The sequence below is a fragment of the Dendrobates tinctorius genome, unplaced genomic scaffold (genome assembly GCF_039654945.1).
Source record: "Dendrobates tinctorius isolate UK_male_01 unplaced genomic scaffold, ASM3965494v1 ptg000107l, whole genome shotgun sequence".
Classification (NCBI taxonomy): Eukaryota; Metazoa; Chordata; class Amphibia; order Anura; family Dendrobatidae; genus Dendrobates; species Dendrobates tinctorius.
In genome coordinates, this window is record NW_027361775.1 from 34863561 (window position 1) to 34935649 (window position 72089).

Sequence of the window (72089 nt, forward strand, 5' to 3'; positions counted from 1 at the left end):
GGCAGTGCAGCATTGACACCTGGAACATTGGCCCACATGTGCGATTATGCCTTGCGGATACTAAAAAGGGACCCCCGCATTGCCAAAATGATGAGGGATGACGACTACTGGCTGGCCAGCATGCTCAATCCATGCTACAAAGGCAAATTCCACAACAACATGCCACAGGAGAACCTAGAGATAATATTGGCTAACAAACAAGCAACTCTGGTAAACCGTTTGTTTGAGGCTTTCCCAGCACACAGCAGCGGTTGCTGGTTCTCCCACAAGCCGTAGTGGGCACAATGGAAGAGGTGTTCGCGGTGCACACAGCCGAAGTGGCATTGGAGACAGGGGTTTAATGACCATGTTGTGGAATGATTTCTCAAGTACCGCTCACACGACTGCTAATACTGCATTGATTAAAAGTGACAGGAGACAGCAGTTGTCAAATATGGTAACAAACTACTTCTCCTCCCATATCGATGTTCTCCCTCACAGGTCATTCCCCTTTGACTATTGGGCATGTAAACTGGACACCTGGCCTGAATTGGCACAATATGCCTTACAGGAATTCGCTTGCCCTGCTGCTAGTGTGTTATGTGAAAGAGTCTTCAGTGCTGCTGGATCAATCCTGACAGAAAAAAGGACACGTCTGTCGACCCAAAATGTTGATGATCTAACCTTCATTAAAATGATCCATGCATGGGTTTCAAAGGATTTTTTCCCACCTTTCCCTGATGACACATACAGTTAGGTCCATATATATTTGGACAGAGACAACATTTTTCTAATTTTGGTTCTAGACATTACCACAATGAATTTTAAACAAAACAATTCAGATGCAGTTGAAGTTCAGACTTTCAGTTTTCATTTGAGGGGATCCACATTAAAATTGGATGAAGGGTTTAGGAGTTTCAGCTCCTTAACATGTGCCTCCCTGTTTTTAAAGTGACCAATTGGACAATTGCCTCCAAGGCTATTTCATGGACAGGTGTGGGCAATCCCTCCGTTATGTCATTCTAAATTAAGCAGATAAAAGGCCTGGAGTTGATTTGAGGTGTGGTGCTTGCATTTGGAAGGTTTTGCTGTGAAGGAAACAGGCAGTCAAAGGAGCTCTCCATGCAAGTGAAACAAGCCATCCTTAAGCTGCAAAAACAGAAAAAACCCATGCAAGAAATTGCTACAACATTAGGAGTGACAAAATCTACAGTTTGGTACATCCTGAGAAAGAAAGAAAGCAATGGTGAACTCATCAATGCAAAATAACCTGGGCGCCCACGGAAGACAACAGTGGTGGATGATCCCAGAATAGTCTCCATGGTGTAGAGAAACCCCTTCACAACAGCCAACCAAGTGAACAACACTCTCCAGGAGGTAGGCATATCAATATCCAAATCTACCATAAAGAGAAGACTGCATGAAAGTAAATACAGAGGGTTCACTGCACGGTGCAAGCCACTCATAAGCATCAAGAATAAAAAAGGCTAGACTGAACTTTGCTAAAAAAAAATCTAAAAATGCCAGCACAGTTCTGGAAGATCATTCTTTGGACAGATGAAACCAAGATCAACCTCTACCAGAATGATGGAAAGAGAAAAGTATGGTGAAGGCATGGTACAGCTCATGATCCAAAGCATACCACATCATCTGTAAAACACGGCGGAGGCAGTGTGATGGCTTGGGCGTGCATGGCTGCCAGTGGCACTGGGCCACTAGTGTTTATTGATGATGTGACACAGGACAGAAGCAGCCGAATGAATTCTGAGGTATTCAGAGCCATACTGTGTGCTCAGATCCAGCCAAATGCAGCCAAACTGATTGGTCGTCATTTCATACTACAGATGGACAATGACCCAAAACATAAAGCCAAAGCAACCCAGGAGTTTATTAAAGCAAAGAAGTGGAATATTCTTGAATGGCCAAGTCATCTGATCTCAACCCAATTGAGCATGCATTTCACTTGTTAAAGACTAAACTTCAGACTGAAAGGCCCACAAACAAGCAGCAACTGAAAACCACCGCAGTGAAAGCACTGGCAGAGCATCAAAAAGGAGGAAACACAGCGTCTGGTGATGTCCATGAGTTCAAGACTTCAGGCAGTCATTGCCAACAAATTTGTAATGGACGTCAACGTACAAGCGGATGCAGTGGTGCTTTATGATCACCTTTCAGAGTTGTGATAGTCACAGACGTGTGACATTCCTGCCACCATTTTTCAATGTCTCCTCTCATGCCAATCCAATAGAATCACCTATGGCCTGTGGCTTCTGTCTTTTGCACTCCAAAATGACCACACACATCATGATAGGCAGTGAGGACCATGTCTACATCTCTCCCTGTGATCACAATTTAATGGAGACGAGTAGCGGTGATGTGATCCACGCTACTGCGATAAAGCAATACTTTCTTCACAAGGAACCGTTGTCGCTGTTTCCACAGACACAGTAATTGAGGGTCTGCATCACCTCTGCAACATCTACCAGGAGGTTTTCCTTGTACTTGTATCCATATAGTTTCCAGTAGCGGAGAGTCTGGACTGACTTACTGAGATTGAGATATATACAAAGATTTAAAAGTACCACAACACTGTAGATTGTTGAACGCTTCGACTACCTTTCCCTTTTTCTACTTTTTAAATTCTGGTGTAATACATAGTGAGCCTGTGAGTGTCTGTGTCTGACTACTGAAGTATATACAGAAATTTACAATTACCCCTACACTGGATACACCTGGTATGTGCTGATACAGTACCTTTGTTCAAAATTTTGTATTACGGTATCATCCATAGTGAATGAGGAGCATGTGTGGTTTACGCCTTCTATATATACGGTGAATCGGAGATACCAATTTTTAACCTATACTCGATACAGCTTGTATCTTGTTATACAGTACCTTTGTTGGACATTTAGTATTACGGTCAAATCCATACTGAGTAAGCATCTGAGAGTGACTACGGGACTATGTATACAGAAATTTCAATTGTACCCTATAATATATATACTTGCTATCTTGTTATCCAGTACCTTTTTTACAACATTTTTTATTATGGTCAAATCCAGATTGAGTGAGCGTCTGAGGGTGACTCCGGAAAAATATACCGATATGTAAAATTTGGCCAACACTGTATATAGCTGTTGGCCAAATTTTAAATATCGGTATATATTCTCTTATGATACAGTAACCTTTTTAGCTATTTAGATTCTGGTGTAATCCATAATGAGCCTGTAAACGTCTGTCTGTTACTCCGGCAAAATATATTAAGAGCTTTAAGATTACCCCAACACTGTATACAGCTGTACGCTTGTGTTACATTACCCATTTACAGCTTTTCATATTCTTGTGTAATCCATACTGGGCCTGAGAGCGTTTGTGTCTGCCTCCTCAAATGTATACAAAGATTCAGAATGTTTACACTATACTATATATACCTTGTATCTGGTGATACTGTACCCTTTTTCAACTTTTTATTTTATTGGGTAATCCATACTGAGCCTGTGAGCGTCTGAGTATGACTCATGAAATATATATGGAGATTTACTGTGATCCCTAGACTGTATAGAGCTGTACCCTTCTGATACAGTACCATATATCTGCTGGCATTTTGGTTCCATTTTCCAAAACATGAGGAAGTATGGTGGAAGAGGACGCGGACGTGGGCGTGGGGGGCCACCTGGTACTGATGCTGGTGGTGGTGCATCTGCTGGTAGTGCCAAAAACACAAAAGCAGCTAAGGCAGGAGGTGTTGAGCCTGCGTCATGGTGTAGCTCTGGAAGGCCTGTAAGGCTCCGTTTTCTTGGAGTAGGTAGACTGCTTTTAAAGCCAGAGCATCAGGAACTGTTTTTGGGTTACATTGCTGAAACAGCCTCCAGCTCTATCGCCTCCTCTTCTGAAGTTAAAAAAATGCAAGCACTGAGTCGTAAGTGCAGGCTTCTGGTCAGGAGCAACCCCTTTCCTTGTGTCCTTCACCCACACCAAAAGTGAAGGATGCAGGAGCACACACTTCAGATTACTCCATGGAGCTCTTTTCACATAGCATGCCTGGGTTAATTAAAAATGGGGCCCATCATATACTGGAGCATTCCGAATGGGGGACATCAGATACTGGAGCAGCAATTACGGGGCCCATTATACACTGGAGCATTAGAAATAGGGCCCATTATATATGGAGCATTATTAGGGCCCATAATCCATGAGGCCCATCATATACTGGAGCATTATAAATGGGGCAGATCAGACACTGGAGCAGCATCTATGGGGCACATGATACACTGGAGCATTAGAAATGGGGCCCATTATATAAGGAGCATTATTAGGGCCCATCATAAACTGGAGCATCATCCATGAGGCCCATCATATACTGGAGCATTCCAGATTGGGGACATCAGACACTGGAGCAGCATTTACGGGGCCCATTATACATTGGAGCATTAGAAACAGGGCCCATTACATATGGAGTATTATTAGGGCCCATCATACACTGGAGCATCATCCATGAGGCCCATCATATACTGGAGCATTCCAAATGGAGCAGATCAGACACTGGAGCAGCATCTATGGGGCACATTATACACTGAACATTAGGAATGGGGCCCATTATATATGGAGCATTATTTGGGCCCATAACACACTGGAGCATCGTCCATGGGGACCATCATATACTGTATGGAACATTATATGTGACCAATTATTCTGTATGGAGAAATATATGGGGTCATTATTCTGTATGGCACACAATGTGGTGGCCATAATACAGTATGGAGTAATATACTGTCCTTTTTTTGAGCTATTGTACAATTTAAAATACATCAGTCATGTCATGTCATGTAAGCAGTGAAGTATTTGTCATTGTACTATACCTATATTTCTGTGTCATATTGGAGCATCATGAGTTGTAGTATGTGTTAAAGGGGCGCACTGACACTCTTTGGCCCAGGGCACACGAAAACCTGGAGCCAGCCCTACCCCCCCACAACTTTAGCCAAATAAGCCCCAGTTTTCCATGCGTAACTATTATCATGAAGTAAATTAAGGTTGACAAGCTTCAGTAATAAGAATTGATGTTTTTGGCATTGAAATGGGCACTGTAGGTGTGTTTACTGTCCTCCACTCCCTGCCGACTTTGCTTCCCCATTGACTTGCATTGGGTTTTGTGTTTCAGTCGGCCTCTGACTTTTCCCTATAGTCGGCTGATTTCGTTCGACCCGACTTTTGCGAAAGTCGGGTTTCATGAAACCCGACTCGACCCTAAAAAAGGCAAAGTCACTCATCTCTACTTGTTACAATAAGCTTTATTGCAACAAGTATTGTCAGGCTATGGTCACACGACTGTAATATTGTCCAAGTGCTGTCTATGAAAAAAAATAAACCAGACCTCAGACAGAGCACTAGGAGCAATGTTATGGAATTGAGCTATTTAGATTATAATTTGAAAATGTCTGTGTGAGAAATGTCACAGCACCCTCCGGTCTCTTCTGTATTTCGGATCAGACTCGCCTGTTGTAGTTTATGGTTGTGCAAAAATAAAAAAATTGGATCACATATGACTCATCCATATAGCATCCGATTTTTACGAATACATTTCCATTACTAACACAAGACACTGTATTTCTTCTTTAAAATTTTATTAATTTCTGATGTATAAAAATGGATACCATACGGATGACAATTCTGATGAAAAATCATCTTTTTCTGGATGAAAATAACTATTTTTTTTATACGCTCATGTAGACTTCATATAAGCCACTGCTTTTTATAAAGTGACAAAATTAATATTATGCAGAATTAAGGGTGATCTGAAACCAAAGATGACTTTCATACTAAATTTAATTCATAATCTAATCACTTTTCTAATATATTTCAGTTAAAAAATTTCTACCATTCTTGCTCTACTCTAACTTCCTGTCTGCATGTGTTTTTTTTTTTTTTACTCCCAATTACATTTTGTTTGAGAATCCCAGTGCGTTCACATGGGACATCATTAGGGGGCAGAGGATGCGGTCACTGCCACAGTTGCTTTCCCCATCATGAAAAGAAGCGTCATCTGTTTCAGACACTTCTGTACTGGTTCCTGCTGGCTCATCCCTTCTCCTTAGAGCCAGCAATGGAGCGCACTGTCACTGTGCATTCAAAGGAATATAGCACAGAAGACTCATACTGAGTATACATCACAATTTACAACCAATGCATTATCAGGTGAGCAGGACTAGCCGAGCCTCCAAAACAGACATCACTGATGGCGCCTAATTTCAGAGAGGGTGCAAAGGTTGTGGCAGTGTCCGCAGCGTCTGCCCCTGATGACAGCTCATTCGAGTATCCCAGCATGCAATGGTGAACCTCAAACAAAATGTCATGGGACGTTAAAAAAAAGACAGGAAGTCAGAATGTAGAGGGCACGTTAGGGAATTTTTCATTGAAGTATATTAGAAAACAAGATTAGATTATTAAACTGAATAGATATACATTTAATATGAAATTCATCTTTGGTTTCGGACCGGCCCATTAAGTTCAGCCAATTGGTTCAGCCCTCCACAGCAGTGCCAGTTTCTAATGTGGCACCTTGGGAAAATTAATTGCCCACCCCTGCCTTATTGTCATTTACTCATGTGTATATGTGAGTAAATATATAGAGTAAACATATATATATATATATATATATATAAATGAGTGTATGTATGTGTGTGTGTATCAGCCATGCCCACTCCACCTAACAACCAATCACAAAGCATCTTTCATTTCACGGGTACTGTTTAAAAGAAGCTGAGCTGTGATTGGTTGCTATTAGCAACAGCTCTCCTTGCAGACAGTTGTGGTAAATGAGGCCTATTATTCTTATCTAATATATAAAGCTCAAGTGTGTGTATGTATGTATGTATGTATGTGTGTGTGTATGTATGTGTGTGTGTATGTCTGGGATTGGCATCCGCGCCGTTGCAGCTACAGCCACAAAATTTGGCACAATCACACGTCTGGACCCCGAGAGCGTCCTAGGCTATGTTGTGAGGCGAAATTTTAACCCCGCACGTTCCAATTCACCAAACAATTTTGCCCCTATCTACATACTGGGGAAATAGTGTGTGTGCGTCAAGCCCCGCCCCTCATTATGATGTCATAATGCCCCTATCTACGTACTGGGGAAAAAGTGTGCGCGCGTCAAGACCCGCCCCTCATTATGATGTCACAATGGTTGCCATGGCGACGCTGATGTCATCATAGGTTGCAAGCCCCGCCGCTCATTATGATGTCATAATGGTTGACTATGGAATGGAGGATGTATGATGGGTATATGGGCACGGGACTATGGGATGGAGGATATGTATGACGGGTATATGGGCATGGGACTATGGGATGGCGGATATGTATGATGGGTATATGGGCACGGGACTATGGGATGGACGATATGTATGATGGGTATATGGGCATGGGACTATGAGATGAAGGATGTGTGATGGGTATATGGGCACTCAACTATGGGATGGCGAATATGTATGATGGGTATATGGGCATGGGACTGTGGGATGGAGGATGTGTGATGGGTATATGGGCATGGAACTATGGAATTGAGGATGTGTGATGGGTATATGGGCACGGGACTATGGCATGGAGGATATGTATGATGGGTATATGGGCACAGGACTATGGGATCGTGGATATGTATGATGGGTATATGGGCACGGGACTATGGGATGGAGGATAATTATAATTTGTTATAACTAAACACAGTTAGTTACTATGCCCGGGCAGCGCCGGGCTCTTCAGCTAGTTATTTCTATAGTGTTATCATCCTTCTGCATAGCTGGAAATAACACAATTTATTACTGTGCTGACATAGACCACCCTCTGACACAGACAGCAGGGGAAGCCCAGGGGGAGCCCAGTATCACACAGGATAGGATTAGATACACGGCTCAGCAAACAATATCACACAGCATAGGATTTGATACACAGCCCAGTATCACATAGGATAGGATTAGATACACGGCTCAGCAGAGAGTAACACACAAGATAGTATTAGATACACAGCTCAGCAGACAGTATCACACAGGAGACGATTAGATACATGGCTCAGCAGTCAGTATCACACAGGATAGAATTAGATACACAGCTCAGCAGACAGTAACACACAGGATAGGATTAGATACACAGCTCAGCAGTCAGTATCACACAGGATAGGATTAGATACACAGCTCAGCAGTCACTATCACACAGCATAGGATTAGATACACAGCTCAGCAGACAGTAACACACAGGATAGGATTAGATACACAGCTCAGCAGTCAGTATCACACAAGATAGGATTAGATACACAGCTCAGCAGTCACTATCACACAGGATAGGATTAGATACACACCTCAGCAGACAGTAACACACAGGATAGGATTAGATACATGGCTCAGCAGACAGTTTCACACAGGATAGGATTAGATACACAGCTCAGCAGACTGTATCACACAGGATAGGATTAGATACACGGCTCAGCAGACAGTAACACGCAGGATAGGATTAGATATACGGCTCAGCAGACAGTATCACACAGGATAGGGTTAGATACACGGCCCAGTAGACAGTAACACACAGGATAGGATTAGAGACATGGCTCAGCAGACAGTGTAAGGAGATGGCATTGCTATGGACAGTATAGACAAACTACCATTTTAAGAGATAGAACCCCCTTGGATAAAGAAATGGGACATTCGGCTCTCCCTGCAATAAGACTTGTTTTGATTTGCTCTTCCAGCTATGGAGAGGGGAGGGGCTGTTTTTCCATTCAGTGTTCTGAACTGAGAGTCTGCAGGAAGCTGGTGTGATGTGAGGAGAAAAACATGCAGCTTGTAACTGACTGAACTTGTGGATTGTGTATACTCTTCTGGGGATAACGAAGGTGTCTTTCCCGTGTTGCTGCGAGGAGCCACGAAGATATACAAAGAAGAAATTCAGAGGAGAGAATTCACTGTTTCTAGGAACATGCTTGGAATCTTCACACAAGGACAAGACCACGTTGCACAGAGCTTCCAGGGAGCACATCATCTTGCAGAGAACTGCAGGGGGCCCCCCAGAAAGGAACTGAGACACCAACTTTACCATGAGTGTTAACCCCGTGTGCGCACATGTTTAGGGCTTAGGATAGGCTGCAATAGACAGAGCATGGTAGCCGTGCTGCCGGAGTAGCAGCGGCCAGATAGGCTATAGTTAGAGTAGCAGCATACTGTACTTTATTGTATTGTTTTGCCTTTTGAAAAATACACTGATCTGTAATAGTTGGTGCACCGTGCCATTTGTAAGGCCCAGCTAGAGAATATCACTTTTGTAAATTGTTTTATGTCATTGCATACCCCTGTTTACACTTTCCTAACACTGCATTCCTTGCCTGTAAATAAATTAACCCTTTGTTGTTTGCACCTCATCTTGTGTACCGTAGTCTCCCTGCATTCACTTGAAGCGATGGCCGGGGGACCACCACAATGCAGGGAGACTACGGTACACAAGATGAGGTGCAAACAACAAAGGGTTAATTTATTTACAGGCAAGGAATGCAGTGTTAGGAAAGTGTAAACAGGGGTATGCAATGACATATAACAATTTACAAAAGTGATATTCTCTAACTGGGCCGTACAAATGGCATGGTGCACCAACTATTACAGATCAGTGTATTTTTCAAAAGGCAAAACAATACAATAAAGTACAGTATGCTGCTACTCTAACTATAGCCTATCTGGCCGCTGCTACTCCAGCTGCATGGCTACCATGCTCTGTCTATTGCAGCCTATCCTACGTCCTAAACATGTGCGCACAAGGGGTTAACACTCATGGTAAAGTTGGGGTTTCAGTTCCTTCCTAGGGGCCCCCTGCATTTCTCTGCAAGATGATGTGCTCCCTGGAAGCTCTGTGCAACGTGGTCTTGTCCTTGTGTGAAGATTCCAAGACTGTTCCTAGAAACGGTGAATTCTCTCCTCTGAATTTCTTCTTTGTATATCTTCGTGGCTCCTTGCAGCAACACAGGAAAGACACTTTCGTTATCCCCAGAAGAGTATACACAATCCACAAGTTCAGTCAGTTACAAGCTGCACGTTTTTCTCCTCACAGTTCACAGCACACCAGCTTCCTGCAGACTCCCAGTTCAGAACACTCACTGGAAAAACAGCCCCTCCCCTCTCCATAGCTAGAATAGCAAACCAAAACCAGTCTTATTGAAGGGAGAGCCGAATGTCCCATTGCTCTAGCCAAGGGGGTTCTGTCTCTTAAAATGTCAGTTTGTCTCTGCTGTCCATAGCAATGCCACCCCCTTACCACAGTATCACACAGGATAGGAATAGATACAAGGCTCAGTAGACAGTAACACACAGGATGGGATTAGAGACACGGCTCAGCAGACGGTAACACAGGATAAAATTAGATACACAGCTCAGGAGAAAGTATCACACAGGATAGGATTAGGTACATAGGTCAGGAGACAGTATCCCACAGGATAGGGTTAGATACACAGCTCAGCAAACAGTATCACACAGGACAGGATTAGACACACAGCTCAGCAGACAGTATCACACAGGACAGAATTAGATACACAGGTCAGTAGTCGGTATCATACAGTATAGGATTAGATACACAGCTCAGCAACAGGATGTGCCAAAGGAGAGGACATTTTCATTCCAAGAATTCCACTCATTCCATCTGATTTGCCTTTTGATTTTAAATGCCTCCAGTTTCCACTTCGACTAGCATTTGCAATGTCCATTAACAAGTCTCAGGGAAAGTCCTTGAAAGTAGTAGGGATCGATTTGCCATCTCCATACTTTTCTCATGGTCAAATTTACATGGCCTTTTCAAGATTTGGAACTGCCAAAAATCTGTTCATCTTTGCACCGAAAGGAAAATCCAAAAATATTGTTTATCAAAAGGCTTTTGAATGAATTGAAAATAAAATACTATCAATACTTAGGTAATCGTTCAGTTAATTTGTGTTGCAAATCTGTAGTGTTGAATATATGATGTGAAATGTTTTTATGTGCAATATAATTGTTATACCGTATATACTCACGTATAAGCAGAGATATTCAGCCCATTTTTTTTGGTGAAAGTCCCCCTCTCGGCTTATACGCGAGTCATATACCGGGGTCGGCCGGGCGGGGGTGTGGGAGATCATACTCACTTCTCCTAGCATGTCTCTTGCAGCCCCCCCGTGCTTATTCCATCTTCTAGGCGCTGTTCTTAATGCTTTCAGCGGTCACGTGGTGCCGCTCATTACATATGCGCGTATGTAATGAGCCGCTCATTACATATGTACATATGTAATGAGCGGCACCACATGACCACTGAAAACAGGAAGAACAGCGCTGAGAAGATGGAATAAGCATGGGGGCTGCAAGAGACATGCTAGGAGAGGTGAGTAAAGCGGAGGGAGCCATATTCACCTGTCCCCCGTTCCACCGCTGCACGTCGCTCTGCTGTCTTGCTTCCTCTGGCAGTGACATTCAGGTCAGAGGGCACCATGACATAGTTAGCAGGTGCCCTCTGCCTGAACAGTCACTGTGCAGAGCCAGCAACGCTGAGGAGCAGCAGCTGCAGCAGCAGGGACGAGGTGAGTATATAGGTTTTGTTTTTTTTTAAATTGAGGCAGAGGCAGCGGCACCAGCAGCATTATAAGGGGCCACTAATAACTGTGCATCATTGTAAGGGGCTGCTCACTGTGTCGCATTATAAGGGGCCACTAATAACTGTGCATCATTGTAAGGGGCTGCTCACTGTGCAGCATTATAAAGGGCCACTAATAACTGTGCATCATTGTAAGGGGCCTCTAACTGTGCAGCATTATAAGGGGCCACTAATAACTGTGCATCATTGTAAGGGGCTGCTCACTGTGCCGCATTATAAGGGGCCACTGATAACTGTGCATCATTATAAGGGGCTGCTCACTGTGCAGCATTATAAGGGGCCACTAATAACTGTGCATCATTGTAAGGGGCCGCTCACTGTGCAGCATTATAAGGGCAGTAGCTTCGGCATTTTCCACCCTAGGCTTATACGCGAGTCAATAAGTTTTCCCAGTTTTTTGTGACAAAATTAGGGGGGTCCGCTTATACATGGGTCGGCATATACACGAGTATATACGGTAATTTGTTTTAATTAACCACAGTTAGCTACTATGCTGGGGCAACGCAGGCCTCTTCAGCTAGTAATATAATATACTGAATTTATAGACAGATGACTAGTCATGGGTGACTGTTATGAACAGGTCACCGAGGAGTATGGCAGGAATAGGTTAGGTCACCAGGAAACCAGAAAGGTTGGTCACTTAGCGAATTGCAGACCCCTAATCATAACAACACAACTAACCGTAGCCTTGGAGCGTACCTATGATGCCCTAGACGCCTCGACACTGCCGGAGAACTAACTAGGCCTAAAGCAAGAAAGGTGAAATCTAAACTGCCCCGGAGTAGAACCTGTTATGAATGGGTCACCGAGGAGAAAAAAACAAAACAAGCTAAGTCACAGAAAACCAGAGAGGTTGGTAACTATGCAGATCCCTGATCCTAACCATGCAACTAGCAGCAGCCGTGGAGCGTACCTACGATGGTCCTAGACGCTTCGTCACAGCCGGAGGACTAAATAAACCTGAAGCAAGAAAAGGGGAAAACTAACTGCCCCAGAGCAGACCCCAAAGGAAAGACAGGCCCCCACACATTTATTGACGGTGAAACAAGATGAAAGCACAAACACAGGCAGTAAAATAAAAATGAGCAAACGATGGGGCCCAAACTAACTAGAAAGGATAGGAAAGGAAAGACACTGTCTGCAATCTGCAAAAAAACCCTACAAAAATAAAGTCCAACACTTCTGATAGCAAAATTAACCCTGAAGTCAATAGACTTCTCCCACTATATCAGCACTCTGAAATATTCTGAGACAGAGCAAAAAGAGGCCAATCTAATAAGGGACAAAAAGCAAATTGGCAAATACAGATAAATAAGAGTGGATATTTAACGCAGCCCCAAACGGGGCTGGCTGACCACACAAAAAACTGAATAGACCAACAAAATCAAGAGAGAACATTAGCAGAAAAACTTAGCTTTAGATGACTGGAACAGAGCTGAAAACCAAGACCTGACAAGCCAGAAGGAATCACCAGCACCAGACTAGGGCGTCGGCTGTCTTAAATCCAGTCTGAGATTCCTGAGGTCCAATCGTCATCCTCATTATCAGGTGGCAGATCACTACTGATTAATAGAGTTGAGCGACTTTTGTTTTTTTAGGGTCGAGTTTCGTTTCGTGAAACCCGACTTTTCCAAAAGTCGGGTCGAGCAAGATCGGCCGATTATAGGGAAAAGTCGGGGTCGTCCCGAAACACGAAACCCAATGTAAGTCAATGGGGAATAAAAGTCGGCAGTGAGAGGAGGACAGGAAACACACCTACAGTGCCCATTTGAATGCCAAAAGCATCAATTCTTCTTACTTAAGCTTGTCAACCTTAATTAACTTCATAATACAAGTTACGCACTGAAAAATGGGGGTTATTTGGCTAAAGTTGTGGGGGGTAGGGCTGGCTCCAGGTTTTCATGTGCCCTGGGCGAAAGAGCGCCCCTTTAACACATACCACAACTCATCATGCTCCGATACGGCAGAGAAATAGCGGTATAGTACAATGAAAAATACTTCACTTTTTACATCTCATGACGAGGCCCATCTATTTCTCCATACAGAATCATTGGTCCCATATAATGTTTGAAACAGTATATGATGAGCTCCACATAATGCTACAGTATATGTTGGTCCCCATGGATGAAGCTCCACTGTCTTATGGGCCCAAGTAATGCTCCAAACATAATGGGCCCCATTTCTAATGCTCTAGTGTATGATGGGCCCTATAAATGCTGCTTCAGTGTCTGATGTCCACCTTTGGAATGTTCCAGTGTATGGTGGGCCCCATCTATCATTCTCCAGAGTATAGTGCTCCCCAAAAATTGCTGTCCCAACATTGAAAACAATCAAATAAGTCTCCTCGCTAGGGAATCCCTGTACTAGTCTGGACTCCTCGTCGTCCCCATCTTACATCTCACTGCACAGTATTTCAACCTTGCAAGTGCTGTGATCCTGAGCAAGCAAGGGGGGCCCACTCGTTGGCGACGGCACTGGCACAGGGCCCCTGATAGTACGGTGGTGTGTCTGATGGCCGGTGGGCCGAACCTGCACTTTCATCTGCAGCTTCCTCTTTGTCACCGTGTAAGATGGAACTGTATATGGGAAGGGTAACCTGAGTTTCATCAGGGTCAGATTCAGGCTGTGTAGCGTGCGAGGGGAATGTAGTGGTCTGGGTCAATGTACCAGCAGATTCATCGAGCAGTGGCTGGGCATCAGTGCACTTGTGTCGCCCCCAGGAGTACGGTCGCCACAGTGGCATTACCTTCCTCCTAGGGAGTGTGATGTCATGCTTGGGAGCAACGAAGGATCTCTCTAGCAGGTTAACTGATTGGGCGGCGTTATTCCCACGAGTCATGACCCTCCAAACAGCGTTCATGAAGGCAAAGTGTTTGTTTTACGTGGGCAGTATGGTTGCAAAGCTGAACCTTAAAGGAATGTCCAGAAGGGCACCACCAGGAGTGGAGCCTACGGTTAAATTCGACTCCACCTGGGAAACCTCAACCATGCCAGCTACAGAACAGATGCACACATTGCAAGCTTAATTCCGTTAACGAACGAGACTCCATCATGCCCCGCGGTCCGAGTCCGGCTTACTAGAGGGACACGTGAGGCTCTGGCACATGAGATTGGCCAATAACTGGTGTGTCATGCCCTTACATGTCCGTGGCTGCATGTGCGCTACACTGAAAAGGCCAGCGTTTGTCGCTTACAGGTGCAGATAACCCGCTGAACAATGTTAGTGATGGGGATCACTGATTACAATTATTACCCGCGAACGATGATTTCCCAGTAAGTGCAGGTCAACCGCAGTTCCGGAATTAGGCCTAACCGTCATTCCAGAAAAAATGAAAAACTTACGTGTGCAAACCACAGGTGCTGTAGCTTGCTTAACAGCTCGCCAGCCGTTCTCACGCCCAGTATGGATTACACGTGATTGCACAAAGGTGAGAAAGGGTACCGTATCCCAGGATAACATGTATGGATAGCGTACACTTTCAAAATATATGTCTATACATCAGGAGGCAGGCTCAGATGGTGTTAGGCCCAGTATGGCTTGCACGTGATTGCACAAAGGTGAGAAAGGGTACCGTATCCCCGGATAACATGTATGGATAGCGTACACATTCAAAATATATGTCTATACATCAGGAGGCAGGCTCAGACGGTGTTAGGCCCAGTATGGCTTGCACGTGATTGCACAAAGGTGAGAAAGGGTACCGTATCCCCGGATAACATGTATGGATAGCGTACACATTCAAAATATATGTCTATACATCAGGAGGCAGGCTCAGACGGTGTTAGGCCCAGTATGGCTTGCACGTGATTGCACAAAGGTGAGAAAGGGTACCGTATCCCCGGATAACATGTATCGATAGCGTACACATTCAAAATATATGTCTATACATCAGGAGGCAGGCTCAGACGGTGTCAGGCACAGTATGGATTTGACGGCCCAGACTACACAGCGGAGGAGCAGGGAGAGGTAAAGATTGCAAATGCTGGGGCCCTGCCCAAGCAAGGGGGGCCCACTCGTGGGCGTCGGTACTGGCACTGGGACCCTCATAGTACGGCGGTGTGTCTGACGGTGGGTGTGCACCACCACTGTCAGAGACACTTCATTGCACTATGAGGGTCCCTGTGCCAGTGCCCGCGCCCAAGAGTCGGCCTACCCACCTGTCCAGGGCAACGGCACTCGCACGGTGTCGTGCGCTAGGTGGTGACCCCGGCCATGGGGGGGGGAGGCAGCACAGTTAGGGAGTTTTAGAAAGTGGCATATGTTGATGTTGGACATTCAGCTGATGCAAAAGGCGAAATAGGTCAAGTCCCAGGAAGAGGTGGACCAAAGCAAGCCATTTTTCTGTCACCCTATGTGTCATCAGGGGAAGGTGGGACAAAATCCTTGGAAACCCATGCATGGTTCATTTTAATGAAGGTTAGATCATCCACATTTTGGGTTGACAGACGGGTCCTTTTTTCTGTCAGGATTGATCCAGCTGCACTGAAGACTCTTTCCGATAGCACACTTGCAGCTGGGCAAGTGAGCTCCTGTAAGGCATATTGTGCCAATTCAGGCCAGGTGTCCAGTTTAGCGGCCCAATAGTCAAAGGGGAATGACCTGTGTGGGAGAACATCGATATGGGAGGAAAAGTAGTTTGTAAACTATAGTTGACAACTGCTGTCTCCTGTCACTTTCCATCGATGCAGTATTACCAGTTGTGTGAGCGGTCCGTGAAAAATCAGTCCACACCATTGTCACGAAACCCCTGTCTCCAACGCCACTTCTGCTGTGTGCACCATGAACACCTCTGCCAAGCTGCCCCCGGCCCGTACGGCTCGTGTGAGAACCATCACCGCTGCTGTGTGCTGGGAATGCCTCAAGCAACCGATTTACCAGAGTTGCTTGTTTATTAGCCAATATTAGGTCAAGGTTCTCCTGTGGCATGATGTTTTGTAATTTGCCTTTATAGCGTGGATCCAGGATGCTGGCCAACCAGTAGTCGTCATCGTTCATCATTTTGGCAATGCGGGGGGTCCCTTTTTAGGATCTGCAAGGCATAATCTGACATGTGGGCCAATGTTCCCGATGTCAATGATGCACTGCGAGTGCTGGTTGGAGGAGCACTTTCTGGCAAATCCACATCCCTCCAGTCACGCACAAACCCTGTACCAGACCTTGCCACGCCAACATTTTCACTTGCCCCACGAGATGCATCCTCCTCCCCTAAATAATCATCCCCTTCATCATCCTCCTCCTCCTCTTCTTCCTCCACCTCGTCCAGGAGAGGGCCCTGAGCAGACAATGGCTGAATGTCATCAAGGATTCCCTCCTCCTCTTCCTCCTCATCAACATTGGCTGCAGACGCCTGCTCCTTAAGGTGCGTCAAAGTTTGCATGAGCAGACGCATAAGTGGGATGCTCATGCATAGGATAGCGTCGTCTGCGCTTACCAGCCGTGTGCATTCCTCAAAACACTGAAGGACTTTACAGAGGTCTTTCAGCTTCGACCACTGCACACCTGTCAACTCCATGTCTGCTCTCAAAGTGCCTGGCCGTGTATCCTCCCACAAATGCATTATGGCCTGCCTCTGCTCGCACAGCCACTCCACCATGTGCAGGGTGGAGTTCCACCTTGTTGCAATGTCGATAATGAGGCGGTGGTTGGGAAGGTGGAGCAATCGCTGCAGCTTCTGCATACGAACGGAGTGTACAGGCGACCGGCGGATGTGCGCGCACAGTCTTCGCACCTTCTGGAGCAGGGCTGTTAACTCCGGATAATTTTTGAGGAAGCACTGCACCACCAGGTTCAAGGTGTGAGCCAAGCAAGGGTATGTGGCTGAGTTTTGAAAGGGCTATGGCTGCCACAAAATTACGGCCGTTATCACTAACTACCTTGCCTGCCTCAAGATGTACACTGCACCAGCCATGACTCAGTTTGTCGCTTCAAGTACTCGGCCAGCACCTCGGCGGTGTGTCTGTCGCCCAAACACATCATCTGCAACACAGCCTGCTGACGCTTTCCACTAGCTGCTCGATAGGGGGACACCTCGTGTGCAACAGTGGCAGCTGCAGATGGAGTGCTCGTACGACTGCGCTTTGTGGACGAGCTTTCGCTTCTGGAGGAGGAGGGTCGAACGCCTACAGCCAACTGTTTCCTATACCGTGGGCTAGGCAGCACTGTCCCACCACCGCTGTCCCCTCTGGACCCTGCATCCACCACATTAACCCAGGGCGCAGTGATGGACACGTAACGGCCCTGGCCATGCCGACTGGACCATGCATCAGTTGTGAGGTGCACCTTTCCACTCACTGACTGCTTGAGTGCATGGACAATGCGGTCTTTTACATGATGGTGGAGGGCTGGGATGGCTTTGCGAGAGAAGAAGTGGCGACTGGGTAGGTCATAGCGTGGTACTGCATAGGCCATGAGTTCGCGGAAAGCTGCGCTTTCCACCAACCGATAGGGCATCATCTCAAACGAGATTAGTTTGGCAATGTGGGCGTTCTAACCCAGTGTACGCGGATGAGAGACTGAGTACTTTCTTGACCTACTCATAGTGTCTGGGAGGGTGAGCTGGACTTGAGAGCTGCATATGGTGGAAGTAGCGGTGGACAGGGCGGACTGAGAGAGGGTTGATGATGGTGATGGAGTTGGTGTTCTTTCTGATGGCCTAGATTCAGTATTTCGTTGATATAACAGTGGGATTCCCTGACTGCTGTGGCCTTGCAACCACACCTCAACATTTGCTGCTGTGCTAACCGGTGGGCTTACAGTGGGGGAAACAATGTAGCGTTGCTGACTACCTTCTTTGTGATCAGTTGCACATGTGGCACTTGAGGTTTGGTGTTGTGTCCACGCTTGCAAGTGCATGGTGGTTAAATGTCTAAGCATGCAACTGGTATTCAAATTTTTCAGATTTTTCCCTCGGCTAAAGGTCTTTGCGCACTTCTTACAGATAACCTTGGCCTGATCATGAGGATTTTGTTCAAAAAAGTGCCACACTGCACTCTTCCTACTTTGGCAGACATTTTGCGGCCTAGCACGCTGTGATCTTTTGACCCTCTGGACAAGCTGTCCAGCAACTCTTTTGATTTTTGGAACCTGTCTTTGGAGTGCTCCGGGCCTGCCAGATAACAGCTGTTGCGATGTCGATGTCTGCTGTGGATGCTCCTCATCTGAGCTATTGGAAGCAGCACCCTCTTCCCCCAATGGATGCCAATCTGGGTCAACAACTGGGTCATCCATCACCTCCTCTTCAATGCCATGTGCACCTTCCTCTGTGTCACCGTGTATGGTGGTATAGTGTGCGGGAAGGGGCACCTGAGTCTCATTAGGGTCAGAATCTGGCTCTGTACACTGCGAGGACAATGTACTGCTCTGAGTGAATGTACCAGCAGAATCATCTATCAGCGGCTGTGCATCAGTGCACTCCATGTCAGATTCATATTGGCCTGGGTAATTCACCATTTCACTTGATAATCCAGGCATGGTATGTGAAAACAGCTCCATGGAGTAATCAGTAGTATGGCCTGCGTCATCCTTCAATCTTGGTTGGGGTGAAGGACACAAGGAAAGGTGTGGTTCATGAACATGAGCCTCCAATGACGACTCTGTGCTTTTACTTTTTACAACTTCAGAAGAGGAGGCGATAGAGCTGGAGGCTGAGTCAGCAATGTAAGACAAAACTTTTTCCTGATGCTCTGGCTTTAAAAGCTGTTTGCCAACTCCTAGAAAACTAAGCCTTCGAAGCCTTATGGAGCCAGACGATGACGCAGGCTCAACACCTCCTGCATTCGGTCCTATTTTGCTCTTGCCACTACCATCAGATCCACCACCAACACCATCATTACCAGCTGCCAACCCCCGCCCAATTCCACGGCCTCTTCCACCAGCCTTCCTCATTTTTTGTAGAAATGTAGACAAAATCCAACAAACTATATAGTAATGTAAAACAAGGTACAAGGTGTCTATAGGACAGGGGAGATTTTGAATTTCTGCACACACTTGTGGACACTGGACACTTATGGATTGTGTGAGGCCCACTGAATATCACAGCGCTATGTCACAGGCTCGATGGCACAGGTGTGAAAATAGTGACTACAGGATAAGGGAGATTTTGAATTTCTGCACACACTAGTGGACACTGGACACTTTTGGATTGTGTGAGGCCCACTGAATATCAGAGCGCTATGTCACAGGCTCGATGGCACAGGTGTGAAAAAAGTGACTACAGGATAAGGGAGATTTTGAATTTCTGCACACACTAGTGGACACTGGACACTTTTGGATTGTGTGAGGCCCACTGAATATCAGAGCGCTATGTCACAGGCTCGATGGCACAGGTGTGAAAACAGTGACTACAGGATAAGGGAGATTTTGAATTTCTGCACACACTAGTGGACACTGGACACTTTTGGATTGTGTGAGGCCCACTGAATATCAGAGCGCTATGTCACAGGCTCGATGGCACAGGTGTGAAAAAAGTGACTACAGGATAAGGGAGATTTTGAATTTCTGCACACACTAGTGGACACTGGACACTTTTGGATTGTGTGAGGCTCACTGAATATCAGAGCGCTATGTCACAGGCTCGATGGCACAGGTGTGAAAAAAGTGACTACAGGATAAGGGAGATTTTGAATTTCTGCACACACTAGTGGACACTGGACACTTTTGGATTGTGTGAGGCCCACTGAATATCAGAGCGCTATGTCACAGGCTCGATGGCACAGGTGTGAAAAAAATGACTACAGGATATGGGAGATTTTGAATTTCTGCACACACTAGTGGACACTGGACACTTTTGGATTGTGTGAGGCCCACTGAATATCAGAGCGCTATGTCACAGGCTCGATGGCACAGGTGTGAAAAAAGTGACTACAGGATAAGGGAGATTTTGAATTTCTGCACACACTAGTGGACACTGGACACTTTTGGATTGTGTGAGGCCCACTGAATATCAGAGCGCTATGTCACAGGCTCGATGGCACAGGTGTGAAAAAAGTGACTACAGGATAAGGGAGATTATGAATTTCTGCACACACTAGTGGACACTGGACACTTTTGGATTGTGTGAGGCCCACTGAATATCAGAGCGCTATGTCACAGGCTCGATGACACAGGTGTGAAAAAAGTGACTACAGGATAAGGGAGATTTTGAATTTCTGCACACACTAGGGGACACTGGACTCTTTTGGATTGTGTGAGGCCCACTGAATATCAGAGCGCCATATCACAGGCTCGATGGCACAGGTGTAAAAAAAGTGACTACAGGATCACAGAGATTTTGAATTTCTGCACACACTAGTGGACACTGGACACTTATGGATTGTGGGAGGCCCACTGAATATCACAGCGCTATGTCACAGGCTCGATGGCACAGGTGTGAAAAAAGTGACTACAGGATAAGGGAGATTTTGAATTTCTGCACACACTAGTGGATACTGGACACTTTTGGATTGTGTGAGGCCCACTGAATATCAGAGCACTATGTCACAGGCTCGATGGCACAGGTGTGAAAAAAGTGACTACAAGATAAGGGAGATTTTGAATTTCTGCACACACTTGTGGACACTGGACACTTTTGGATTGTGTGAGGCCCACTGAATATCAGAGCGCTATGTCACAGGCTCGATGGCACAGGTGTGAAAAAAGTGACTACAGGATAAGGGAGATTTTGAATTTCTGCACACACTAGTGGACACTGGACACTTTTGGATTGTGTGAGGCCCACTGAATATCAGAGCGCTATGTCACAGGCTCGATGGCACAGGTGTGAAAAAAGTGACTACAGGATAAGGGAGATTTTGAATTTCTGCACACACTAGTGGACACTGGACACTTTTGGATTGTGTGAGGCCCACTGAATATCAGAGCGCTATGTCACAGGCTCGATGGCACAGGTGTGAAAAAAGTGACTACAGGATCACAGAGATTTTGAATTTCTGCACACACTTGTGGACACTGGACACTTATGGATTGTGTGAGGCCCACTGAATAACACAGCGCTATGTCACAGGCTCGATGACACAGGTGTGAAAAAAGTGACTACAGGATAAGGGAGATTTTGAATTTCTGCACACACTAGGGGACACTGGACACTTTTGGATTGTGTGAGGCCCACTGAATATCAGAGCGCTATGTCACAGGCAGAAATTTTCTAGTGTATCACAAACTACAAGGTGTATGTAGAATTGGGCAGAATAGGAATCTCCCTAGAGTGTAGGTCTGTAAGAACGGAACAAGTCCTACACTTATCCTTCCACAGTGACACACAGATAGCTTCACTGTGGCCGTGATAACAGCCGTTACATGGTACTGAGAGGAGCGTGCACGTACACGGCTGTCCGGTGTACGTAAAATTGTCAAGCTCCGTGTTTTTTAAGTATACGGACTGACACACGCTGTCTCTCTATAGTTTTGAATGTGATCAAACAGCAAATATATTTAACTGCTTGAAAGCTAGACAAAACTAGTAGGTGCAGGTCTGTAAGAACGGAACATGTCCTCGACTTATTCTCACAGAGTGACACACAGATAGCTTCACTGTGGCTGTGATAACAGCCGTTACACGGTACTGTGTGAGGAGCGTACACCGCTGTATGGTGTGAAAAAATGCACGCTCAGTACCTCAGCAGGACAAAAAAAAAATTGGGATTGCTTTTAAAAAAGCAGTTTGCAGAGCAGTGGGTAAACAGCAATGCAGCTGTCAGGAAGCCTTAGAAGGCAGCCTAACAACCAACACCGCTGATCCACCACAATATAGCCTCCCCTTGCACTGCACACACAGTGACTGGTGTGTTGTACAGGCAAAATCGCTAGCAGCAGAAGCAGTTTTTTTTTCTTCTTCCCTGCCTAACGCTCTCCCTACAGAATCAGCAGCAGCAACCTCTCCCTATGCTAAGATTGGCAGAAGTAAGATGGCGGTCGGCGTGCACGCCCTTTTACAACCCCTGTGACGCCCACCAAAGCAAGCCAATCACTTGCATGCCCTTCTGAAAGATGGTGGTGACCCCTGCCTATGTCATCACATTGCCCACAGTGTCTGTGGATCCTGATTGGCTGAAAAAGAGCGCAAAACAAACTTTTGAAACACGACTTTGGCGCGTAAGTCGCCGACCTCGTGGCCGACCTCATCCTAGGGTCGGGTTTCGTTTCATGAAACCCGACTTTGCCAAAAGTCGGCGACTTTTGAAATTTTTCGACCCATTTCGCTCAACTCTACTGATTAAATCAGCCTCACTACCTCCAGTTACCACCAGAGGGAGCCGGGAAGGAGAATTCACAACTGGTGGACCGGAAAATGAACTCCCAACAAGAACCCCAAAGAAATAGCCCCCAAACATATATTGTCAGTGAGACCAGATGAGGGACAAACACAGGCAGAAAATAGACTGAGCAAATGATGGGCCCAAACTGTCTAGATAGGATAGGAAAGGAAAGACACTGTCTGCAATCACGCAAAAACCCTAAAAAATCCAACACGACTGATGTACAATAAACACTGAGGTCTTACGACCTCTCCCCCCACTATATCAGCATTCTGGTGTAAACTGGCAGCAAAGCAGAAAGAGACTAATATAACAGGGGACTGAACAAACTGATACAAGCTGTAACATATGGAGCGGGGTCCAGCACAGCCCCAGCAGGGAGCATGCTGAACCCACACAGCAAAGCAGAAAGAGGCAAAACCAGATCAGAAGCAAAGGATTAGCAAATGAACAACTTAGCTGAAAAATGCAGGATCAGGCAGGAGACAGCAGACCTCAAGTTGCACAGGAAGAACTAATCACCAGCAACAATTGAGGGAAGCCTGCTCACTTAAATAATCCCAATCAGTAACCCAGATTTCCAATCATCATCGTCAGGTGGCAGACCTCTGTCAATCCGGCCAGCTCCACTACCCACAGTAACCACCAGAGGGAGCCCCGACTCAGAAGTAAGAGAATTCACTACAGGTGACTTTCCATAACAAACAGGCATTCCACACATGTATTCAAGCTGTCTAGCAGTCACAAATGCAGCTGAGGCGACGAAAACTAAATCTCCGAGCACGCCAAAATATTCAGAGAGCACCCGAGCATGCTCGGGGAGACCCGAGCAACGAGTATGCTCGCTCATCACTACATATGACACTACAGAAAGCCAGATATTTGATTTGATATCCCATATAAATATCTTAAAGAAAGCTTGAATAAATATCAGGTAACATATCCCAAAGGGATATTCACAAAAATGAAAGTTGTCCTGTAACTGCAGGATAGGGGATGATTTACTAATTGCTGAGTATTAGCTGGCCACAACATTACCAAAAGTGGGACTCTGGGTTCCTCAGAATAGCCCCGTCTGAATGAAAAATGTGTGTTCATGTTTGATCTACGCTTTTTTCATTGTCTATGGGACTGCAAAAATTGCTTTGTGATTTAGTCTACTTTTTACGAAACAGCCATAGAAATTAGATGGAGTGGTGATTGAGCATGAACTTCAGTACTTCATACAGACTTGGTTTTGTAGAATCTAGTTATCAAGGCTTCAGAGCCTTGTTCTTAGGCTCGCCAAGAGTCTCCTTGGTTGCAGTCTCTGACTGAAACGTACTTGTTATATGGCTGAGATATGGTTATGGGATGAGTTTCAATCTCGAGAATACTGTTTTAATTTCCAGACAACAAATAACTTAAATATTTCAGAAATACATAAAGTGGGGGAAATAAGTGTTTAATCTCTTGCTGATTTTTTAAGTTTGCCCACTGACAAAGACATGAACAGTCTATAAGTTTAAGGGTAGGTTAATTTTAAGATTGAGAGATAGAATATCAAAAATAAAATCCAGAAAATCACATTGTATAAATTCTATAAATTTATTTGCATTTTGCAGTGAGAAATAAGTATTTGATCCCTACCAAACATTAAGAGTTCTGGCTCCTACAGACCAGTTAGACTCTCCTAATCAACTTGTTACCTGTATTAAAGACAGCTGTCTTACATAGTCACCTTTATAAAAGACTCCTGTCCACAGACTGAATTAATCAGTCAGACTCTAACCTCTACAACATGGACAATACCAAAGAGCTTTATAAGGATGTCAAGGACAAGATTATAGACCTGCACAAAGCTGTAATGGGCTACAAAACCATAAGTAAGACACTGGGTGAGAAGGAAACAACTGTTGGTGCTGTAGTGAGAAAATGGAAGAAATACAAAATGACTGACAATTGACATTGATCTGGGGTACCATGCAAAATCTCACCTCGTGGGGTATCCTTGATCATAAGGAAGGTGAGAGATCAGCCTAAAACTGCACGGGGGGAGCTTGTTAATGATCTCAAAGCAGCTGGGACCACAGTCACCAAGAAAACCATTGGTAGCACATTACGTCGTAAAGGTTTAAAATCCTGCAGTGCCCGCAAAGCCCCCTGCTCATGAATGCACATGTGCAGGCCCGTCTTAAGTTTGCCAATGAACACCTGGATGATTCTGTGAGTGATTGGGAGAAGGTTTGGTGGTCAGATGAGACAAAATTTGAAGTCTTTGGCATTAACTCAACTCGCTGTGTTTAGAGGAAAAGAAATGCTGCCTATGACCAAAACAACATCTTCCCTACTGTCAAGCATGGAGGTGGAAACATTATGTTTTGGGGGTCTTTCTCTGCTAAGGACACAAGAATACTTCACCGCATCAATGCGAGTATGGATGGAGCCATCTACCGTAAAATACTGAGTGACAACCTCCTTCCCTCCGCCAGGACATTAATAATGGTTTGTGTCCAGCAAGACAATGACTCAAAACATACATACAGCCAAGGCAACAAAGGAGTGGTTCAAGAAGAAGCACATTAAGGTCATGGAGTGGCCTAGCCAGTCTCCAGACCTTAATCCCATAGAAAACTTATGGAGGGAGTTGAAGCTCCAAGTTGCCAAGTGACAGCCTCAAAATCTTAATGATTTAGAGATGATCCGCAAAGAGGAGTGGACCAAAATTCCTCCTAACATGTGCGCAAACCTCATCATCAGCTACAAAAACTGTCTTACTGCTGTGCTTGCCAACAAGGCTTTTGCCACCTGTATTAAAGGGAATCTGTCACCTATTTTTTCAAGTATTAGCTGCCGACACCACCATCAGGGGCTTATCTACAGCCCAATATAACCTGAAAGATAAGAAAAATTAGTTATATTATACTCACCAGGGGGTGCGGTCCAGTCCGATGGGTGTCGCGGTCCGGTCCCTCCCATCTTCTAACGGTGACGTCCTCTTCTATGCTGCCTGTGGTGGCTCCTGCGCAGGTGCACTACTCTGCCCTGTTGAGGGCAGAGCAGAGTCCTGCAGTGCACAGGTGCCGAGAGAGGTCCGGCGCCAGCGCACTGCAGTTTTCTGCTCTGCCCTCAACAGGGCAGAGCAGTGCGCCTGCGCAGGAGCCACGACAGGCAGCAAAGAAGAGGACGTCACAGTTAGAAGATGGGAGGCGCCGGATCGGACTGCGACACCCATCGGACCAAAGTCAGACCCAACCGCCCCTGGGTGAGTATAATATAACTAATTTTTCTTATCTTTCAGGTTACAACAGGGGCTTATCTACAGCATTACAGAATGCTGTATATAAGCCCCTAATGGCGGTGCCGGTAGCTGATACTTGAAAAATGGGGTGAGAGATTCCCTTTAAGTCTTGTTTGCCAGAGGGATCAAATACTTATTTCTCACTGCAAAATGCAAATAAATTTATATAATTTATACAATGTGATTTTAAAATGAACCTACGCTTAAAATTATAAACTGTTCACATCTTTGTCAGTGGGTAAACTTACAAAATCAGCAAAGGATCAAATACTTATTTCCCCCACTGTAGTTCTAAGTTGAGACTTTAACCTTTGTATATGTTTACCTTATATGCAATATGTAAACTTTGAACTCTTGGGTCAGAGAAAATTAAGATACATTCTGATTAGATGATTAAACAAATTTCTTTATTCGAGAATGTGATACACTTTATTCTTAACTTTTCTTTTTAATAGACCCTGATATAGTGAAGAACTTAATGACTGGGATCATCACTACCACTTCTATATCTCTAAGCTGGAATAAAGCAAATGGGAATGCAAGTTCTTATGAAATCCAGATTCTGGAATATCCAACTTTTATTAAAACTGTGCCTTCAACTTCTGTTACAATTGAAGGCCTGACACCTGGGAATTTTTACTCATTACTGATCACTGCTGTTGTTGGGGAGAATAATGTGACTGGAAACAGTTCAGAAATATCTGTGTATACAAGTGAGTATTTCAATGAGACTATAAAATAATGGGCCATAAAAAGCTGCAATACAGTGTGGCCAGGTTAAGTACTTTAGAAAAACCTACAGTATATCAATATTTATATATTTTCTGTTTCATTATAGAACCGGAAATAGTGAAGAACCTCATGACTGGGATCATCACCACCACTTCTATATCTCTGAGCTGGGAGAAACCAGATGGAAATGCAAGATCTTATGAAATCCAGATTCTAGGAGAACCAACTTTTGAAAAATCTGTGACTTCAACATCTGATACAATTGAAGGCCTGACACCTGGGAATTATTACACATTTCTGATCACTGCTGTTGTTGGGGAGAATGTGACTGGAAACAGTACAGAAATAACTGGGTATACCCGTGAGTATTTCTATCAGAATTATTATTATTTATTATTATGGTGTCATTTATTCCATAGTGCTTTACATGTGAAAAGTCACGACTGGTGCAGGAGGAGAGAGGATCCTGCCCGCGAAGGCTCACAATCTAGAATGGATGGGTTGTGTAGCGGTTTGGTGGTTACTGCAGGTTGTAGACTTGTCAGAACAGGTAGGTCTTCAGGTTCCTTTTTAAGGTTTCCACAGTAGGCGAGAGTCTGATATGTTGGGGTAGAGAGTTCCACAGTAGGGGAGATGATTGGGAGAAATCTTGTATGCGATTGTGGGAAGAGGAGATAAGAGGGAAGTAGAGAAGGAGATCTTGTGAGGATCAGAAGTGACATGCAGGTAAGTATTGGGAGACGAGGTCACAGATCTATGGAGGAAACAGGTTGTGGATGGCTTTGTATGTAATGGTTAGGGTCTTGAACTGGAGTTCTGGCTAATGGGGAGCCAGTGAAGGGATTGACAGAGGGGAGGAGCCGGGGAATAGCGGGGGTATAGGTGGATGTGTCTGGCAGCAGAGTGTTAGACGTAAGGCCACAAAGTAGGAGGTTGCAGTTGTCAAGGCGGGAGATGACGAGTGCATGGACTAGGGTTTTTGCAAATTCTTGGTTGAGGAAAGTTCGAATGTGGGAAATATTTTTAAGTTGAAGTCAGCAGGAAGTGAAATGGGCTTGGATATGTGGTTTGAAGGAGAGATCAGAATTATAATTACCCCAAGGCAGTGACTTCTTGAGACTGGGGAGAGTGAGCAGCCATTTACTTTAATGGATAGGTTTGTTGGGGGAGTTGAGTGAGATGGGGGAAAGATAATGAATTCTGTTTTGTCCATGTTAAGTTTTAAAAATCTAGTGGAGGAGAAGGATGAAATAGCAGACAGACATTGTGGGATTTTGGTTAGTAGGGAGGTGATTTCTCCTCCAGAGAGGTAGATCTGTGTGTCATCAGCATAGAGGTGACACTGCAATCTGTGAGATTTTATGAGCTGTTCAAAGCCAAAGGTGTAAATGGAGAAGAACAGGGTCCCTAGGGCTGAACCTTGCAGAACTCCGACAGATAAGGGGCGAGGTGAGGAGGTGGTGTGTGCGTGGGAGTGGCTGAATGTCCGGTCTGTTAGGTATGATGAAATCCAAGATAGGGCCAAGTCTATGATGCCAAGAAATGAGAGGGTCTGTAGTAATAGGGAGTGGTCCACTGTGTCAAAGGCAGACGACAGGTCCAGGATGAAGTGGGCAGAGTAGTGTCGCTTAGCTTTGATGGTTAGTAGATCCTTGGTGACTTTAGTTAGGCCAGTTTCAATGTAATGATGTGGTCAGTAGCCAGATTATAAGTGGTTCAAGAGGGAGCAGGAAGAGAGGTGGGAGGAAAGTTTGAAATGGACATGTTGTCCCAGTAGTTTTAAGGAACAGAGAAGTGATATGGGGCGATACCTAGATACAGAGGATGAGTCAAGAGAGGGCTTTTTTAAGATGGGTGTGATTGAGTTATGTTTTAAGCATGACGAGAAAACACTAGTTGTTAGTGATAGGTTGAAGAGATGGGTTAGGCCTGGGATGAAGACTGTGGTAAGTTTTGGGATGAAGTGGGAAAGGATCAGGTTAAGTGCACAGGTAGTGAGATGTGATCGCAGAAAGTTGATGTAATGGTGGAGAAGTTGGTTTTGGAGGAGGAGGGCTAAGTAGTTAGGAAGAGGGGTTGTGGAGGTTGTGGGCCAAAGCCTTCTCTTATGTTATCATTCTTCTGCTTGAAGAATGAGGCAAAGTATTCAGCTGAGATGAGTGGAGAGGGACGAGGTGCTGGGGGACGGAGAAGAGAATTGAAAGTGTTAAATAGCTGTTTAGGGTTGTGAGACAGGGAGGATATGAGAGATGAGAAGTAGATCTATTTTGCTATGACGAGTGTGGCCTTGAAAGTAGTGAGGGACTGTTTGAATGCGATGAAGTGCTCATTGGAGTGGGATCTTTTCCACCTTTGCTCAGCAATAGTGGTGGCCCATCTTAGTTATTTGATCAGACTGGTGTGCCAGGGTTGTCTGTTGATTTTGCGAGCTTTGGTATGTGTGAGAGGGGTGACAGAATTGAGAGCTGCAGCTATTGTGGTGTTATATAAAGCGGCATTGTTGGACCAAGTGAAGCTGCAACACAATCTTATTTCCTTTAGAAAACCTAGAGTTTGATATTATTTTTATATCTTCTGTTTCATAATAGAACCTGAAGCAGTGAAAAACCTCCTGACTGATATCATTACCACCACTTCTACTTTTCTGATTTGGGAGAAACCATATGGAAATGCAAGCACTTATGAAATCGAGATTCTGGGAGATCCAACTTTCAATAAAATTGTAGCTACAACTTCTGATACAATTGAAGGCCTGATACCTGGGAACTATTACATACTGCTGGTCACTGCTGCTGTTGGAGAAAATAATGTGAAAGGAACCAGTTCAGAAATATATGTGCATACAAGTGGGTATTTCTATGAGACTTTGAAATTTTGAATCATGAGAAGCTGCAGTACAGCCTTACGAGTTAATTTCTTTATTTGACAATAGTGGTATATTTTCATATTTTCTGTTTCATACTAGAACCTGAAGTAGTGAAGAACCTGATGACTGGGATCATCACCACCACTTCTATATCTATGAGCTGGGAGAAACCAGATGGGAATGCAAGTTCTTATGAAATCCAGATTCTGGGAGAACCAACTTTTGAAAAATCTGTGAATTCAACATCTGATACAATTGAAGGCCTGACACCTGGGAATTATTACACATTTCTGATCACTGCTGTTGTTGGGGAGAATGTGACTGGAAACAGTACAGAAATAACTGGGTATACCCGTGAGTATTTCTATCAGAATTATTATTATTTATTATTATGGTGTCATTTATTCCATGGTGCTTTACATGTGAAAAGTCACGACTGGTGCAGGAGGAGAGAGGATCCTGCCCGCGAAGGCTCACAATCTAGAATGGATGGGTTGTGTAGCGGTTTGGTGGTTACTGCAGGTTGTAGACTTGTCAGAACAGGTAGGTCTTCAGGTTCCTTTTTAAGGTTTCCACAGTAGGCGAGAGTCTGATATGTTGGGGTAGAGAGTTCCACAGTAGGGGAGATGATTGGGAGAAATCTTGTATGCGATTGTGGGAAGAGGAGATAAGAGGGAAGTAGAGAAGGAGATCTTGTGAGGATCAGAAGTGACATGCAGGTAAGTATTGGGAGACGAGGTCACAGATCTATGGAGGAAACAGGTTGTGGATGGCTTTGTATGTAATGGTTAGGGTCTTGAACTGGAGTTCTGGCTAATGGGGAGCCAGTGAAGGGATTGACAGAGGGGAGGAGCCGGGGAATAGCGGGGGTATAGGTGGATGTGTCTGGCAGCAGAGTGTTAGACGTAAGGCCACAAAGTAGGAGGTTGCAGTTGTCAAGGCGGGAGATGACGAGTGCATGGACTAGGGTTTTTGCAAATTCTTGGTTGAGGAAAGTTCGAATGTGGGAAATATTTTTAAGTTGAAGTCAGCAGGAAGTGAAATGGGCTTTGATATGTGGTTTGAAGGAGAGATCAGAATTATAATTACCCCAAGGCAGTGACTTCTTGAGACTGGGGAGAGTGAGCAGCCATTTACTTTAATGGATAGGTTTGTTGGGGGAGTTGAGTGAGATGGGGGAAAGATAATGAATTCTGTTTTGTCCATGTTAAGTTTTAAAAATCTAGTGGAGGAGAAGGATGAAATAGCAGACAGACATTGTGGGATTTTGGTTAGTAGGGAGGTGATTTCTCCTCCAGAGAGGTAGATCTGTGTGTCATCAGCATAGAGGTGACACTGCAATCTGTGAGATTTTATGAGCTGTTCAAAGCCAAAGGTGTAAATGGAGAAGAACAGGGGCCCTAGGGCTGAACCTTGCAGAACTCTGACAGATAAGGGGCGAGGTGAGGAGGTGGTGTGTGCGTGGGAGTGGCTGAATGTCCGGTCTGTTAGGTATGATGAAATCCAAGATAGGGCCAAGTCTATGATGCCAAGAAATGAGAGGGTCTGTAGTAATAGGGAGTGGTCCACTGTGTCAAAGGCAGACGACAGGTCCAGGATGAAGTGGGAAGAGTAGTGTCGCTTAGCTTTGATGGTTAGTAGATCCTTGGTGACTTTAGTTAGGCCAGTTTCAATGTAATGATGTGGTCAGTAGCCAGATTATAAGTGGTTCAAGAGGGAGCAGGAAGAGAGGTGGGAGGAAAGTTTGAAATGGACATGTTGTCCCAGTAGTTTTAAGGAACAGAGAAGTGATATGGGGCGATACCTAGATACAGAGGATGAGTCAAGAGAGGGCTTTTTTAAGATGGGTGTGATTGAGTTATGTTTTAAGCATGACGAGAAAACACTAGTTGTTAGTGATAGGTTGAAGAGATGGGTTAGGCCTGGGATGAAGACTGTGGTAAGTTTTGGGATGAAGTGGGAAGGGATCAGGTTAAGTGCACAGGTAGTGAGATGTGATCGCAGAAAGTTGATGTAATGGTGGAGAAGTTGGTTTTGGAGGAGGAGGGCTAAGTAGTTAGGAAGAGGGGTTGTGGAGGTTGTGGGCCAAAGCCTTCTCTTATGTTATCATTCTTCTGCTTGAAGAATGAGGCAAAGTATTCAGCTGAGATGAGTGGAGAGGGACGAGGTGCAGGGGGACAGAGAAGAGAATTGAAAGTGTTAAATAGCTGTTTAGGGTTGTGAGACAGGGAGGATATGAGAGATGAGAAGTAGATCTATTTTGCTATGACGAGTGTGGCCTTGAAAGTAGTGAGGGACTGTTTGAATGCGATGAAGTGCTCATTGGAGTGGGATCTTTTCCACCTTTGCTCAGCAATAGTGGTGGCCCATCTTAGTTATTTGATCAGACTGGTGTGCCAGGGTTGTCTGTTGATTTTGCGAGCTTTGGTATTTGTGAGAGGGGTGACAGAATTGAGAGCTGCAGCTATTGTGGTGTTATATAAAGTGGCATTGTTGGACCAAGTGAAGCTGCAACACAATCTTATTTCCTTTAGAAAACCTAGAGTTTGATATTATTTTTATATCTTCTGTTTCATAATAGAACCTGAAGCAGTGAAAAACCTCTTGACTGATATCATTACCACCACTTCTATTTTTCTGACTTGGGAGAAACCATATGGAAATGCAAGCACTTATGAAATCGAGATTCTGGGAGATCCAACTTTCAATAAAATTGTAGCTACAACTTCTGATACAATTGAAGGCCTGATACCTGGGAACTATTACATACTGCTGGTCACTGCTGCTGTTGGAGAAAATAATGTGAAAGGAACCAGTTCAGAAATATATGTGCATACAAGTGGGTATTTCTATGAGACTTTGAAATTTTGAATCATGAGAAGCTGCAGTACAGCCTTACGAGTTAATTTCTTTATTTGACAATAGTGGTATATTTTCATATTTTCTGTTTCATACTAGAACCTGAAGTAGTGAAGAACCTGATGACTGGGATCATCACCACCACTTCTATATCTATGAGCTGGGAGAAACCAGATGGGAATGCAAGTTCTTATGAAATCCAGATTCTGGGAGAACCAACTTTTGAAAAATCTGTGAATTCAACATCTGATACAATTGAAGGCCTGACACCTGGGAATTATTACACATTTCTGATCACTGCTGTTGTTGGGGAGAATGTGACTGGAAACAGTACAGAAATAACTGGGTATACCCGTGAGTATTTCTATCAGAATTATTATTATTTATTATTATGGTGTCATTTATTCCATGGTGCTTTACATGTGAAAAGTCACGACTGGTGCAGGAGGAGAGAGGATCCTGCCCGCGAAGGCTCACAATCTAGAATGGATGGGTTGTGTAGCGGTTTGGTGGTTACTGCAGGTTGTAGACTTGTCAGAACAGGTAGGTCTTCAGGTTCCTTTTTAAGGTTTCCACAGTAGGCGAGAGTCTGATATGTTGGGGTAGAGAGTTCCACAGTAGGGGAGATGATTGGGAGAAATCTTGTATGCGATTGTGGGAAGAGGAGATAAGAGGGAAGTAGAGAAGGAGATCTTGTGAGGATCAGAAGTGACATGCAGGTAAGTATTGGGAGACGAGGTCACAGATCTATGGAGGAAACAGGTTGTGGATGGCTTTGTATGTAATGGTTAGGGTCTTGAACTGGAGTTCTGGCTAATGGGGAGCCAGTGAAGGGATTGACAGAGGGGAGGAGCCGGGGAATAGCGGGGGTATAGGTGGATGTGTCTGGCAGCAGAGTGTTAGACGTAAGGCCACAAAGTAGGAGGTTGCAGTTGTCAAGGCGGGAGATGACGAGTGCATGGACTAGGGTTTTTGCAAATTCTTGGTTGAGGAAAGTTCGAATGTGGGAAATATTTTTAAGTTGAAGTCAGCAGGAAGTGAAATGGGCTTGGATATGTGGTTTGAAGGAGAGATCAGAATTATAATTACCCCAAGGCAGTGACTTCTTGAGACTGGGGAGAGTGAGCAGCCATTTACTTTAATGGATAGGTTTGTTGGGGGAGTTGAGTGAGATGGGGGAAAGATAATGAATTCTGTTTTGTCCATGTTAAGTTTTAAAAATCTAGTGGAGGAGAAGGATGAAATAGCAGACAGACATTGTGGGATTTTGGTTAGTAGGGAGGTGATTTCTCCTCCAGAGAGGTAGATCTGTGTGTCATCAGCATAGAGGTGACACTGCAATCTGTGAGATTTTATGAGCTGTTCAAAGCCAAAGGTGTAAATGGAGAAGAACAGGGTCCCTAGGGCTGAACCTTGCAGAACTCCGACAGATAAGGGGCGAGGTGAGGAGGTGGTGTGTGCGTGGGAGTGGCTGAATGTCCGGTCTGTTAGGTATGATGAAATCCAAGATAGGGCCAAGTCTATGATGCCAAGAAATGAGAGGGTCTGTAGTAATAGGGAGTGGTCCACTGTGTCAAAGGCAGACGACAGGTCCAGGATGAAGTGGGCAGAGTAGTGTCGCTTAGCTTTGATGGTTAGTAGATCCTTGGTGACTTTAGTTAGGCCAGTTTCAATGTAATGATGTGGTCAGTAGCCAGATTATAAGTGGTTCAAGAGGGAGCAGGAAGAGAGGTGGGAGGAAAGTTTGAAATGGACATGTTGTCCCAGTAGTTTTAAGGAACAGAGAAGTGATATGGGGCGATACCTAGATACAGAGGATGAGTCAAGAGAGGGCTTTTTTAAGATGGGTGTGATTGAGTTATGTTTTAAGCATGACGAGAAAACACTAGTTGTTAGTGATAGGTTGAAGAGATGGGTTAGGCCTGGGATGAAGACTGTGGTAAGTTTTGGGATGAAGTGGGAAAGGATCAGGTTAAGTGCACAGGTAGTGAGATGTGATCGCAGAAAGTTGATGTAATGGTGGAGAAGTTGGTTTTGGAGGAGGAGGGCTAAGTAGTTAGGAAGAGGGGTTGTGGAGGTTGTGGGCCAAAGCCTTCTCTTATGTTATCATTCTTCTGCTTGAAGAATGAGGCAAAGTATTCAGCTGAGATGAGTGGAGAGGGACGAGGTGCTGGGGGACAGAGAAGAGAATTGAAAGTGTTAAATAGCTGTTTAGGGTTGTGAGACAGGGAGGATATGAGAGATGAGAAGTAGATCTATTTTGCTATGACGAGTGTGGCCTTGAAAGTAGTGAGGGACTGTTTGAATGCGATGAAGTGCTCATTGGAGTGGGATCTTTTCCACCTTTGCTCAGCAATAGTGGTGGCCCATCTTAGTTATTTGATCAGACTGGTGTGCCAGGGTTGTCTGTTGATTTTGCGAGCTTTGGTATGTGTGAGAGGGGTGACAGAATTGAGAGCTGCAGCTATTGTGGTGTTATATAAAGTGGCATTGTTGGACCAAGTGAAGCTGCAACACAATCTTATTTCCTTTGGAAAACCTAGAGTTTGATATTATTTTTATATCTTCTGTTTCATAATAGAACCTGAAGCAGTGAAAAACCTCCTGACTGATATCATTACCACCACTTCTATTTTTCTGACTTGGGAGAAACCATATGGAAATGCAAGCACTTATGAAATCGAGATTCTGGGAGATCCAACTTTCAATAAAATTGTAGCTACAACTTCTGATACAATTGAAGGCCTGATACCTGGGAACTATTACATACTGCTGGTCACTGCTGCTGTTGGAGAAAATAATGTGAAAGGAACCAGTTCAGAAATATATGTGCATACAAGTGGGTATTTCTATGAGACTTTGAAATTTTGAATCATGAGAAGCTGCAGTACAGCCTTACGAGTTAATTTCTTTATTTGACAATAGTGGTATATTTTCATATTTTCTGTTTCATACTAGAACCTGAAGTAGTGAAGAACCTGATGACTGGGATCATCACCACCACTTCTATATCTATGAGCTGGGAGAAACCAGATGGGAATGCAAGTTCTTATGAAATCCAGATTCTGGGAGAACCAACTTTTGAAAAATCTGTGAATTCAACATCTGATACAATTGAAGGCCTGACACCTGGGAATTATTACACATTTCTGATCACTGCTCTTGTTGGGGAGAATGTGACTGGAAACAGTACAAAAATAACTGGGTATACACGTGAGTATTTCTATCAGAATTATTATTTATTATTATGGCACCATTTATTCCATTGAGCTTTACATATGAATAGGGGTATACATAATAAAAAACAAGTACAATAATCTTAAACAATACATGTCACAACTGGTACAGGAGGAGAGAGGATCCTGCCAGCAAGGCTCACAATCTAAAAGAGATGGGTGAGGATGCAGTAGGTGAGGGTAGAGCTGGTCGTGTAGCGGTTTGGGGGTTACTGCAGGTTGTAGGCTTGGCTTGTCATAAGAAATAGGTCTTCAGGTTACTGTTGAAAGTTTCCACGGTAGGCGAGAGTCTGATATGTTGGGTAGAGAGTTCCAGAGTAGGGGAGATGCATGGGAGAAATCTTGTTTGCGATTCTGGGAAGAGGAGATAAGAGGAAAGTAGAGAAGGGGATCTTATGAGGATCGGAAGTGACGTGCAGGTAAGTACCAGGAGACGAGGTCACAGATGTATGGAGCAGACAGGTTGTGAATGGCTTTGTATGTAATGGTTAGGGTCTTGAACTGAAGTTTCTGGGTAATGGGGTGCCAGTAAGGGCATTGACAGAGGGGAGGGGCCAGGGAATAGCGGGGGTATAAGTGGATTAGTTGGGCAGCAGAGTGTTAGACGTGAGGCCACAAAGTAGAAGGTTGCAGTAGTCAAGGCGGGAGACGATAAGTGCATGGACAAGGGTTTTTGCAGATTCTTGGTTGAGGAAAGTTCGGATCCGGGAAATATTTTTGAGTTGAAATCAGTAGGAGGTGGAATGGACTTGGGTATGTGGTTTGAAGGAGAGATCAGAGTCAAGGATTATCCCAAGGCAATGAGCTTGTGGGACTAAGGAGAGTGAGCAGCCATTTACTTTAATGGATAAGTTTGTTGGGTGAGTTGAGTGAGATGGGGAAAGATAGTGAATTCAGTTTTGTCCATATTAAGTTTTAGAAATCTAGCAGAGAAGGATGAAATAGCAGACAGACATTGTGGGATTTTAGTTAGTAGGGAGGTGATCTCTGGTACAGAGAGGTAGATCTGTGTGTCATCATCATAAAGGTGATACTGCAAGCTGTGAGATTCTATGAGCTGTCGAAGGCCAAAGGTGTAAATGGAGAAGAGTAGGGGCCCTGGGACTGACCCTTGCTGAACTCCGACAGATAGGAGGCGAGAGGAGAAGGTGGTGTGTGATTGAGAGATGCTGAATGTCCGGTCTGTTATGTATGACGAGATCCAAGATAGGGCCAAGTCTGTGATGCCAAGAGAAGAGAGGGTCTGTTGTAATAGGAAGTGGTCCACTTTGTCAAAGGCAGACGACAGGTCCAGGATGAAGAGGGTAGAGTAGTGTTGCTTGGCTTTGATAGTTAGTAGGCCATTGGTGACTTTAGTTAGGGCAGTTTCCACGGTTTGATGTGGTCAGAAGCCAGATAGTTATTGTTTGAAGAGGGAGCAGGAAGAGAGGTGGGAGGACAGTGTGAAATGAACGTGTTGTTCCAGTAGTTTTGAGGAATAGATTTGAAGTTATATGAGATGATACCTAGATACAGAGGATGAGTCAAGAGAGGGCTTTTTTAGACTGGGTGTGATTGAGGCATGTTTGAAGCATGATGAGAAAACACCAGTTGTTAGTGATAGGTTGAAGAGATGGGTTAGGGGTGGGATGAAGACTGTGGTAAGATTTGGGATGAAGTGGGATGCGATTGGGTCAAGTGCACAAGTGATGAGATGTGATATTGAGAGTAGAGCGGAACGTTGCTCTTCTGTAATGGTGGAGAAGTTGGTATTGGAGGAGGAGGGCTGAGTAGTTAGGAAGAGGGGTTGTGGGCCAAAGCCTTCTTTGATGTTATCATTCTTCTGCTTGAAAAATTAGGCAAAGTCTTCAGCTGAGATGAGTGGAGAGGGAGGAGGTGCAGGGGGACAGAGAAGAGAATTGAAAGTGTTGAATAGCTGTTTAGGGTTGTGAGACAGGTAGGATATGAGAGATGAGAAGTAGATCTGTTTTGCTGTAATGAGTGTGGCCTTGAAAGTAGAGAGAGACTGTTTGAATGTGATGAAGTGCTCATTGGAGTGGGATCTTTTCCATCTTTGCTCAAGAACCCTCGTAGCCCATCTCAGTTCTTTGATCAGACTGGTGTGCCAGGGTCGTCTGTCGATTTTGCGAGCTTTAATATGTGTGAGAGGGGTGCCAGATTTGAGAGCTGCAGCTATTGTGGTGTTATATAAAGCGGCATTGTTGGACCAAGTGAAGCTGCAACACAATCTTACTAGGTTAATTCCTTTAGAAAACCTAGAGTTTGACATTATTGTTATGTCTTCTGTTTCATAATAGAACCTGAAGCAGTGAAAAACCTCATGACTGATATCATGACCACCACTTATATTTTTCTGACTTGGGAGAAACCAGATGGAAATGCAAGCACTTATGAAATCCAGATTCTGGGAGATCCAACTTTCAATAAAACTGTAACTACAACTTCTGATACAATTGAAGGCCTGACACCGGGGAATTATTACACATTGCTGGTCACCGCTGCTGTTGGAGAAAATAATGTGAAAGGAACCAGTTCAGAAATATATGTGTATACAAGTGGGTATTTCTATGAGACTTTGAAATTTTGAATCATGAGAAGCTGCAATACAGTCTTACGAGTTAATTTCTTTATTTGACAATAGTTGTTTATTTTCTGTTTCATACTAGAACCTGAAGTAGTGAAGAACCTGATGACTGGGATAATCACCACCACTTCTATATCTCTGAGCTGGGAGAAACCAGATGGGAATGCAAGTTCTTTTGAAATCCAGATTCTGGGAGGACCAACTTTTAATAAAACAGTGACTTCAACTTCTGTTACAATTGAAGGCCTGACATCTGGGAATTATTATACATTGCTGATCACTGTTGTTGTTGGGGAAAATAATGTGACAGGAAACAGTTCAGAAATATCTGTGTACACAAGTGAGTATTTCTTATATAAAGACTTTGGAATTTTATATATTGTATATAAAGAATATTTCTACTAGTGAATGAAAAGTTTATTGATTGTACATCAAAAATTTGTTGGTTATGCTCTTTTACTTACTTGAAATTTAACTTTTTTTAAACAGCTTGAATAAGGTCATCTAATCACTTTTACCGCACAAAGAACGACATAAAAAATAAATAAAGCCAATTCTGGACCTACTGTTGATTTGTTCATTCTGCCTCACAAAGTTCGCAGTAAGGCTCATTTCATCTTGTACTCTACACTGAATGGTTAGATTGGAGGTGTCCATGTAAATCTCTGAAATACCTTATTCACATGGAACCCCCAGAGGAAGATTCCCTGTATTGATGCAGATGAAGTCACTGTTAACTCTGTCTGGCATATGATCCAATGATGTCCCTCTTTTTAAGCGTGTATAAAAGTGCGGTCGGCCACAGCTTTTTTGCACTTCTGAAAAAAAGGACACCACTAAACAGAGGCCAGATGGAGTCCAGAGTGAGGAGACTTAAAGCCGCAATGCTCCTCTGGGAAATATGCTAATTATGCAAATTGTCTCTTCAGAGAGGAAGAGGACTAAAACTCTAGTGCCACGCCTCTCACACAGCTTAACCAGATCTCACACTTTGCACTGATGAGGGGTAGTACCCCAAAACACAGCCCTCTTCCTCTCTGAAGAGACAATTTGCATAATTAGGAGATTTAGATGGAAACCCCAATATAAATACTCAGCGTAGAGCGCAAGATAAGTGTGATCCAAAACGTTTTGTAAAATGTCCTCAATAAAATAATAAACTCAATTAAAAAAAACAAGTCCCCACTCAGATCCATAAGCTGTCAATGGAAACAGTATTCCATATTACTGGTTTCCCAAAGGCTTTGAAAAAGTGCTATCTCTCCTCGCCCCCATAAGAAAATTCAGCAAATTCAGCGCTCTGAAATCTTTCTGAGGCCCAGTGTGCCTAAACAACATTTAGTGTCCACATAATTGGCATTTTTGTAGCGATGAGAGCCTGTTTAATTTGCAGGGTACATGTCTCCTGAAGCATGAGCTGGGCAAAATGTATGACCACTACAGTGTGTCATGTATGGGCCCTACAATGGCAAATTTACAATTTTCACTCAGTAACATCCACTACTGCTTGTTTCTGGAGAACACACATGATGCAAAATCATCACTACACCTGTAGATAAATTCCAAGAGGGGTGTAATTTCCAAAACTGAGTTACTTGAGAGAGCATTTTGCTTTTCTGGAACTTAGGCTTTGTGTACGGAGTCCTTAAATTATTTTACGAAAATTCATTCTTCAAGGGTCAAATAATGCTTCTTCTCTCCTATGTCTTTCCCAGCGTCTAATCAGTACTGTACAGCCACATATGGGTTATTGTCATGTTTACTAGAACATTTTTGATGAATTTTGGGGTAATTTTAAGCTATTTTCTCCATGTGAAAATGTAAAATTTGAAGCTAAAATTTTTTTTGTGGTTAAAATGTAACTATTTATTCCTTACTGCCCAATGGTAAAACATTTTATGACACACCTGTGGTGAAAATATGATCACTGCACCCTTAGAAAAATTAATTCAGAGGTGTAGTTTGTAAAATTGAGTCATATATGGGGAGTTCTACTGTTCTGTCACATTAGGGGCTCTTACAGTGGGTTGTGGCACCTGTAAACCATAACAACAAAATCTGCACTTTAGCATGGCGCTTCTTCCATTCTGAGCGCTCCACTGTGCCTGAAAAGTATTTCTTGAGTACTTGTGGGGTATTGTCGGATCCAGGAGAAATTGCACAGCAAACTGTGTGGTCCATTTTTTCCTATTATTATTAAAAACTTGGGTTACAACAACCATTAGTGTTAAAAATATGATTACTCGTTTTTCACCACCTAATAGTATAAAATTCTGTAAAGCACATGTGGTGTCAACATGATCACTGCACCCCTAGGTGAATTCATTGGGGGATGTAGTTTGTAAAAGGGGATCACATGGAATAGATCTGCTGTTCAGGCACCTCAGAGGCTCTGCCAATGTGACATGGCGCCCTCAAACCATTCCACCAAAATCTGAACTCCATTATGGCACTCCTTCCCTTCTGAGCTATGCACTGTGCTTCAAAAGTAGTTTATGACCACATATGGAGTAATGGCATACTTAGTAGAAATTGTGTAACAAATAGTACCATTTATTTAATCAGCTGACATGTACCCCTAACAGCCACGGGTGGAATTGCGATCCTCTCGTGGCTGTTAACATGTTAAATGCTGTTGCCATTCTATGACAGTGACATTTAACATGATCAAGCTGGAAATGCGTCGCGAACCGTGCCCATCAATGCCCGTGTCACATTGCTGCAAGTCGCCAATGGGTTGGCATGACAACCCGGGGTCTGCAGGAGACCCCTGTGGTTGTCATTGCTGGATAGTTATGAGCGGCTGGCACTCATAGCAGGTGATCACTTTAGTTGCACACGGCCCTGTTGAAACCCTGCTGTGTGTAGCACAGGTGATTGAATGCAGCTTCTAGTCTCCCTCCATGACTATTGAAGCAAGTAAAAATGAAAAAGAAATGCTTTTAAAGATATTTAAAAAAAAAAAAAATAATAAAAGTTTAAATCATCCCCCATTTGACCCATTCAAAATAAAACAAACAAATAAAAAATGCACATATTTAGTATCACTGTGCTCAGAATCAATCAGTAAACGGCATAATGATAAAAAAAAATCAAAACACCAGAATTACGTTTTTTCAAAGTGCAATAATTGGCGATCAAAAGATCGTACTTACACCAAAATAGTATCAATAAAACTTTAGCTTGTCACGCAAAAAATAAGTCCTCATGCAGCCCAAGATCATGAAAAAGGGAGATGCTATGGGACTCGGAAAATGGCGACTTTTTTTCTTTTTTGACAAACTTTCTTTTTATTTTCATCACCTAAATAAAAAGGAACCTATACCTGTTTGATATCTATAAACTTGTAATCACTTGGAGAATCATAATGGCAGGTTAGTTTTAGCATTTAGTGAACATAGTTAGAAAAAAAAACTATTATGGAATTGCACTTTTTTTTGCAATTTCACCACACTTTGAATTGTTTTCCCGTTCCTATATAGCAAAATCAATTATGTCTTCAAAAGTACATCTTGTCCTGCAAAAAACGAGCCCTGAGATGACCATATTGACCGAAAAATAAAAAAGTTTTGGCTGTGGGAAAAAGGGGAGCAAAAAATGGAAACTTAAAAATGGAGAAGCCCAAGGTGGTGAAGGGGTTAAGGGTGCTATTAAAATACTGTCACTTTTGGGTATTTTCTATCATATAAGCCCCTCAAAGTCATTTTAAATGTGATGTGGTGGTCCCTAAAAAAATTGTTTTAGAAGCTTTGTTGGAAAAATGAAAAGATGATGATTACATTTTAACTCTTCTAACTTTGAAACATAAAAATATTTAAACAATTATGATGATTCAAAGTAGACATGTGGTAAATGTTTTTTTATCATGAGGGTTGTACAGTCTAAAATGACAAGTATGCATTCACTTAGTATGACTGCAGACTTATGAATTCCCCAGTGTATGCACTGTGCACTGCGAGGATTTACCGGTTTCCGATGACACGGAAACGACGGCGATGTATGTGTTAAACATCGACCGGCCAGAGACTGACTAGTGGGCGCAGCCTTGCTCCATACACTTGTATAGAGCAAGGCCGAGCCCTGTTCACAGACATGGCCGTCCAATGGTCGTGGCCTCTCTATATAAGTGTATGTCATGTCCACTAGTTGGGTTCTTGCCGGGAGTATGCATAACGCATACATCACTGTGGAGAGATTTCTTAATACTGCAGTCACACATAGTGACTGCATATTTATCACTTTAGACTGGACAATGACTTTAACTATTTCGTATAGTATAGCTATTTGAATTAAGGGCTTAAAAATTAAAAGCTTGAAAATTGTGAAATTTTCACATTTTTTGTCAAATGTTCGATATTTTCAGAAATAAGCTCAAATCACGAAAACCAAAATTTACCACTAGCATGAAGTACAATGTGTCATTGAAAAACAAACTCAGAATCATACCTCATAAAATGACTCTAGTCAGAATTGTAAAATTTTGCCTTGTCAAGAAGTTAAAAAAGGCTTGGGTTGAAGGAGTTAACGAGACCTTTATATCATTTACTGATATTTATATGTGAGACAATAGACAGTCAGTTTTGATTTGATATCCCATATAAATATATTTAAGAAAGCATGGTTGAATATCAGGTAACATATACTGTAACTTAAACGGATATTTATACAAATGATATATTTCTGCATAAGTAATGACTTACTGATTGCTGAGGATCGGTCTGCTGTAACCCTTAGTATTTAAAAGTGTATGACTCTGGATTCCTGAGAATAATCTTGTCTAAATGGAGAAGAAATGAGCATGTTTAATAGCCAGTTTATTCACTGTCTATGTCTATGGGACTGTCAAAAATTGCAACACGCTTCAGTTTGCTTTTAACATTAGATCCATAGACCAAGAAATGAGTTGTGGTTGAGCATGTGTACCTCCGCTCCATTTAGATTTGGTTTTGCAGATACTAGCTCTCAAGATTTTAGAGCCTACTTCTTAAGATCAATAGGGGTCTCCTTGGTCGTAACCCCGAAATAGGATAGAGGGTAAGTTTAAGTTTTAGGATTGATCTTCTATTGTCCAGAAAATAAGTCACTTGAATATTCAAAAATTATATAGTTCTAAGTTGATACCTTTATGTATGTTTACCTTATATAAGTAAACATTAAATTGTTGGATCATAGAAAACTAAGATATATTCTGACTAGGCAATTTTCTTTATCAGAGAATGCAATACACATTATTCTTACCTTTTCTGCTTATAACAGAACCCGATCTAGTGAAGAACCTCATGACTGGGATCATCACCACCACTTCTATATCTCTGAGCTGGGAGAAACCAGATGGAAATGCAAGTTTTTATGAAATCCAGATTCTGGGAGATCCAACTTTCAATAAAACTGTGACTTCAACTTCTGATACAATTGAAGGCCTGACACCGGGGAATTATTACACATTGCTGATCACTGCTGTTGTTGGGGAAAATAATGTGACCGGAAACAGTTCAGAAATATTTCAATATACAAGTGAGTATTTCTTATATTGAGAAATTGAAATTCGATATATTCTATGTAGAGAATATTTCTACCCTCAATGGAATCAAAAGCCATATATTATTGAATCAGAAGTTTATTGATCAGACTGTAAAATGTTGGAAAATGAAAAGCTGCAATATAATCTTACTAGGTAAATTCTCTTATAAAACCTAGAGTTTGACATTATTTTTATCTGTCTGCTTCATAAAGGACCTGAAGTAGTAAAGAACCTCATGACTGGGATCATCACCACCACTTCTATATCTCTGAGATGGGAGAAGCCAGATGGAAATGCAAGTTCTTATGAAATCCTGATTCTGGGAGAACCATTTTTTAATAAAACTGTGACTCCAACTTCTGATACAATCGAAGGCCTGACACCGGGGAATTATTACACATTGTTGGTCACTGCTGTTGTTGGGGAGAATAAGGTGACAGGAAACAGTTCAGAAATTTCTGTATATGCAAGTGAGTGCTTCTTATATTCAGAATTTGAAATTCTATATATTGTATGTCCAGAATTTTTTTTTACCCATGATGGAACCAAGGGTCATATACATTGGCATGTAAAAGTGTGAGCACCTTTGATTAAAATTTCTGTTATTGTGAACAGTTAAGCAAGTGACATGATCTCTAAAAACCCAAATGTTAAAGATGACACATTTGGCATATTTTTGGCAAAATATATATTTTCATCTTTTACTGTTTAAATATTACAAAAATACAAAATGGGCACATGCAAAAGTTAGTTTGGGCACTCTGCATGGTTAGTACCTAGTAGCATCCCCTTTTGGAAATATCACAGTTTGTAAACGCTTTTTGTAGCCAGGCAAGAATTCCTGTTTGAAAGTTTTTCATCCATTTTTCATTGGAAAATTATTCTACTGTAATTCTTTGAGATTCCTTGGTAGTCTTGCAGTTACTGCTATTTTGAGGTCTAGCCACAGATTTTCAGTGATGTTCAGATTAGGGGACTGTGAGGGCCATTATAAAACCTTCAGCTTGTGCCTTTTAAGGTAGTCTATTGTGATTTTCATGTGTGTTTAGGATCATTATTAGAGATTAGCGAGCACTAAAATGCTGAGATGCTCGTTACTCAAACCGAACAATTCCTAATGCTCAGGTGCTCGTTTCGAGTAATGAGTTTAATGGTCAATTGCAAATCCGAGCATTTTTCCGGCAGACCCTACAAGGAGGACAAAATTAGAAGCAGAGTCATCCATATACACTTCAAGGCACCAACTGTAGAACCTCATTCCAATATTGTGTGCAAAGTGAAGTTGTGGTACTTATACACATAAAAGCACCGCACACAGTGCAAAGCCTGCCAAGAATTACAAGTGGGGTCATCCATAGACCCTTCAAGGCACCAACTGCACTGCCTCTTTCAAATATTGTGAACAAAGTATAGTTGTGGTACTTCTACACTCATAAAAGCACTGTACACAGTACAAATTCTTCCAAAAGTTACAAGCAGGGCCATACATGCAACCTTAAAAGCAACAACTGGAGTGCCTCTGCTTACACTGCAAAGTCTACCAAAAACTACAAGCAGGGTCATCTATACACACTTCAAGGCACCAACTGTACTGCCTTATGCAAATATTGTGAACAAAGTGTAGTTGTGGTACTTCTACAGTCATGAAAGTTCTGCACACACTGTAAAGCCAGGAGGATAATGCAGTCATACATAGACTATTGAAGGCAACAACTTGTGAGCCTGATTTTAGTTGATGTACTCCTACACTCATAAAGGCTTTGCATAAAGTGCAAAGCCAAGACAAAATTATGAGTAGGGTCATCCAGTCATTTATAGACCCTTTAAGGCAACAAATGGCGGGCATCCTTCATATATTGAATACTAAACACACTTCATGCTCTGCTTTCATCTGGTGGTGCTGAAAAGTCAGGGTTAATCCAGGATTTGTACATTTTTATCATAGTGAACCTGTCAACAGGTTCTGTTGACAGGCAAAAGCACCAAAAACCTGCTCAGACAAGATGCTAGCGGTAGGGCAGCACAATACCTTCAAGGCGTAGAAGGACAGCTCATGCCAGTTGTTCAGCTTTGAGACCCAATAGTTGAAGGTCTAAGACAAATTAGGGAGTACGCTGATTTCGTCGACCAGGTATTATTTGACCATCTTTAAAAACTTTTCCTTCCTTGTCAAAAATACCTGGTCATCAGGCCCTGGATAGTTGGATGGCCTCATGAAAATGGCCCAATCCTATGACAGTGTACCCGTGCTTCTTCTGTTTTTTTGTCTCTCATTCTTGGTTGGACAAAGAGGAAGCTTGCCCCCTGCCGCAAGCGTTGTCTGATGGGAATTTTTTCAACATATTTTCAACAATGACCTTCTGGTATACCACTACTTTACATGACCTCTCCACCTCAAGAAGAAGAGATGCAAAGTTCTCCTTGTAGTGTGTGTCTAGCAAGGTGAACAACCAGGACTAGAGTTGAGCGATACCGTCCGATACTTCAAAGTATCGGATCGGAATGGATTGGCCGATCTTTAAAAAAAGTATCGGTATCGCCGATTCCGATACCGGAAGTCCCATTCAAGTCTATGGGACTTCCGGTATCGGAATAAGAAAAACCCTGTTTTTGCCTTGTACAGCCTCTCTGGGGTCTGTACGGGCCTTTCGGGGGGCTGTGCCGGCCTGCCAGGGGGTCTGTGCAGGCTCCGGTGGTCTGTGCCGGCCTGCCGGGGGGCTGTGCCGGCCTGCCGGTGGTCTGTGCAGGCTCCGGTGGGCTGTGCCGGCCTGCCGGGGGGCTGTGCCGGCCTGCCGGGGGGCTGTGCAGGCTCCGGGGGGCTGTGCCGGCCTGCCGGGGGGCTGTGCCGGCCTGCCGGTGGTCTGTGCAGGCTTCGGGGGTCTGTGCAGGCATCGTCCGATGGGACTACAAGTCCCATCGGGCGATGCCTGCTACCATGACAGTGATTGACACATTAGCCAATGATGGGACAGTAGTAGTCCCATCATCCGGCTAATGTGTTGAATGTAAAAAAAAAAAAAAAAAAAATTACATGCTACATACATGCTACATACATACAACATGCATACTACATACATGCTACATTCATACTACATAAATACTACATGCAACATACATACTACATATATACTACATACATACTACATATATACTACAGGCATGCTACATACATACTGCATGCTACATACATACTACATGCTACATACATACCACATATATACTACATACATACTACATGCATGCTACATACATACCACATACATACTACATACATACTACATACATACTACATGCATGCTACATGCATGCTACATGCTACATACATAACACATATATACTACATGCATGCTACATACATACTACATGCTACATACATACCACATACATACTACATGCATGCTACATACATACTACAGGCTACATACTACATATATACTACATGCATGCTACATACATACTACATGCTACATACATACTACATATAGACTACATGCATGCTACATACATACTACATGCTACATACATACTACATATATACTACATGCATGCTACATACATACTACATGCTACATACATACTACATATATACTACATGCATGCTACATACATACTACATGCTACATACATACTACATATATACTACATGCATGCTACATACTACATGCTACATACATACTACATATATACTACATGCATGCTACATACATACTACATACATACTACATGCATGCTACATACATACTACATGCTACATACATACCACATATATACTACATACATACAATACATTCATACAATACATACATAGACATACAGTACATATAACATAGAGTAACATACTTACCAATACTTGTCACATTGTTCCCCGAAGCCATTGTCTTTTCCGGAATAAATATTAACATAACAAACCACAAAAATACTCACCCACGATCCGAAGCAGTCCACGAGTGTGTCCCACGACGATCTTGGGTAGAGAACTGCAGCATCAGCTGATGCTGCCGTTCTCTACGGGCTGCAGGAATCCAATGACGGAAGGTAGGTATCCTTCCGCACTGTATTCCTCCGCCACTTAAAAAAAAAAAAAGTCCCTAGTCTCACTTTATGCCATTGCTGTGTGGGAATTTCCCACGCAGCAATGGCATAAAGTGAGACTAGGGACTTTTTTTTTTTTAAGTGGCGGAGGAATACAGTGCGGAAGGATACCTACCTTCCGTCATTGGATTCCTGCAGCCCGTAGAGAACGGCAGCATCATCTGATGCTGCAGTTCTCTACCCAAGATCGTCGTGGGACACACTCGTGGACTGCTTCGGATCGTGGGTGAGTATTTTTGTGGTTTGTTATGTTAATATTTATTCCGGAAAAGACAATGGCTTCGGGGAACAATGTGACAAGTATTGGTAAGTATGTTACTCTATGTTATATGTACTGTATGTCTATGTATGTATTGTATGAATGTATTGTATGTATGTAGTATATATGTGGTATGTATGTAGCATGTAGTATGTATGTAGTATGTATGTAGCATGCATGTAGCATGCAGTATGTATGTAGCATGCATGTAGTATATATGTAGTATGTATGTGGTATGTATGTAGCATGTAGTATGTATGTAGTATGTATGTAGCATGCATGTAGCATGCAGTATGTATGTAGCATGCATGTAGTATATATGTAGTATGTATGTGGTATGTATGTAGCATGTAGTATGTATGTAGCATGCATGTAGTATGTATGTAGCATGTAGCATGTATGTAGTATGTATGTGGTATGTATGTAGCATGTAGTATGTATGTAGCATGCATGTAGTATATATGTAGTATGTATGTAGCATGTAGTATGTATGTAGTATGTATGTAGTATGTATGTAGTATGTATGTAGCATGCATGTGGTATGTATGTAGCATGCATGTAGTATGTATGTAGCATGCATGTAGTATGTATGTAGCATGCATGTAGTATGTATGTAGTATGTATGTAGCATGCATGTAGCATGCATGTAGTATGTATGTAGTATGTATGTAGTATGTATGTAGTATGTATGTAGCATGCAGTATGTATGTAGCATGTATGTAGTATGTATGTAGTATATATGTAGTATGTATGTAGCATGTAGTATGTATGTAGCATGCATGTAGTATGTATGTAGTATGTATGTAGTATTTTTTTTTTTTTTAACATTACACACTTTAGCCGGATGATGGGACTACTACTGTCCCATCATTGGCTAATGTGTCAATCACTGTCATGGTAGCAGGCATCGCCAGATGGGACTTGTAGTCCCATCGGACGATGCTTGCACAGACCCCCGGACATCAGTACAGCCCCCCGGCAGGCCGGCACAGCCCCCCGGCAGGCCGGTACAGACCCCCACAGGGTGCACAGACCACCGGCAGCCCGGCACAGCCCCCCCCGGCAGGCCGGTACAGACCCCCACAGGGTGCACAGACCACCGGCAGGCCGGCACAGCCCCCCGGCAGGCCGGTACAGACCCCGGGCAGTCCACACAGCCCCCCGGCAGGCCGGCAGAGACCCCCGGAAGGCCCGAAATGACGGCGCATCATGATGCGCACACACCGCGCATCATGATGACGTCAGGCTGTCAATCAACTTTGAACTTCCGATTCCGATGCCGAATTCCGATATTGAAAAAATATCGGAAGTCGGTATCGGAATTCCGATACAGCAAGTATCAGCCGATACCCGATACTTGCGGTATCGGAATGCTCAACACTAACCAGGTCTCTTGTTTGGTCAAGTTGAATGTAACCTGAGAGTCACAGGAAAGCAAGTAGGTACATAAAGTCAGCTATATGTGTCAAGATCCCTACAGCCAACACTTCTCTGTTTCCACCATGATGACTACTCTCCATTTCCTCCTTCTCATTCCCCTCCTCACCCCATCTACATAGGAGAGATTGGACAAAGCTTGTGTGGGTACTAGCCTTTTTTGTGCTATCAGCCAGCTCCTGTTCCCCCTCCTCCTTGCCAACCTCAACTTCTTCATTGTTACCCAATCAACGCTGAGTAGATTAGATGAGATTGGACTATGCTGGGTAGTATTTCCCTGTTTTATGTCTTCCTCCATCTCCACCAGGTACACATGCAAAGATTCATGTTTAATTGTCAGTAGCAACTGTTTAAGAAGGCACAGAAGTGGGATATTTGTGCTGATGATGGTGCCAAATTTGTGGAGCATTCAAATTCTTGGAGTGTCAGACATCTGTGCCCACTCTTCATTTGTTATGTGGGGAGGCTGACCAGAATAGTGATGGGCATGTTGGAGCTGGTATTCCACAACTGGCCTCTGCTGCTCACAACGTCTTGCCAGCATGTGCAGTGTGGCGTTACATCACATAGTCACGTTGCACACCAGTCAGTGAGCTAGCACTTGCATGCACTGCTTCTGTATTGCCAGAGTAGCGGCAGCTGTAGCTGACTTGCAGAAATGGGCGATCACATGGCATATTTTGGCCAGAAGCTCTGGCAAATCTGAGTAGTTTTTCAGAAATCACAGAACTACCAAGATGGGCATGTGGGCCAAATTTAGGAGTGGTGTAGGTGATGTTCTACTCCTGGACTACTAAAGAGGGTTTTACACATAGCGATATCGCTAGCGATATTGCTATAATGTCAACGATTTTGTGTCGTTATAGTGATATCGCTAGCGATATTGCTATGTGTGATACTTACCTCCGACCGGCTCCCCCGCTGGTTATCGCTGATCGCGGGAGAATGTCCAGCTCCATTTCTCGTCGGGTGCTTCCTGCTGGGGCTTCCTGCTGTGACGACGAGCGACGCGTAGAGGCGGGCGGGAGGACGTCAGGATCGCTGTGTGTGAAAGGTAAGTATCATCCGCTGTATCACTGCTGCATCGCTGTGAGATCTTTCTGTGTGAAAGCTCACTAGCGGTCATTTAGCGATGCACCAGCGATCCTGAGCGGGTCGGATCACTGGTCGGATCGCTTGTGCATCGCTAAATGTAAAGGGGCCTTTAGGGTTGGCCAGATTAGAGAAGGGGAACTGAGAGTTAATGTCAAGTTCAGGAAGTGTCGAGTTCAGTTAGAAAAAGTGTGGTGAAGTGATAGCAGTGGCCACAGGCAATAGCCTGATAGGGACAGCATAAACATGTCACTCGGGGTATTGGATTGCCAAATAACTCTTCCATGTGAATCCATAGGTTGGCCTGGGAATATCGAGATGGACATAGAAGTCTTTGGGCGCACTAAATCTATGAAGCTACAGGGAAAGATGGACTCAAACTCTCTGAGGCGGGAGGTGATGGAGTCCGGGTACACTGCCTGTGGTGAAATATTTCTAGTGCTAGAGAAGTTATCATGAGAGATGCTCTACCCGTACCAAGAACTTGAGCTGAAGTTAAGTCCGGTACCTATGGGAAAGACCATAACCTATTGGGCCCTATTCTATATGCCTAATTGTAATGATCAAAAGCTGCAAAGTTAAAGTTTTACTGTTTTAACAAATTCAGTGTCCCATGGATTGTTTGCTGTGAAGGTTCTGAAAGATGGGAGGCTGGATCCAGTGGAGGCCTTTGGGTCACAATTAAGGGTGATGCACCCCACACACGGCATACTTGGACAAGGTGCCAGAGTGTGCAGAAGCAGCGGCTCATCCATGACTACCTTGCTCATGCACCTTACACAAGCATGGTACATGGGAGAGCTTGCCTAGCTTCACAGGTGCCACCAGGTTACCACCATTATCACACACCACCATGCCTGGTTGTAGGTACAGAGCCACAGATCTGTCTGGTTTGTTAATAATTTCAGTATCTCTACTGCGGTGTGTGATTTGTCTCCTAGACAAATTAGCTTCAGCAGAGACTGTTTCCGCTTCACCAAGGCAGTACTGCAGAGCTTCCAGCTTGCAAATGATGTGGATGACGTGCTTTGATATAGCACATCAGAGACAGAGAATGAGCAGGTGGGGGTGCAGGAACTGGTGTAGGAAGTAGAGGAAACCCTGATAGAAGTGGGGTCAACAATCATCGTTGTTGGTAGCACATGTTCCAATCCAGGGTGAAACAATGTTTAAATAAGTGTGCCTTCATTAAGTGGACAATCACAGTAACCGTGTTGGTTTTGGCACAGATGATGTTACTGGAAACATGCTGGTACAAGTCAGGGAGAAATAGTGGAGGCTGGGGACCGAGTAGAACCACAGAAACATAGAATGGTAGAGTTGGAAGGGACCTCCTGGGTCATCTGGTCCGGTTGGACAGATGTTTGTCCAGCCTCTGTTTGAAGATTTCCATTGAAGGAGAAATCACCACCTCACGTGGCAGCCTGTTCCACTCATTGATCACCCTCACTGTCAAAAAGTTTTTTCTAATATCTATTCTGTGTCTCCTCCCATTCAGTTTCATCCCATTGCTTCTAGTCTTTCCTTGTGCAAATGAGAAAAAAGATGATCCTTCTGCAATGTGACACTCTTGAGATATTTGTAGACAGCTAATATGTCTCCTCTCAATCATCTTTTTTGCACGCTAAACATTCTCAAATCCTTTAACTGTTCCTCATAGGACATGGTTTGCAGACCGATCACCATTCTGGTCGCTCTTCTCTGAACATGCTCCAGTTTGTTGATGTCTTTTTTAAACTGTGGTGCCCAAAACTGGACACAGTATTCCAGATAAGGTCTGACCAAAGAGGAGTAGTGGGGGATAATGACTTCATGTGATCTAGACTGTATGCTTCTGTTAATACATCCCAGAATTGTATTTACCTTTTTCTCTGCTGCATCACACTGTTGACTCATGTTTAGTTTATGATCTATTAGTATACCCAAGTCTTTTTCACATGTGCTGTTGCTTAGTCCTATTCCTCCCATTCTGTTTGGTTTTTTTCATTTTTATTTCCCAGATGTAGCACTTTGCATTTTTCCCTGTTAAAAACCATTCTGTTAGTTGCTGCCCACTCCAGTTTATTTATATCTTTTTGAATCCTCTCTCTTCTCTAGTATTAGCTATCCCTCCTAACTTTGTGTCATCAGCAAATTTAATCAATGTCCCCTCAATTCCATCATCTAAATAATTGATAAAGATGTTGAACAATACAGGGCCCAGAACAGAGCCCTGTGGTACCCCAATTGAGACATTATTCTAAGTGGTTGTGCAGTCATTTACGACCATTCTTTGGGTCCGAGCTCTAAGCCAGTTATGAATCCACATAACAGTCGCCTTATCCATTCTATTGCCTCAGTGACCTGCCCCCTAATTTACAAGCTGAATATAATATGGTTTTAAAAAAAATCACATTCAGCAGGCAAGCAGGCGCCGGCACCTGCACTGCAACATGACCACATCTATAATATCCATTTAATTATTTTATTTAGTGATATAAATTCCTTCAGAAAAAGAAAAGTTTCTCGAAATGGCACCAGCCGTGCTGGCGCAGTAGCATCTATCAACAATCCAATATATGCTACTGTGCAAACGCCCCCCCCGTGCCATTTTGCTAGAGGAGAAAAAAATTGTCTTCACCAAGATGGTGCTGGCAGCACCTGTACAGTAGCATCTATCAGATCACCTGGAAAAACAGTCTCTCCCTCCAATATGAACTGTGCCTGAGCTATGCAATGGTGTCAGTATAGTAACCACAGCGACGTATGTCCTTTTATAACCTCTAATGAAGTATTGCGTCCAACCCATCACACTAATGCCACTACTCATAGCTGCTGTTTTTTGGCACAAGGTTAGAAGAGGCTCAGTTTTTATAAAGCTGGGGAATTTGCACCATCTGGCCTCTCCTAACGATGATTGTGAGCAAGCCATATGCCTACCAGGCTAATTGAGGTCTTAAACCTTGGTCAAAGTTATCTGAGTACACAAATCTCCAAGGGTACCCGAACGTTTGGCCCATTTTCCTTTTTGTAATTTTTAAAATGAAAAAAAATGACATTTTTTCTTTGCCAAAAATTTCAGAGAAAATGTGTCTTCTTTAACGTTAGGCCTTTTAGAGATCATTTCATCTTCAACTAGCTTAACTTTTCACAATATCAGTAATTTTGACCAGGAGTGCCCAAACTTTTACATTCCACTGTAACTTAAAAGGGGCATTCACACAAATGAAAGTTGACTGACAAAAATAGTCAAGCTCAATAGTCTTCTTTTTAAGTAAGACTCATAAAAATGGATGGAGTGGTGGTCGAGCCTGCGCACCTCTTCTCCATTCAGACTTGATTTTGCATATTTTGCAAGATTTATGAGCCTCGTTATTAGGATCAATAAAGTTCTCCTTCGACACAATCCCAGATGTCTCAAACTTATCCACTATCCTATGATGGGGATATGGTTAGGTGATAACTTTCGATCTTGGAGATACTCAATTAATTTCCAAACAGAAGAAACACTTGAATCTTTAAGAAATAGAAGTTGAGATCTTTATGTATATTAAAATAGGTAAACTTTAAATTGTTGGATTTTTACAAAACTAAAATATTTTATGACCAGGCAAATTTTTTTTATCAGAGAATGTTATACACATTATTCTTAACTTTTTTGCTCATTAATAGAACCCAATTTAGTGAAGAACCTAATGACGGGGATCATCACCACCACTTCTATTTCTCTGAACTGGGAGAAACCAGATGGAAATGCAAGCTCTTATGAAATCCAGATTCTGGGAGATCCAACTTTCAATAAAACCATGACAACAACTTCTTATACAATTGAAGACCTGACACCGGGGAATTATTACACATTGCTGGTCACTACTGTTGTTGGGGAAAATAATGTGACAGGAAATAGTTCAGCAATATTTGTGTATACAAGTAAGTACTTTTATGAAACTTTAAACTGCAATACAGTCATTCTACAGGGTGTTCCTAATGTCTGGACACATAGGAATTCTCAAGGAAAAGAAAGAGGTCTGTTTCCAGCGATGAATAACTCCACTTGTAAGGTAAAAAACCTTCACTTTTAATAGAGTTCACTAAAATCATGTAATCAGAGTAGGATTCTCCTGCTGCACGGGATAGATCCCAGGCATTTTCTGGTGCTGTGGTCCCCCATTCGGGTCCGGTTGCCAGGATTACTGCTCGACACACGCGTTGGTCCCGTCGTCTTGCTCAGGCTCGTGGTATACATTTGGTTACTGCTGGCTCTCCAGCCAAGTCTATGGTAACCAGTGATATATGGGTGCAGCCTTGCGCTCTGGAGTCTAAGTCCAGAGATCACCTCAGTGAGCATGTCCATGATGTGGCATTGTCCTATTGGTGCTTGGACGTTAGCTGCTCTGGTGATGTGGCAGCTCTGGATTGGCCTGTGGGCGATGTCACGGCTGGCTGGGTGTGAGTGTTTGGGGTGTAGCTTTGGGTTTAAAAGGCTCTCAGTGGCGCACGTGGGCATGCTAGTATCATTTAGGTTCGGTAGGTGGGAGGAGATATTCTATCACTTTGCCTGCACGTGTGTATTTGTCTACATTCTGACTCTGAGCTTCTTATGGTTTAATCCGCTTGGCTTAGCATCTGTCTTGTTCATGTGTGCAGTTAGCACAGTTCAGTTACAGAGCAAGCCCAACCTATGTGCTGTACTTCCCTGTGAAGTCAACAGGGTTTTGTACCTAGCATCATTTGAGTTAAATTTGCTGATAACACAAAGCTAGGAGGGATAGCTAATACTAGAGAAGAGAGAGAAGGGATTCAAAAAGATATAAATAAACTGGAGCAGTGGGCAGCAACTAACAGAATGGTTTTAACAGGGAAAAATGCAAAGTACTACATCTGGGCAATAAAAATGAAAAAAGCATATACAGAAAGGGAGGAATAGAGCTAAGCAACAGCACATGTGAAAAAGACTTGGGTATACTAATAGATCACAGACTTAATATGAGTCAACAGTGTGATGCAGCAGCAAAAAAGGCAAATTCAATTCTAGGATGTATTAACAGAAGTATACAGTCTAGATCACGTGAAGTCATTATTGCCCTCTACTCGTCTTTGGTCAGACTTCACCTGGAATTCTGTGTCCAGTTTTGGGCGCCTCGTTTTAAAAAAACATCAACTGGAGCAAGTTCAGAAAAGAGCGACCAGAATGGTGACCAGTCTGCAAACCCTGTCTTATGAGGAAAGGTTGCAGGATTTGGGAATGTTTAGCTTGCAAAAGAGAAGACTGAGAGGAGACTCAATAGCTTTCTACAAATATCTCAAGGGCTGTTACATTGTAGAAGGATCATCTTTATTCTCATTTGCACATGGAAAGACTAGAAGCAATGGGATGAAACTGAATGGGAGGAGACACAAATTAGATATTAGAAAAAACTTTTTGACAGTTAGCGTGATCAATGAGTGGAACAGGCTGCCACGAGAGGTGGTGAGCTCTCCTTCAATAGAAGTCTTCCCACAGAGGCTGGATAGACATCTGTCTGGGATGATTTAGCGAATCCTGCTTTGAGCAGGTGGTTGGACCAGATGGCCCAGGAGGTCCCTTCCAACTCTATGATTCTATGATTCTATGATTTCTCATGACTTAGCACCTGTTTCGTTCTAGTGTGCCGTTAGCTCAGTTCAGTTACAGATCAAGCTCAACCCTTTTGCACTACCTCTCTGTGAAGTTAACAGAGCTGGGTATTCTGTGTTCTGTTCATACTGTGTGGAATTAACGCAGTCTGATTATGGTGTTCGCTCGCTGCTTCGTTCCGCCATTGTTCACACTAGCAGCAGTTATATATCTCTGCACGGTGGACCCCAGGTTGCAATTGCACTTTAATTTATATTTTATTTAGTGCAATCCGCCAACCCTAACACCAGATAGTTCACACATATACTGTAAAACCAATGTGTTTCAGCATCTAGCCTTAATCATGGTGTGTGATGTGGAATTTTATATATTGTATGTACAGAATATTACTACCCTAGATGGAACGAAGGACCATATTCTAGTGAATCAGAAGTTAATTTATTGTCCATCAAAAATTTGCTGCTTATGTTGTTTTACTTATAGGAATTTAATTTGTTTTCTTATTTTGTTGAAGCAGCCAGTTTTTCAAATGTAATAAAAGTATTTTCATTTTCATTATGTTTCTAAAATAATCTGGTGATTGATTGTAAAACCTAAAATCTAAGAACTCCCTAATAGGCTATACAATAGAGGGGGTTCTAAAACAAACTTAATAATTGGTCCCTCCCTTTTAATTAATGATAAAGGGAATGTTGATAATCAGTTGATAAGAAGGGAATACTGTGAAGACAGGCACAAAGGCTGCACTTCCCATAGACATTGTTGCAAAAATTAAAAAGGGGAAGATTTATCTAAACCGCCTATAGGATACATGGACTCTGGTGGTTATAACAGCCAATCGGTGCAGCTTTTATTTTTCAACAGCAATGCTTAATAAAGCTGTGCAGTGATTGGTTGCTATGGGAAGTTGATCTTCTTTATTCTTATTATTTATTATCATAGCGCCATTTATTTCATGGCGCTTTTCATGTGTGAAAGGGTATACATAACAAAAAACACCCTCCAATGTCTCTATATGGAAACAATAATGTAATTACCAATTTTTGACTGTTGCGCTTTATTTAGTTTTCTTATATATAACCATATGTACAGATATTTGAAATAGTAAAATAATCTTACAAGCTCTTCTTCTACTGACACTTCAACTATCTGAATAACAGTTACTGCCCAGTACATTGCTAGAACATACTACAGTATTTTGCTGCAGTAATGTTAAAATTGAGTTCTATTCATAGGTCATGCAGGGCCGGTTTTAGACCAATTGGGGCCCTAGGCAAAATTCAAAGTGTGGCCCCCATGTCCATATAAAACACGTACATGTTACACAGATATCGGTGTCACCAGTGTTTTCAATCAGTGTGCCGTCCATGTGCCATCTGCGTTTTTCTGGTATGGATAATGGAAATTAAATTACAAAGCTTTCCATGTTAAACATGGACAGCAAATGTAAGGCACATGTGCGGCTCATGGACGGCACACTGATGGCATGTTTACGTGGACCCATAGACTTCTATTGGCCCTTGTCATCTGTGCTGCTGGGAAAACACGGACATGAGTGCAGCACCGTAGATCAAATAGGGCACACGTGGCATCTGTAAAAAACATGATGGGTCGTGTGAAGAGGGCTGTACAGTCACATAATAGAAAACATTAGCAGAATTGCCATCTTTTTCTACCTCACAAACAGCAGTATAAAAAGCGATTGAAAAAAAGTCCTACATGTCACCCAAACTACTCTGCTAAATCCCCTCCATGGCTGATGGTTCAGGGTCCAAGATGGTTATTTTTCACTTTGCAGTTATAATATAAGGTGCAGCCACAAGACCACTGCAGCCCAGTGTGGAGACTGGCAGAGACCCCTGGAGTCACAAGACCATTGCAGCCCAGTGCTTAGACTGGCAGAAATCCCCAGAGCCACAAGACCACTGCAGCCCAGTGCTAACTCTGGCAGAGACCCCTGGAGCCACAAGACCACTGCAGCCCAGTGCTAACTCTGGCAGAGACCCCTGGAGCCACAAGACCACTGCAGCCCAGTGCTAACTCTGGCAGAGACCCCTGGAGCCACAAGACCACTGCAGGCCGTGCTAAACTGGCAGAGACCCCCAGAGCCACAAGACCACTGCAGCCCAGTGCTGAGAGTGGCAGAGACCCCCGAAGCATTGGTGATGGAGCCGCCGGGGATTTGTCATTTCATGCTAATTATTTTTACATTCTCAGAAAACCCCTGTAGTGTCTGTTCACATGCACCATTTTTGCTGCGGATTGATCTACAGTGTTGGCAGGAAATATTCAGCATTTTTCAGCCTTTTCACTTGCATTTTTGTGTCCCATTCATTTGAATAGGGAAAAAAAATCGCTGCAGAAACGCTAAAAGACCCCCGGCAACAGATTTATAAAAAAAAATGACTTCTGTCCGCTGTCCGTGTCTGGCTGCTGTCCTGGGACAGTGCGGAGTAGTATAGTAGACTGCACTATTCCACACAATAGGATATTAAGCCCTGTTCACACTGCCCTTCTGCAGCGCGTCCGGGGTCTCTGCCTGAATCCTTCTAAAATAGGATTAACATAAATCACCGACGGGGCCACAGACTGCACTGACACCAGCAGAGGTCAAATGAATTTGATTTTTTTCTGAAATTGACTGATTTATTTTCTTAGGTCAGGTGCACACAATCAGGAATTGGCAGCGCTTTGGAGGTAGCACATGTCCGCTGCCAGCTATTGTACTCAGGTGACTCCATAAGTGATCACTGAACTGTGCGGATTCACTGTGTCCAATACATTGTACGGGTGACATTTATCGCATCTCCGCAAGATAAATAGACATATTGCGATCTAGAAAGACGCGCCGCATGTCCGTCTCCGCGGGTGAGCCGCGGGTGTCGGTGTACGCGTAGTGGGCATGGGATTTCTTGAGATCCCATCCACTATGCTGTAACATCTGGACGCTGCACAGGTACACAGCGTCCAACCCGCAGCGATTACTGATTGTGTGCACATACCCTCAGAGTCTGTTTCTGTTTTTTTCGTCTAAAAGTGTCCACTTTTCTGTGTCTGTTGGAACACATGGACACGTTCAGAAAAAAAACATCACGTGTGGGATTCATGTGAACTCCATTTCTGTCATTGCAATCTATGGTTCTATTGGGAATTCAGGCAGAACGCATCGGGAGCAGTAAAGAAAGGCCGTGTGAACAGGCCCTAATGTAAGACACAGGCATTAGATATAAACTGCTGATCTCTGTTATGGCGACACTAGAGTTACAGAACTATATATGCAGCACATATACACAGATACTATACATGTACACACATTATATATACACTTTATAAATATAGAAACATACAGTACATATTGTATGCACAGTATACAGACACATACATTGTGTAGAAGGACAAATATAAGGTATATACACAGAGAAACATTCAGTTTACATACAGTTTATACAGCATGCTCACATACATATTTGCTTTATACATATATTTCACAATGTACTGCACACATGCAGTATAGATATATAATATACAAACAAGCTTTATTGGCAGGACTAAATACACATTAGTTTTGCCAAAGCAAGTGTGCAAAAGGGAATAGGGATAGGGACTGTAGGGATGTTGGGTAGGGGCTGTAGGAAAGGTGGATGGGGGCAGATGCAGGATGGGGCTATAGAAGTCCATGGCATAGGGAAGGTGGATGGGGGGATGGGGCAGATCCAGAGTGGGGGCCATAGAAGTCCATGGCATAGGGAAGGTGAATGGGGGGCATGGGGCAGATCCAGGGTGGGGGCTATAGAAGTCCATGGCATATCATAGCTCTCTTTCTCGCAGTCTATGACATTCGCTCACATATTGCGCTGCTATCTCCGCTGTTTAGTTTGCAAAAGAGAAGACTGAGAGGAGACTTAATAGCTGTCTACAAATATCTAAAGGGCTGTCACATTGTAGAAGGATCAACTTTATTCTCTTTTGCACAAGGAAAGACTAGAAGCAATGGGATGAAACTGAATGGGAGGAGACACAGATTAGATATTAGAAAAAACTTTTTGACAGTTAGAGTGATCAATGAGTGGAACAAGCTGCCACGAGAAGTGGTGAGTTCTCCTTCAATGGAAGTTTTCAAACAGAGGCTGGACAGACATCTGACTGGGATGATTTAGCGAATCCTGCTTTGAGCAGGGGGTTGGACCAGATGGCCCAGGAGGTCCCTTCCAACTCTACCATTCTATGATTCTATTCTCTCTCTTCTTCCCCCAGCATGATATATGTTTTCTCTTCCTCCTTCATGGTGATGAAATCTGGGAAGAGATGTGAGAGTCTCCTGAAGTGAGTGTCCCTCACTTCTGAGTATTTGGGGCAGTGTTGCAGGAAGTGGGTCTCATCCTCCAGGGCCTCCTGGTCACAGTGTTGGCACAGTCTTTCCTCCCTTGGCTTGTAGCTCTGCCTGTGTCGGCCGGAATCGATGGCCAGACTGTGGGCACTGAGTCTATATCTGCTCAGGATCTTGCGGTCTCTGGGGTCTGGGAGTTTCCCAGATATGGGACCAGTCTGTAGTCTCTCTGTAGACTCCAGTACATGATCAGTTTCTGTGAGCTGATGATGTCGTTCTTCCAGTCACTTATGTACCTCTCCTGGCCTTCATCTACCATCTTCCTGATTCTGGCTTTTGTCTGGTTGTTGTGATTGGTGTTCTGGTCAGGTTGGGTTTGGGTGAGCTGTTCCAAGGGTCCTGGTTTTTCTGTTTCACCTACATGTGTCAGGGCTTTATTGTGATGGGAGCTTGGATTGCTCCTATGTAGGTGAGCCTGGAATGACAGTGCCCTCTTTAGAACCGTTAGGTGTAGAGGGAATCTGCCCAGCTCGACCCGGCAAGCACTGTTGGAGGTGCTCCGATGGACTTGGAGAAGGTGCTTGCAGTATTCCAGGTGGATTATTTCTGTTGGGCTTAAATCCCACCTTGACCAGTCTGGGTAAGTGTGAGGACCCCAGACTTCGCTGCCATACAGGAGGATTGGGGCGATGATAGAGTCGAAGATTTTTAACTAGACCCTCACTGGTGGCTTCTGATGGTAAAATTTCCTTCAGATGGCATAGAAGATTTTGCATGCCTTGTCTTTCAGGGTCTCTATGGCTTGTTTGAAGTTCCCTGACCAGTGAATCTCTAGGCCCAGGTAGGTATATTGTCCGTTCCTGTAAGGGTCCAGTTGTTGAGGACAAATCAAGGGTGCTGGTCTGATTTTCTCTTTCTCTTCTGGAACACCATGATGTTGGTTTTCTTTAGGTTGACCGGTAATGCCCAGGTGGAGCTGAATTTCTCTAAGATTTTCAGGTTGTCTTGGAGGCCTTTCTTGGTTGGTGACAGAAGCAGCAGGTCATCTGCATACAGCAGGAATTTCACCTGCGCATCGTGGAGGGTGAGATCTGGTGCTGTGGAAGATTCCAGAGCGGTAGCCAGTTCGTCGATGTAAATGTTGAAGAGCATTGGGCTTAGGCTGCAGCCTTGTCTGACTCCCCGACTCTGCTGGAAATAGGCCGTTCTTCTGCCGTTCACACTCACACTGCAAAGGTTCTCGGTGGAGTTTTTGATAACATCGTAGGTCTTTCCTCCTATTCTGCTCTCCAGCATTTTCAGGAATAAGCCTGGGTGCCACACTGAATCAAAGGCCTTTTTAAAGTCCACGAAACAGGCGTATATCTTCCCGTTCTTTGCACTGTGGACGTGTCTCTGAATGGGGCTGTGTAGGGTGTAGATATGGTCAGTAGTGCGGTGGTTTGGCATGAACCCTGTTTGTCTCTTGCTGAGGATGTTGTGCTCGGTTAGGAAACTGATGATACTCTTGTTCAGGATGCTGTTGAACAGTTTTCCAAGGCTGCTGCTAACACATATTCCTCTGTAGTTGGCAGGGTCATACCTGTCCCCATTCTTGTGGATCGGTGTGATGAGGCCTTGGTTCCAGGTACGAGGGACGTAGCCGGCACTTAGCACAATATTGAAGAGTTTAACCATTGCGGCCTGTATTTCTGGTGGGCTGTACTTCAGCATTTCTGGTAGGATTCCATCCAGGCCACCGGCTTTTCTACATCTTATGGAAGAGATTCTCTCTGCTACTTCCTGTAATGTAATAGGTGTATCCACGGGGTTTTGGAAATTTTTTACTTTTTCCTCCATTGCTTTTAGTTTTGCCATTATGCTTTCCTGTTCTTGGCTTAGTTCTTCCTTTGGAATGTCTTTATAGAGGTATCTGAATTACTGGAGCCAGATGTTGCTATTTTGGATATGGATGTTGTTTTTCTTGTTTTTTGTGCCCATGTGGTTCCATAGTTCCCAGAAGGAGTTGTCTTGGAGGGCATCTTTGAGTTGGTTAAGTTTGGTGGAGATGTAACTCTGCTTCTTCCTCTTGAGGATGGTTTTGTACTGCCTTTGTATGGTTTCATAGGCTTCCCTTAGACCAGGGTTGTTGGGGTCTCTGTGTTTCTTGTTTGAGGCTGTTCTCAGGCTCTTCCATATGGCTTTACATTCTATGTCAAACCATCTGTTGATCTGTTTTTCTTTTGGTCTCTTGTAGTTGACTTTTTTAAGGTCAGACAGTCTGGCCATTGCATAGAATATATTGTTGAGGTCTTTTGCAGCTTGACTCATACACTTATACACAGACACACATACTATATACTGTATGTACATGCATATATATATACACAAATGCACCACAGATATACACAATCATACTATATACTGTATATAAGCACACACATACTATATACACATATACAGACACACACTGTATACTACCCATGTACACACACAGATATACATATATATGTATACTTACCAGGTCCTGATGTCACTTGTGCAGATTTCAGGACAGTGATGTAGGAGTAGCCATGATGAGGAGGAGGTGACACACACACAGGGCTGCACACATCCTGTCCTACCCCAGGTCTGACCTCTGCTGTGCTGTGCCCCTCCCTCTCAAATTCTAACGACACTGCAGGGGAGATAGAGGGGGAATGGAGAGAGGGTTTTTGAGAGACGATCAAGGACTGCAGAGGATGCACAGCGTTATTCACTGTAAGTAATGCTGTACACCCTCTGGGCACTTCATAAAGGGGCTGCAGATACCGGGGGCCCCCTTTGTGGATCGGGGCCCTTGGCAGCTGCCTTGTCTGCCTGCCCCAAACGCTGCTGGCCCTGATGTCATGTACTGACATTTGTATATGACATAATAGAAAGTCAGATTTAAGTTGATATCCCTTCTAAATATCTTAAAGAAAGCATGGTTGAATAACAGGTAACATATACCTTAAAGGGATATTCATACAAATGAAAGTTGTCCCCTATTCGCAGGTTAGGGAATGATTTACTGATTGCTGAGAAACAAGTAGCTGAAACTGACAACATTATTAAAATTTGGACTCTGGATTTGTAAGCTTAGCTTGATTTGAGTGGAAAAAGGTGTGCATGTTCCGTCTCCGCTTTATTCATTGTCTATAGAACTGCCAAAAAATGTCAGAAGAGGTAATTTGCATATTATTTTCCCAGAGGAGCATTGCACGGCGAATAAGTCTCCTTACCTTGACAAGCCACAGCTGGCATGTCACTCTCCGCAAGGAGAAACCTTACTTCTTAGACCCTAGTCCAGAGCCTCTCACCTTGCCAAATCAGATCTCATACTTTGCACTGACGAGAGCCAACAGCTCGAAACACCGTGTCTGCAAATTGAGATTCTGATTTGGCTTGTATCCTAAGTCATACTACAAGACTCGTTAAAGGGTTGATTGTGACTTGTAGGATCGCTACTACCAATAGGTGGCGCTGTAGAGTAAAAGTCCTCTTTCTTTCTGAAGAGGCAATTTGCATACAAAAAATGTCATGCACTATAATCTGCTTTTTACGCAAGACCCATAGAAAATGAATGGAGTTGTGGTCAAGTATGCGTATCTCTACTCCATTCAGACTTGGTTTTTGCAGATCCCAGTTCTCAAGATGTCTGCGCCTTGTTCTTAGCATCTATAAAGTTCTCCTTGGTCACAATCCCAGAGACCGCAAACTAATTCCCTTTCCTATGACTGAATATTTAATAAATACATACTCCTAAGTTGAGATCTTTATGCACAATATATAAGTAAACTTTAAATTGATGGGTATTACAAAACTACAATATATTTTGACTAGCTAATTTCTTTATCAGAGAACGTGATTCTCATTATTCCTACCTTTACTGCTTAATAATAGAACCCGATGTTGTAGAGAACCTGATGACCGGAATCATCACCACCACTTCTATATCTGTGAGCTGGGAGAAACCAGTTGGAAATGCAAGTTCTTATGAAATCCAGATTCTGGGAGAACCAACTTTCAATAAAACTGTGACTTCAACTTCTGATACAATTGGAGGCCTGACACCGGGGAATTATTACACATTGTTGGTTACTGCTGTTGTTGGGGAAAATAATGTGACCGGAAACAGTTCAGAAATATCTGTGTATGCAAGTGAGTATTTGTTATATTGTAATTCTGCATATTGAATTGTCAGAATATTTCTACCATAGGTGGAACTAAGGGCCATATACTAGTGAATCAGAAGTTTATTTTCCGTCAAAAATGTGTTGCTTATGTTCTTTTACTTACATGAATTCCATTTTTTTATTATTTTATTTAAGCCGCCAGTTCAGCAAATGTAACAATAGAAAAACAGGCACATTGGTAGGAACTAGTGATGAGCGAGTGTACTCGATGCTCGGGTGTCCTCCGAGTATTTTGGCGTGCTCGGAGATTTAGCTTTTGTCGTTTCATCTGCATGATTTGCGATTGCTAGACAGCCTGAATACATGTGAGGAGGAATGTCTGTTTGTTAGGGAATCCCCACATGTATTCAGCCTGTCTACAAGTCGCAAATTATGCAGATGAAACGACAAAAACTAAGTCTCCGAGCACGCCAAAATACACAGAGGACACCCGAGCAACGAGTATACTCGCTCATCACTAGTAGGAACATTATAAATATATTCCCAAAACAAACTGATGATTGATTGTAAAATCTAAAATCTCAGAACTCCCTAACAGGCTATACAGCAGAGGCCCCTTTTAATTAATGATGAAGTGAAAATTGATAATTAGCTGAGGAGAAGCGAATACCATGGGGAGAGGCACAAAGGCCGCACTTCCTGTTGTAATTATTGGAAAAATGAAAAAGGGGAAGATTTATGAAAACTGCCTAAAAGATACATTGTCTCTGATGGTCACAGCAGCCAATCAGTGCAGCTTTTATTATGCAACAGCAGAATACAAATTTTAAGCTGTGCAGTGATTGGTTGCCATGGACAAAAGAGTGTTTCTCTTTATAACTCTCCAATGTCTCTGTATGGAGACAATAATGTAGTTGCACTTTATTGGGTTTACGCATATATAACTATGTGTACATGTAACTGATACCAAGTAATATCTTACAAGCTGTTCTTCTGCTGACATGCTAACCATCTGAATAAGAAGCATTACCCAGTATTTTACTAAGCTGTGCTACGGTACTTTGCTGCAATAAGGGGCTGGCTGTCAGTCAGAGCTGGGGGAATGGTTACAGTGGCCGCTTTGTATACTCAGAGTACTGACTGAGCCCGCGCTGGGACCACCCCATTGATTGAAACTTGAATGCTGTCATGGGGAATAAAGTTCATTTTCTCCTGCACGCGTTTGACTAATTGCGGATGACAGGTTCACGTTAAATGGATATTCACACAAATGAAAGATGTCCCCTATCTGCATGACAAGGAAAGACTTACTGATTGCTGAAGATCAGGCAGCTGGAATCCCCAGGATTTCCAAGAGTGAGGCTGTAGATTCCTGAGAATAGCCTCATCTGATTGGAGCAGAAGGGCGCATGTTTAAATCCGCTTTATTCATTGTCTATAGGACTGCAAAAAATCTCTATGCACTACAGTCTGCGTTTTATGTAAGACTCATTGATAATGAATGGTGTGGTGATGTATTCCAATCAGAATTGGTTTTGCAATTCCTAGCTAACAAGACTTCAAAGCCTTGTTCTTGGGATCCATAGGTGTTTCCTTAGTCACAATCCCAAGCATCTTATAATTAACTATTCTATGATTGTAATATGGTTAGAGGATAATTTGAAATATTTGAATTTATATTTTAATTTCCAGAAAACAAATAATTTGAGTATTTGAGAAATACGTAGTTCTAAGTTGAGATCTTTGTTTTACTTTACCTTACACAAGTAAACTTTGCATTGTTGGGTCATATAAAAAACTAAGATGTATTCTGACCAGGCAAATATCTTTATCAGAAATTGTGATGCACATTATTCTTACCTTTTCTGTTTAGTACCTGATCTTGTGAAGAACCTGATGACTGAGATCATCACCACCACTTCTATATCTCTGAGCTGGGAGAAACCAGATGGAAATGCAAGTTCTTATGAAATCCAGATTCTGGGAGATCCAACCTTCAATAAAACTGTGACTTCAACTTCTGATACAATTGGAGGCCTGACACCGGGGAATTATTACACATTGCTGGTCACTGCTGTTGTTGGGGAAAATAATGTGACCGGAAACAGTTCTGAATTATCAGTGTATACAAGTGGGTATTTCTATGAGACTGTAAAATGTTGCATTGTGAGACTCTGCAATACAGTCTTACTAGTTTAATTTTTTTATGAAGCCTAGAGTTTGACATTATTTATATATTTTCTGTTTCATAACAGGACCTAAAGTAGTGAAGAACCTGATGACTGAGATCATCACCACCACTTCTATATCTCTGAGCTGGGAGAAACCAGATGGAAATGCAAGTTCTTATGAAATCCAGATTCTGGGAGAACCAACTTTCAATAAAACTGTGACTTCAACTTCTGATACAATTGAAGGCCTGACATCGGGGAATTATTACACACTGCTGGTCTCTGCTGTTGTTGGGGAGAATAATGTGACCGGAAACAGTTCTGAATTATCAGTGTATACAAGTGGGTATTTCTATGAGACTGTAAAATGTTGCATTGTGAGACTCTGCAATACAGTCTTACTAGTTTAATTTTTTTATGAAGCCTAGAGTTTGACATTATTTATATATTTTCTGTTTCATAACAGGACCTAAAGTAGTGAAGAACCTGATGACTGAGATCATCACCACCACTTCTATATCTTTGAGCTGGGAGAAACCAGATGGAAATGCAAGTTCTTATGAAATCCAGATTCTGGGAGATCCAACTTTCAATAAAACTGTGACTTCAACTTCTGATACAATTGGAGGCCTGACATCGGGGAATTATTACACACTGCTGGTCTCTGCTGTTGTTGGGGAGAATAATGTGACCGGAAACAGTTCTGAATTATCAGTGTATACAAGTGGGTATTTCTATGAGACTGTAAAATGTTGCATTGTGAGAATCTACAATACAGTCTTACTAGTTTAATTTTTTTATAAAGCCTAGAGCTTGACATTATTTATATATTTTCTGTTTCATAACAGGACCTGAAGTAGTGAAGAACTTGATGACTGGGATCATCACCACCACTTCTATATCTCTGAGCTGGGAGAAACCAGATGGAAATGCAAGTTCTTATATAATCCAGATTCTGGGAGATCCAACTTTCAATAAAACTGTGACTTCAACTTCTGATACAATTGAAGGCCTGACATCGGGGAATTATTATACACTGTTGGTCACTGCTGTTGTTGGGGAATACAATGTGACTGGAAACAGTTCAAAAATATCTGTGTATGCAAGTGGGTATTTCTATGAGACAATTCTTACTAGTTTAATTTCTTTATAAAACCTAGAGTTTGACATTATTTATATTTTCATAACAGAACCTGAAGTAGTGAAGAACCTCATGACTGGGGTCATCACCACCACTTCTATATCTCTGAGCTGGGAGAAACCAGATGGAAATGCAAGTTCTTATGAAATCCAGATTCTGGGAGAACCAACTTTCAATAAAACTGTGACTTCAACTTCTGATACAATTGGAGGCCTGACACCAGGGAATTATTATACATTGTTGGTCACTGCTGTTGTTGGGGAAAATAATGTGATGGGAAACAGTTCAAAAATATCTGTGTATACAAGTGAGTATTTCTATGAGACTATAACATTTAGGATCATGAGAAGCTGCAATACAGTCTGACCAGGTTAATTTCTTTATAAAAGTTAGAATTTGACATATTTATATGCTGCATTTTTTTCATAACAGAACCTGAAGTAGTGAAGAACCTGATGACTGGGGTCATCACCACCACTTCTATATCTCTGAGCTGGGAGAAACCAGATGGAAATGCAAGTTCTTATATAATCCAGATTCTGGGAGATCCAACTTTCAACAAAACCGTGACTCCAACTTCTGATACAATTGAAGGCCTGACACCGGGGAATTATTACACATTGCTGCTCACTGCTGTTGTTGGGGAAAATAATGTGACAGGAAACAGTTCAAAAATATCTGTGTATACAAGTGAGTTTCTTCATTATGTTGAAATTTTCATATTTTATGTATTTTCAAGTGTTTTTTTGTGGAAGCCAGATCAGTAGCTGTGTACTAGTAGTTTAGAAGTCAATGATAGCCAAGTTACAAAATTGTATTTCTTTAACTGAAAACATTTGACATGTTTCTGTTTTTTGTTGTAGCAACATTTTTTGTAAAATTTACATAAAGTTGTTCCACCATATTGGGTGTCACAATTTTGTTAGCTTTTCGGAAAGTGATCATGAACTGTTTTCTTATGGTGTGTTTTAAAAGGTTCTAAACATTAGACTATCACAACTTTAGAGAAGGGTCATATTAAAATAAATTGGTCAATTTTTTTTCCCGTGCTGCAACTACTAACGATGACTTGCAATCTACGGAAAAATCTATATAAATCTTATTATTTTTTCCAGTATTTTACCACACTTGAAGTTTTGTTCTTAATTTTCCTTATATTATATGGTAAAATAAATAGCTTGTTTTGTCCCACAAATAAAATATACCCTCAAATGATTATGTCAATGAAAAAATAAAACAGTTGTGGCTTTTTGAAAAAAAGAAATGAAAAATGAAAACGGAAAAACAAAAAATGTCTGTGTCCTGAAGGGGTTAAAAAAATTTATAGCCTTTAATGGAATTTAAAGTCAGAGCTTATTCAGACATTAGTTTTTCTGAAACGAGTGCTACCCATACTTTTCACAGATTGCATTCGTACCTACAGTCGTATGTTAAAGTTTGGGCACCCCTATTAATGTTAACCTTTTTTCTTTATAACAATTTTGGTTTTTGCAACAGCTATTTCAGTTTCATATATCTAATAACTGATGGACTCAGTTATATTTCTGGATTCAAATGAGGTTTATTGTACTAACAGAAAATGTGCAATCTGCATTTAAACAAAATTTGACCGGTGCAAAAGTATGGGCACCTCAACATAAAAGTGACATTAATATTTCGTAGATCCTCCTTTTGCAAAAATAACAGCCTCTAGTCGCTTCCTGTAGCTATTAATGAGTTCCTGGATCCTGGATGAAGGTATTTGTGACCATTCCTGTTTACAAAACAACTCCAGTTCAGTTAAGTTTGATGGTCACCGAGCATGGACAGCCCGCTTCAAATCATCCCCCAGATGTTCAATGATATTCAGGTCTGGGGACTGGGATGGCCATTCCAGAACATTGTAATTGTTCCTCTGCATGAATGCCTGAGTAGATTTGGAGCGGTGTTTTGGATCATTGTCTTGCTGAAATATCCATCGCCTGCATAACTTCAACTTCGTCACTGATTCTTGCACATTATTGTCAAGAATCTGCTGATACTGAGTTGAATCCATGCGACCCTCAACTTTAACAAGATTCCTGGTGCCGGCATTGGCCACACAGCCCAAAAGCATGATGGAACCTCCACCAAATTTTACTGTGGGTAGCAAGTGTTTTTCTTGGAATGCTGTGTTTTTTAGCCTCCATGAATAACGCCTTTTTGTATGACCAAACAACTCAATCTTTGTTTCATCAGTCCACAGGACCTTCTTCCAAAATGTAACTGGCTTGTCCAAATGTGCTTTTGCATACCTCAGGTGACTCTGTTTGTGGCGTGCTTGCAGAAACAGCTTCTTTCGCATCACTCTCCCATACTGCTTCTCCTTGTGCAAAGTGCGCTGTATTGTTGACCGATGCACAGTGACACCATCTGCAGCAAGATGATGCTGCAGGTCTTTGGAGGTGGTCTGTGGATTGTCCTTGACTGTTCTCACCATTCTTCTTCTCTGCCTTTCTGATATTTTTCTTGGCCTGCCACTTCTGGGCTTAACAAGAACTGTACCTGTGTTCTTCCATTTCCTTACTATGTTCCTCACAGTGGAAACTGACAGGTTAAATCTCTGAGACAACTTTTTGTACCCTTCCCCTGAAAAGCTATGATGAATAATCTTTGTTTTCAGATCATTTGAGAGTTGTTTTGAGGAGCCCATGATGCCACTCTTCATAGGAGAATCAAATAGGAAAACTACTTGCAAGTGGCCACCTTAAATACCTTTTCTCATGATTTGATACACCTGGCTATGAAGTTCAAAGCTCAATGAGGTTACAAAACCAATTTAGTGCTTCAGGAAGTCAGTAAAAAGTAGTTAGGAGTGTTCAAATCAAGAAAATGATAATGGTGCCCATACTTTTGCACCGGTCAAATTTTGTTTAAATGCAGATTGCACATTTTCTGTTAGTACAATAAACCTCATTTGAATCCAGAAATATAACTGAGTCCATCAGTTATTAGATATATGAAACTGAAATAGCTGTTGCAAAAACCAAAATTGTTATAAATAAAAAAGGTTAACATTAATAGGGGTGCCCAAACTTTAACATATGACTGTATGATAGTCTATCCGGTAGTTCACGTGTCTGATTTTTCCACTGGACCAAGTGATCTGCACAAATTCTCAGGCATGTCCAATACTGATCAGAGTGGTGGATCAAACTCAAACTCATCAATACAAGTTTATGAATCATGAAAAAAATTAGATGCCGCTTTGATGCTATCCGTGTGCTGTGCATTTTTCACGGACTATTTGATGGGACAAGCTTGAGAAACCATCAATTTTGGAAAAATCCTAGTAAAACTGTTAAAATGCTGACCAAACTCTGAGAGTAAAAACTTACTGACCAGACTGTGATGGAACTCTGATCTAAAACACTGATGAAACTTGTTTTACAAGTGGAGAAAATTCATTGACACCTGAATGAGCTCTTAAAAGAAGAGCATTTCCCGTATAGGATCTTCCTGTCCTGGCTACAGAGAAGGTGGGTTTTAAAGAGTGTCTTTATATCCTACATTTCAAAGACAACTCTTTGATTTTTAAGACACCGTATAATGCATTTTCATCTTATAATGGAGCTACAAAGAAATTCAGTTATTGCTTTATAGGTTTTATTTTTACAGCATCAACTGTGCAGTAAAAATGACCTGGCAGCATATTTCTTCAGGTCAGTAAAATTATGGAAATATCAAACATGAACAATTTTTCTAAAATTGTAGTGGCTTAAAAAAATGTCTAAACTTTGTAAAAACCAATTTGGTTTGTGTCCAACCAATATGGCAGCACTTCCTGTTGTCTTTAATGTAAAAACAGGGCAGGAAATGTTTATAACTTTGTGATGAAAAGAGAGCAAATTACCAATCAGG